Source organism: Clarias gariepinus, chromosome 2 (genome assembly GCF_024256425.1).
Source record: "Clarias gariepinus isolate MV-2021 ecotype Netherlands chromosome 2, CGAR_prim_01v2, whole genome shotgun sequence".
Lineage (NCBI taxonomy): Eukaryota > Metazoa > Chordata > Actinopteri > Siluriformes > Clariidae > Clarias > Clarias gariepinus.
In genome coordinates, this window is record NC_071101.1 from 13,074,796 (window position 1) to 13,144,686 (window position 69,891).

Sequence of the window (69,891 nt, forward strand, 5' to 3'; positions counted from 1 at the left end):
TTCAATATAACAGAAGTTCTTTAAATGAACATAAAGTCCAGTTCAGCATAGGGATGAGTCAGTAGGTGCAGAGGGCAGATGGGGTCTTGATCACTGGGAGCACAGGAGCAGGATGTGTAGCTCCAACCATCATAAAGCAGAATCCAGCTGGAGCTGGTCCTTCTCTGGATGCCTCAGGATCCTCGGAGGGGTGGCCTTTGTCTACTGAAGCTGGTACAATCTCCAGATGCCTCAGGATGGGTAGAAAAGTACAGAACAGATGGAGAGAATTAGTGTAGTTGCCATTCAGGATAGATTTACTGAAGTATGAAGTTATGGGATGAGTTACGCGTATGCCAGACTAAAAAGACGTGTCTTGAGTCTACTTTTAAACTGGCAAACTGTGTCTGAGCCCCGAACACTGTGGGGAAGGCTATTTCAAAGCTTTGGAGCTAAATATGAAAATGCCCTACTTCCTTTGTAGATTTTGAAATTCTGGGAATTACAAGAAGTCCAGTATTCTATATAAGATGTTCATAAACCTTTCCTTAAGATTGTATTTAAACCCTTTAGTTAAGATTGGTCAAGAGACACCTAGTTAAGATTTTTCTAGAAGTCTAAGAGTCGTCAAGTCATTTGGTTAAGATTGTCATAAAACCTTTCATAAAAGATTGACCTACAAGGCTAAGTTTCTTGAACATTGACCTTTTTTTTTTACCCTTAGATTGTTCTTGAACTCTTTAAATTTACATTTTTGTTAAGTTTTTGGAACCTGAAATTTGCTCTAAAATTCTATGGTTAGGATTGTTCCAAAATCTTAAAACTGTTCCTAAATCTTCCATTGAGATTGTTCTCAAACCATTTAGTGAAGATTGTCCTATAACCTCCCGGCCAGGGGGAGACAATTCCCGTCTCTGTGTGCATGGAGTTTGCATGTTGTCCCTGTGCTTGGTGGGTTTCCTCCGGGTAATCCGGTTTCCTCCCACAGGCCAAAGACATGCAGGTTAAGCTAATTGGCATTTCCAAATTGCCGTAGTGTTTAAATGAGTGTGAGTGTGTGTATGTATGTGTGCCCTGCAATGGATTGGCACCCTGTCCAAGGTGTACCTTGCCTCATGCCCTAAGTCTCCTGGGATAGGCTCCAGGTCACCGCGACCCTGAAAACAGGATAAAGCAATATAGAAGATGAGTGAGTGAGAGTGTTCTATAACCACTCAGTTAAAACTGTTTTGTTTACATTGTTCTATAACTCCTAAATGAAACACATCAGTAAAGATTACTATTAAACTTGAGTAAAAAATTGCTCTAGTTTAGATTAGTTAAGATTGCTCTAGACTTCTATGTTGTCAAATCGTTTTTTCCCCAAACCCTTTAGTTGCAATTGTTCAAGAACCTCCTAGTTCTTGAGTCCTAAAGTCTTGAGTTAAGATTGATCTACAACTCTTTATTTGAGATATGTAAAACCTATAGTTTCTAGTTATAAAGTTTTTGAATTAATTTAGCATGTAATTTTGTTTGTTTGCTTTTGTCTGTTTGTTTGTTTTTTCCTAGGTTGAAAAAAATCTTTAGTAAACATTGTTCTACAATCATAAGTTTATTCTTAAAATATTGAGTATAGATTGTTCTCAAATACTTAAGATTGTTTTAAAACCTTATAGTTATGTTTTAGAGTCTTAAATCAGACACATTAGTTACAGTAGGACTGTTCTAGAATTGTCAAATTGTTCCCAAACTATTAATTGAAATTGTTTTACCTTTTAGATAGGATTTTTCTTAGGTAGGATTCTTAGTAAGATTGTTCCCTAACCATTTAGTTAAGATTGCTCTAGAAACACAGTGCTTGTTTTAAAACTTACATTTTTTAGAAGAAGATTGTTCTGATAATCTTTGTGTGGTTTAGAATCCTAGGAGTTTCCAATCCAATTAGTTTAGATTAACCTTCAGAAATTTCTCTGATCCTATTGTTAAAATTATTTATCAAATGATTAGTTAAGATTGTTTTGGGATACTTAATTAGGCTCCTTCCAATTTTAACATTGTTCTCAAAGCATTTAGTTAGAATTGTTTAAGTATCATAAGTTAGTACTCAAACTTTTATTTGTAAACAGTGTTTTAGAACTATTTGGTTTAGACTGTTATAAAAAATTTTAAAAAAATGTAAACACTTAGATTGTTCTCAATTATTTTTGTCAAAATTGCGCTTGAACCCTTTTCATGAGATTTTTTTTTCTATAATTATTTAGTCAGACATTCTATAATCCTCATTTGCTATTAAGAATATTCTAGAACACTTTAGTGTTAGATTATTTTTAAACTCTTTAATACTATTGATACACACACTTTAATTCTTAATCACATGTTTATCTTTATTATCTTTATTCTTATTCCACTTTTTATTTTTTTGGTACTTCTTCTGCTCCTAGCACTTTTGATATATTGCCCCTTTTCCAGCTCTGGCGTTTTCGTTCCGATCCCATGTAGTGCTGCTGTTAAAATGGTTCCTATGCCTTGTGTCATCCTTTGGTTATTGTCATTTTTCATACCTGTTTTTCACATTGAAATATCTTTTTTACTCTTTACTTAACAAAACGTTTTTTTAAAACCCATTTATGGTTCTTCATACACCTAGTTAAGATTTTAAAACCATTTATAATATTTATTTTTTTTTACTTTTCAGTTTTATTTTAGAATCCTATTGTTTAAAAGCTTTAAAAAAATCTAAAAATATTTGGTTACGTTTGTTTTAGGATTTTTCTTTTTTTGTTAATAAGTTAATTCTAGAACAATCTGTGTAAAATAATGGCAAACACAAATCACATAAAACAGCTAAATAACAGCAGTAAAATAATGTAACAGGCCAGCACATAAAAGTTTTATATAAATATATATGTAGTTAATAATTTATATTTAATTAACTAGACGTTGTGTTGTGTGACTGTATGAGGTTCTGGTGTTATGGAGTGTTGTCTGCTTTCTTTGTCTTAATTTTATCAACAATCATTTGAAAGGAATCTGCTTTTTGCTTTCCACTGCAGTTTCAGAACTCATAGTACTGTTGCCTGTGTTGAAATTGAAAAACATTTCTCAACAATTCTTCTAGTCAGTAATGTCATTGTAGCTGATATAATCTGCTTAACTAAACGTCTATTAAGATAAAAGGAAGCTGTAAATCCGAGCATGTCAGTGGTGTGTTTAACTGAACACTGGTCCTGCCGTGCCACAGCGATGATGCACTTCCTGTAACTGTCATCAAGGTGACTCTTCCTCTTATCTGTTAACGCACACAAAAAGCCAGGGGAAATATTTCCACCACGTCCCCTTGAGATGATTATATATGAGGTTCACTTTTACACAAGGGCCTTTAAACCATTTCATATTACATTCACATGTGGACATTCTTATGTCATTTTTCATGATTTCTCTTCGTTGAAAGTTTTTTTTTTTTTTTTTTGGTTTTTTGTTTGTTTTATTTTTCATCCATCCATCAATCCATTCAAGAACCTCTGTAGAACAACTAATGACCTTGGACGCCAATGGTGACCATTGTATTTGTTCTCATCTTTCTGACCATGTCGACACTTAACACATGCATTCACACAGAATGTGCATGTCTTGGACTGTTGAAGGAAACTATCTAAGCTCAGGGAGAACATGCAAACTTTATGCACATAGACCCAAGGTGGGAATCAAATCCAGACCCTGGAGGTGCAAGTCGACAGTGCTAAATACTAAGCCACTGTTCTGTCTTATTTAACTTTTCCCACGTACAATTCTTCTCATTTTGATTTTTCACATTTCTTCCACATACATGCCTGGTCACATGATGTCACATTTGCTTTTTTAAATTTACAACTGAAAAAATGCACCTTCATGTGTTTTTCACATGTTCACAGCATGCAGACAGCATCCCCTTCCCCTCTCCCCCACAAAAACACACACACCGGGGTCAGGGTCAAAGCATAGCTCACTGCATTAGTCACATGGTTGTGTGTTAACAAAGTCAACCTTTTCCTAGCACATATTAATGATTAACTAGCAGAGTTGTGCTGCAGAATTCTCTCACCAAACCTGTCTCTCTCTCTCTCTCTCTCTCTCTCACACACACACACACACACACAGACACACACACAGTTTCTGATGCTCTCTGCCCTCTCATGCTGTCTCCAGGCAGCATCACCAGCTTCTAGCAGCTCTCCTAAGGAAAAACACATTGTATCTGTCAAACATTCACACACACACAGACACAGATTTTGATGAGTCTCTCACAGACTCATTTTGTCATCATACTTTCTCATCTTTTACAACAACACAAAAATGAACAAAAAAGACAGGACACACACTCACACACATGTTCGAGTTAGATTTGGTCTGTAAAAGGTGTCCTTGTTTAAATTCAGCAGTGCTTCAAGGCAGTCTCCTGGTTTCAGCTGGCTTTCGTAACTGCTAACGATCCGCATTAGACCTAGGCTAATAATTAGCTTCTACACACACACACACAGACATATCCTTTGCTGTTCCTCCTGTGTGAAATGTGTTTGAAAAGGTATCCTTGATCGAGCTGTAAAACAGCCTGGATGCTGATCACTGAAGCTGATACACCGAACCTCACTGGTCTTATGTGTAATAACTTTGTATAGTAGTTGTGTGCGGTTTCCTTTTGAGTACCTCAAAAATCATGCCGTTTTTTTCATGGATGTAATTCAGTCATTTTAGTTTATTTCAGATATTTTTTCAAAAACTGACAGCAAGGAAAATGTGGTTAAATGAACTGTATGTAATATTTACTTCTATAAGGTTACACATAAACAAATTGGAAAATTATTAAACCTATAAACTTTTTAAAAGTAAGTCTATAGGTTTAGTGGGTGATCAAGTTAAACCAGGCACTTTTTGATTGTGCAGAATAACAGAACACATTTATGAGAGTAAAAATTTACTTTATTTCTCTATATAAACGCTGCATTAATGCACGTACGAAATTTTCCCATAAGAAATAATGAAAACTCAAATTATTTGTTCCACAGCCCAAAAAAAAAACATTAAAAGTACAAATAAAACAAATTAATCTGCACTTTACCTTTAAAAATTAATCCCGACAGTGTTTTCGTATGTGTGTGCAGGCGCTGTGTGTGTGTGTGTGTGTGAAGCTAAAGTAAGAGGAGAGGAGGAATCAGCCCCTCCCCTCTCCCTCTTCTTGTCTTACACAGTAAACACTTCCTCCTCTCTTGTTTGAGTTTAACACACACGCGCACATACAATGGAAACATTGTTTTATCAGAAAAATAAACAAGAAATCTCTCTCACACTTGATTGAGCGACACACTAACTAAATCACTGCTGTAAAATAAAAATAAAACAAATAAATCCGCACTTCACCTTTGAAAAGAATCACGCCAGAGCAGTGTTTCTGTGTAGAGCAGAAAGTGTGTGTGTGTGTGTGTGTGTGTGTTTGTGAGAAGACAAGAGGAGGAAGTGAGGGGTGTGTGTGTGAAGGCAAGAGAAGGAGGGGTGTGTGTGAAGGGGCACGGTGTCCAATGATGCGCATACACACAATTTGCAGGGATTTTTAATCTCTCTAATGAGACTTTCTTTTACACGCACACACATATGTGTGTTATAATAAACAGTGCATGGCCTCCGAGTGGCGCAGTGGTAAAGCGCTCGCCCTATCATCCGGGGAGCGCTGGTTCGAACCCCGGGTGATGCTGTTTTCCTCTCACAGCCGGAGGCACAGAGAGAGAACTGATTGGCCGAGCTCTCTCAGAGGGGAGGGATGAGAGGTACTTGCGCTCCTACATTAATTACGGCTCTACAGCCAATCAGGGGCGTCTGTGAGCTCGCGCACGCGGAAGGAGCAGCTAGCGCTTTCCTCCGAGTGTGTTACTCCCCCCAATGGTGCGTGAGCAAGCAGTTCGAAAAGATGCGGTCGGCTGACGTCACGCGGTTCAGAGGAAACACATGGTAGTAGCAGCCTTAATGTGGGAGCCCCCTAGTGACGGGAATTGGCTACGACTAATATTGGGGAGGAATTTGGAAAAACGGGATGTTGATTATACCAGATCATGTGACGCTCTGCGTCAAAACAAGAAGCGCATTCGTGATACATGATACTCGGTACTCGTAAACCAGGACTTGCTCATTTTTGAAGTTTAAATGTATAAAAAATCTTTGCTCGTCTTGCGGAACACTCGCAAATTGTGTTACTTGTAATCCAAGGTTTCGTTATATCTCAGTGTTTCACTACTGATTCTACATCATCAAGGTAGAAAGTTTTCTCATGATCAGACTGCTTGCTTCACATCTGAAATGCTGGCTTCCAAGGAACTCCTTTAATGTCCCAAAAATGTAAAAATGGCTTGAAGTGAGGTCAGTACTGTATGAGGGATGAGGCAATGACGCCCAGCTGTGTTCCTGTAACATGCAAGTGGTGCTGGTGAATGATGTTGTGTACAGTTTCCAGAGACACGCATATCTTTTCCACAAGTTGGTGACAAGTTATTAGTCTATTTGCAAGCAACAGTGAGTTCCACTGGAATGGACTGCACTGGTCTCTGAGCCACTTCAGCCAGGATTGTCATTTATGGACATACAGCCTCCTGTAAAACGTTTGCATCATTTAAATGTTGAAATCATCCATAATGTGTTTGACATCTTCTGTAAATGTCAATCGGTTTATGCCTTCATTCACAAGAAATTTCATCACAAGTTCCAGGTTAAACAACCCTGTAGTTCCAATCTTGATATATTTTTGTATTGGTATCATTTCAAATACTGATTTATAGAAAGAAGCAAACATATCTGCTGTGAATAAAAATTCCTTAAATTGGTTTATAAATCTTAAAGTTTATTTACTGTAAACTTATAGTAGGAAAAACCTTTTAAAACTTTCAATATTTAAGATATTTTTACTAAGAATTGTTGGCTGTGGCATGCAGTGTTGCCAGATTGGGTGGGTTTCAGCCTAATTGTTTGTTTTTGGATGATTTCAATCACGTGGGTTAAAATTAGTATGGGCAGGTGAACAAATCTTGGGTTGCTTTAAGAGCAGTTTTTTTAAATACCACATGCATTGTATTAGCACACTTAAAACAAAATATGACCAATAGCCTGTACTCCATTCAATCAGTCAACATGGTGTTTATTCACAGACAAGCCCAGTCCCAGGTGTTGATGAAGGTACTGACAGGCGTGTGTGATTTTTCTTAATGAATGAATGAATGAATTAATTAATTAAGCCAGTTGATTAGCAGTGTGATGTTACATAGTTAAAATGGCATAATTAGGGGAATGAGAAAGTAATTTTACATTTAAAGACAAGATTTCACCTGTTTATGCAAAAGCCTTAGGCACCATATTATCAGTAGTGCAAATGTTGTTTTTATATATTTATCATGTCTGCATTATAATGTACAAAACCATTCCCTATTTCCAAACATACTTAAAAAATAATAAATAAATATTACAGATGAATACCTGAAAAGAAAGCTGTAAATATTACATGACAGAACAGCTTTCAGATGGGGACAAAAAATGTCTCCTTGGTTGTCGTCTCCTTGTTTTTGCATAAAAATAAAAAGGAGCGAGTGAGATGAAGTTACCAAAAGAACTCTTCAGTTCATGTTTTCCAGCATGCTCATTAAAATATTCAGCTGTTTTACCTACAAAACTGCACAAATTAGTATCCAAAACTACTGATTTTTTATTTCAAGCAAAGAGTTTTCACAACAAATTTTTAATATGTTTATTTTATTACTCTGTAGTGCTCTTTGTATAAGTTTCTTTGATGCAGAAATTTTTTCAAATTTTCTTATGGCATTTTTTGGGATGTTTCCAAGATTTTCACACATACTGTAAGCTAAACAGCTGTTAGGTTTTACTGAGCGTGCTGGAGAGTCCATCTGGTAACTTTATTACACTTGCTCCTATATACTGCATATAAACAGTATGTATCTCAATGTTTATCCTAAATTGTAAAAGTAATCCACAAAGCATTAAAGTAAATGTATTATATTATCATTATTCAGCTTACTCATGAAAAGTGGTGTTTGTTTGTTGTTGTTTTAGTTAAGCTGTCTCTGCTCTCTTTGTGCATGTTACCGCTATATCAATAAATATGTTTTATACTATTGTATAGATTAAAAAAAAAAAATTTTATAACCGACAGTGGCATCGGACCCATCATTGCTTTCTTGCTATGGTTACTTCCATGAGCTTGGCCTTAATATTTCCAGTTGTCCAGTGGTGAGATGTTGCTCAGACAGAGAGCTGAACAAACCTAAAAACAAGAGAAGTCAGCTTTATGTTATTGGGGTTTATGTTGTGGTGATTACTACTGTTGTGTTGCTTCAGGTATGTTTGGAGATTTTTTCCATATTTTGTTTGTTAAGATAAAACATTTTTCCATGCTAGTGATGCCAGTGTTCTAATAAATAAATAAATAAGGAAAAATTAATGTGAACGAAATGTTCAAAACTTCAAAATTCTAACTTCCACAACATTGATTGTTGGTACTAGATTGTTTCGAAAGTTAAAATTACCTTTGATGAAGTGAGATTGGACCAACATTAATCAATTACATGACATCGATATAACGTAAAATAAATAACCCGGCACTGTGTTGTAAATACAATATAAGGACAATATTTATTAATTGCATTTGTTCGTTAAATCTGTACCAGAAATAAGTTCTTGAAATGTTTCTACTAGGCATGCTAGATTTATTATTATTAATATTATTAATTATCACAGGAAACTAATCCAAGGTCTCAAACCCACGTCAGTGACAGTGAATGAAAAAAAAAAAAAAGCAGACAACCATAATTTACCAAACCGTTCAGAAAGCAGCAGAAAGATCATAATACCATTGGCAATATGAGCAATAACAGGTTGTACTGGTCTGCACTGATTAATATGCCAGATCAGTTATGAAATGAAAAAAATAATCAATAATTTGGATGTTATTATGTATTTAAAGTCAATATTCTGTTATCTTAATGTTGAATTTGCAACATTGTTTTGGGTTCACTCATTCACATGTATCTCAACATCATCAAAATAATTCTAACTTTCAAATTCAATTTTGTGAAGGTTTGAAGGTTGCTTTTTGTGCTCTGTGTCCAACAGTAACACCACACTGACAGTCATGTTGCAGGAAGATGTCTATAAAGTGCATAGCGCCAAACCTGTGTGTGACTTTTTAGACAAATCTGATGACATTTTGACTGCAAAATCACAATCCTATAGAAAACTTGTGGGATTATATGGAAGAGCAGGTGAAACACCAGGAACTCCTGCTGAATTGTCACTCAGTCAGTGAAAGAGTGAGCTGAAACTGACAGGAACTGTCTTACAATACCAGTGGCATCTTTCTATACTGCTGGCAGGAATGGAGCTGGTGTTCAGGTGAGAGGAGGGCAAGTATCAGGCAAAGAAATGACAATCTTAAACAAAAAGTGTAAAAGAGTTTTATAAGTGGTTTCTGAAGAGAAATGAAAATGGACACATCTCTCCCAACAGAGGCGAGTGTTATGAAAAAATTCTACCTCTTCTCTATTTTTTTTAATTTATTTTCCTATAAAGGCATATTCTGAAACTCTATACCACAGCATCGGTCAACTTTTAAATACTTTTTATCGTTAATAGTTATATTGATTAGTGGTAAAAAATCTGCGAAATAAGTTAGTTCCTTATATTGCACTTTGCCATTCATTTCTCTCTCTTTAAATTAATAAAACGTAAGGAAGCTTGTATCATTACAAAGACAATACAATGCTCCCCACTATAAAGTTTTTCCTGTTTTTAAAAACTTAAAGTTATAACTTTACCTCAGACTGAAGATTGACACTGAAGACCTCTTCCATAAATGCCAAATAACTGTCCAAATTCATATAATTTGTTTCTAAAATTTCTTTCATTCCTACTTTGTTCTTTATTGGCAGCAGTAATAATAATAATCAATGTACAATTTTCTTGTCACTTAAATTTGTATCACTTAATTCAGTTTAACTTAACTGAATTTGGCCAGTTTTTTATGGACTCAGATTTAGAGTAGTCACAATTTAAACGCTACTTTAACTCTTGTAGTCTCTTTCTATGACACACATCTAAAAGTCTTAAACTATCAGGTCCCGTTCTCTCAATATGCCTTCCTGCTTTATAATTATTCCTGTTCCCTGTGTTTCTCGATCACTGTGCCTATCTATAACTCTGTCCATCCTGCTTGACCTTGTTTCCTTGTTCCTTCACTCTCTTGCTCCTTTCCTCCTCTCGTTCCTTTCCTCTTCCCCTAGTCTCCAGTCTCTGCAACTCTGCCAGGCTCCGGTGCCTGCTGGCGCATTGGCAACCCAGGCGTACAGCAGCACGGACAGCAGGTGATACGGATTTCCGGAAAAGTGGAATTAGAAGTGTGGAAATCGCTGTCCAGTGAGTGTTCATGTGGAAAATGTGGAGCCAGGGATGCAGGAAAAACCAGCCGTGATTTCCAGACACAAAGATCTGCTCTGCCAAAAGCACAGAATGCTTTGGCTTTACTTACTGTAACTTTTTGGGGGGTAGATATGGATTAAAATCAAGCTATCCAATTTGCTACCAGCTGCAACTGTAGAATAGGTTTACCTTAGAATTGCCCATATTAAGATTATCTATACTTTATAGGCTAGCGTATTTGTGGTTACTTTGTTTGTATCAACTGTAGACTGGGTTGTTCATAGATTTCTGGTTATTTTATTTAAGACTGGTAATGGTTTAACAAGAATATTTACTGATTTGCAGTAGTTCTTATATATTAACTTTTACTTCATTAATGATAGGTTATTGTTCCACTAAAGTGTTTAACAATTTTTAAAATCATATATTTATATTTATTTTGTCATATCTTTGGTGGTTTAACAAAATATATACTTATTTTTGAAGTTTTCACAGATACAGTTAATTTATGAAGGAATGTTTTACTAAAATATTTCATGAGTTGTAGTGTTTTTTTATAGATTTTTTTATTTTTTATTTGTTGAATGTTAAGTTATTATAGACTGTTACTACTAAAATATTTGATGATTTGTAAAAGTTTTTAATTCATTTAAGATTGTTGATTGTTGATCTATCAAAATATTTGATGAGTATAGATCATAGATTTATTTTTAGTTATTTTTATTTTATCATGTATTTGATTATTTGAGTATTTTACATGAATTTATACCATTTATACTTATTTTGATGAAAATTGTTAATGTTCTACAAAGATACAAGTCATTAGTTTTTGTAGATTTAGTTTAGTTTAGTTAGATTGTTGATTATTGTAATAAAATATTTGCTGATTTGCAGTAGTTTTCTCAGATTTATAGTTAATCATTAAAAATTTAGATTTTTTTTCTACTTAAATATCTCGTGATTTAGAATAGTTTTTATAGGCTGTTCTACTAAAATAATGATTTGCAGTCTTTGTTTAATAGTTAATTATTGAAGAGTGTTGCTTGTCCTACTAAAAATAGATAACTTATATTAGTTTTTTATAGACTGTTTAAGAGGTTGATAGCTCTACTATAGTGTTTAATGATTTGTAGTGGCTTTATCAATTAATAGTTACTCACTAAATTATTGAATAATGATTCTACTGTGATGTTCTCCTAAGATATATCCTGGCTTAGAATTTTGTAACAGATTATACCACTTAAATAATGCTTTGCAGTATTTACATTTTATATAATAAAAAAGATTTTTCATTGTTCTACTAAAATATTTAACAACTTTTAGTTTTCAAAGATTTATAGTTATTTTATTAAATACAGTTGATTGCTCAACTAACATATTTCATGTCTTGTGGTATTGTTTACAGATTTATAGTTCATTTAATAAATAAAGTAGATTCTACTAAAACATTTGAAGATTTCTCTGCAGTTTTCTCAGTTTTAGGGATAATCATTAAAAAAAGTTTGACTGTTCTACTACAATGTTTAACAATTTCTAGTAGTTTTCATAGATTTATAGTTAACCACTAAATAATCATGTTCTACTAAAATATTATATGATTTGTAATATTTTTCATAGATTGCTCTACTAAAATAATGATTTGCGGTAGTTTTACAGATCTGCCTTTTTAGGTAAAGATTTTTGTTCTTTTTTAATATTTAAGTTGATTGCTTTAAAATCTATAATGATTTCTAGATGTCTTCACAGACTGATAATTAACTCTTTAAAGACTTAGGGAGGGCCAAGGCGGGGTACACCCTGGACAGGGTGCCAATCGCAGGGCACACACACATACACAAACTCACACACTGTGGGCAATTTGGGAACGTCAATTAACCTTATCTACATGTCATTGGAATGTGGGAGGAACCTGGGGTACCCGGAGGAAACCCACCAAGCACGGGGAGAACATGCAAACAGAGACAGGAATCGAGCCTGGCCGGCAAGCGAACCCGGACCCTGGAGGTGCAAGGCGACAGTGCTAACCACTACACCACCGTACCTATAATACTTGTCTATTAAAGTTTGATCTTTAACACTTCTCTCTTTCTATGTTTTTTTTCTTTGTGAATTAAAGTTTATTAATACTCCAGTTACTATTTCAGCAGTTTCTAAAGTCATGTGTACATGGAAAAAACATCAGTTTCCTTTTCTTTGTGAAATCCCCAGTACACTCACAACCTTTTTCCACATCCTCACACTGCTGCTGGTTGTTTGTCCAGTGTCTCATCACTATGCGGTAGTGTTGCCTGCTTTGTCTGGGCTTCAACACAGCCAGCTGAATATCATATAGATCATAATATATATTCTGAGCACTACATAGAGTTATATAAAAGAGTGTAAGAGAGAGAAAGAGAGCCCCAGGGTGTTTAGTGAGCCACTGCATTCTTCTTTTGTTTCTGTGCTACATAGATGTACAGCCATGGGCTACTAGGTTAGCTAGGCAAAAAAGTACATCCATAATTTGATACAAAATATACTAAAGAAAAGCTATAATGTAAAAATAGTAAAATAGTATGACCAAAATGATTGAAAAGAAAATAACGAGTGAACAATATTATAAGGAGGATGTGAGATGATACTGGTAATGCAAGCTGTCTAGTGAATGGTAGTTACTGTTATCGCTAGTGCACTGTGGTCTGCATCAAGTCATTCACTGACAAAATATTCTGTGTGGTGTCTTTTTCAAATTATTGAAAATGTTTCAAAGGCAAAATGATAGTGATAAGCCAAACAATGTACTGTATATTTAGTCTTTCTGTAATCACATTACATTTACTGATTTAATGATGCTTATTTAATCATATTTGCATTACTCCAGTGCGTTTAAGTGCCAAGTATATTTATTTATGCATCTTAAGAAACTGCTTTATCGCTCCTGGGTGCACCAGAAAGAGTTTGGGCAAAGTGAGTGCATGCATCTAAAGCGGACATACCAATACCATTATGACAATTTTAGACCTTCAAAAAAAACAGATGCTGGGAAAAAAGCATCACAGTATGACTTAATGTGACATCACTAAACATGATGTTCTCAATATGATGTCACTCAATAGGAGGTTACTCAATATGATGTCACACAGAAAGGTTTTAAACCACAAAATAACTGACTTCCTGTTAAGTAGAGCCCATACTATGCAATGTGAACTTTGTTCAACCCAATGAGATCTAAATGTATACCGGGTTTCACATGTATATGTGCAAGTGTGTGTAAGCTATGCAGCAAAATCTCATGTCTGGGCCCCATGGCCCAGCCGCTCCTAATGGCATTCTAACGGCAACAGATTCCAACCTGTGTGCCGATTTTCATGATTTTTCGAGCATATTAAGACCCCCAAAAAGCTCCGGAGGCTGGAAAAAACATCCTTAGAAGAACAAGAGGGGCCTACATACACTAGGACGACATATTCAATTCAATTCAATTCAATTTTATTTATATAGCGCTTTTAACAATGGTCATTGTCCCAAAGCAGCTTCACAAGAAAAAAAATGAAAGATTTTTTATTTTTTATTTTTTTTAAGAAAGAAAAGAAAAGAAAATATTTGGAAGTGTGTATGTGTGAGAAAAATGTGTCTAGATAATAATGAAATGAATGAATGATGAATGAAATGTCTCTGATGAGCAAGCCAAGGGTGACGGCGACAGTGGCAAGGAAAAACTCCCTGAGATGGCAATAGGAAGAAACCTTGAGAGGAACCAGACTCAACAGGGAACCCATCCTCATCTGGGTGATAACAGATAGAAATAACATCAAGTGTGTTGTGCAGGTGAAAGTTCAATATATCAGAAGTTGTGTAGATTCAGTTCAGCAGTAGGTGCAGAGGGCAGATGGGGTCTGGATCACTGGAAGCACAGGAGCAGGATGTGTAGCTCCAGCCATCATAAAGCAGAATCTAGCTGGAGCAGGTCCTTCTCAAGATGCCTTGGAAACCTCGCAGGGTTGGCCTTTGTCTACTGAAGCTGGCACAATCTCCAGATGTCTCAGGATGGGTAGAAAAATACAGAAAAGATGGAGAGAATTAGCGTAGTTGCCATTCAGGATAAGTGTAATGGAGTATGAGGTTATGGGTTGAGTTACGCGTATGCCAGATTAAAGAGATACGTCTTGAGCCTACTTTTGAATTGGGAAACCGTGTCTGCTCCCCGAACAGTGTCTGGAAGGCTATTCCAAAGCTTTGGAGCCAAATATGAAAATGCCCTGCCCCCTTTTGTAGATTTTAAAATTCTGGGAATTACCAGAAGTCCGGAGTTTTGTGATCTTAAGGGACGTGGTGGATTATAGCGTACCAAAAGACTGGTTAGGTATGAGGGAGCTAAACCATTTAAAGCCTTGTATGTAAGTAGTACTATTTTGTAATTAATTCTAAATTGAACAGGTAGCCAGTGCAGGGATGATAATATAGGTGTTATATGATCATATTTTCTGGATCTAGTGAGAACCCTGGCGGCTGCATTTTGGACTAACTGTAGCTTGTTTATTGAGGATGCAGGACAACCACCTAGTAGTGCATTACAATAGTCCAGTCTGGAGGTCATGAATGCATGAACTAGCTTTTCTGCATCAGATACGAATAGGATACTCCTAAGTTTGGCAATATTTCTAAGATGGAAAAAGGCTGTTTTTGTGATATTGGAAATATGATTTTCAAAAGACAAGTTGCTGTCTAATATCACACCCAGGTCTTTTACTGTTGAGCTAGTAGTAACAGTACATCCTTCTAAATGCAGGCTGAATTGTGAAAGCTGTGCTGATGTCAAAGTGCTTGGGCCCTAACTCGCTTCTAGCACATTGCTGAATCCCAAATCTTCTTCTCACCACTGATCTAAGGCACAACTTTGGGTGTGGAACAAGGAACTGTACACCCTACATAGCACACAAGCTTTCCATTTAACACTATTGTGGATTAAACTCCCAAACTCTGGACATTAGCTGAATAAGTGGAAATATAAAGTAAATCTACTAAGTTTGTTAGGACTGTCCACCACCTCCATGGTTTCTTGTTTTCACCTTTTGGCTACCTAGTATGAGTAAGAATTTAAAACTACTTTTATGCCTGTTAATTCAACTGTTGGTCACTAATTAGTTGACAGCTCAATGCTAGTTCCATCACTCATGGAAGGATATGTGTTGGCGGAGCAAAATAACTAATTAAATAAACAAACAAATTATATTCTGTTGATAATATACTGTATGGTGTTCGTAGAATTGTTGTATAAAAGCAATATCACACAACAGGGAGTGCTGTCAGCACAGCTGTGGTATCTTCAATACTTTGTCTGCGTGCCTACAGCTGCATCACACCCATGCTGATGTTCAGTACAACAACACTCCAACGCACGTGCTTAAATCAAAAGGTTTAGTATAAGAAAATATACGGTACCTTTAAACTCCTAATAAGGTGTTAGGCCATGTCAAGCAGCAATATTTCCCATGTGTCTTCGCTAACAACTTTACTGTTACATGAATACCAGGTTTGAATTTCTTCAGCATCATGTTACACAACAAATTAACAAGTACACAACATGTGGTTAACATGCCTCTGTTCTACTGGCATAAAACATTAAAGACATTTGAATTATTCAATTATAATCATCAGCTTTATAATGGATCTACAATTTAAACAACAGGTTTGCACCTTTAAAGTATCTTTGTCAGTGAATATTACAGTATAACTGGAAAGAGAAAGAAATTTCCTTTTCCCCTTAATCTTCAGGCAACTTGGATGATGCAACTTTGTTGGCTAGTAGAATATTTACAATTTTCATCGGGGTTAATGTGTACAGGTAACATGGCTGATAGAATGCATATTTCATGATCTCACTCACTGATCGTCTATACCACTTTATCCCACATATGGGGTCACGGGGACCTGGAGCCTATCTCAGGAGACTTAGGGCAACACTAGGCAATTTGGAAATGCCAATTAACCTAATCTGCATGTCTTTGGACTGTGGGAGGAAACCAGAGGACCTGGAGGAAACCCATCAATTATAAATATAAAGTATAATAATACTTTTAATATATTTGATAGATTTATGTTATGTGTATTTTATATTGTTAAAGCTGACCCTTTTATACAAGCCTTTTTTTCACTGTCTTCACTCTCATAGTGTAATTTAATCAAAATGATTCATTGCAAACTGAACATCTGAGCTGTCTCTGAGCGTCAATTCATTCATCCTGAGTAAGCTCTTTATCCTGGCCAGAGTCACGTTGATGTTTGATGTTGCTTTCGTTAATTGAATCAGATAACACTTTCGTTCCTTTGTCTGCCCAATCAGTACGTGCGTAAAAGCAGCACTAAGGCATGCGAGTTCCTTTTTTTAAATTTATCATCATTCATTCATCATTCTTCAACCTGTTATCACTGGTCAAGAATATTTTTGTTTTGATCCAGTTTAGAACCAAATGACAATGAGCTGTTTGTTAGTGATTGGTGAGCTGAGTCGAATGATCCTGAAGATGAGAATTCTCAACACTAACTTGTTCGGCTTTTAAAGAGCAACTTTAAATGACTAGTGTGATGACTTTTTCGAGACAATAATGAACAGTAATTACATTTTCAACAGCGTTCATTACGTGACTCAACAATGGTCAAAATACAAAGAATTTAATGATGTTTGAAAGGACAGAACTACAGAACACGAAAGCATTTTGATTACATATTGGGCTCGTCTGCAAACGTATTCTCCAGGACTCCAAATTGTAATGTGTCCTTTAAATGCATGTATCCCTGCTAGGAGCTGACCTTCTGTTAGACAAGGTTCACTTGCGTCGACCTTTATATCCTTAAAGGACCTAGCTTCGTCTTTATCAGCGCCGAATGATTAACGTCAAGGTAAACCAGTTGTTTTATCGTGTTGTGAGAGACACATGTTTTGTTTCAGGCTGCTGATGAGCTCAGTGATGCATCATTTACTTAAATCAAGGATAGTCAATAAAGAGTAGATATTTCATTGTTTGATTATTGGTAAAGAAATTTCTCTTCATCTGCCAAATGAAGGTGATAAGAGTGTTCAGTAGGAGAATGATAGAAAGAGAGAGAAAGAGAGAGAAGGAGGGAGTGAGCCGGAGAGAGAGATGGTGGAAAGGCTTCTGTAATTGGCAGTCGGTCTTTGTTGGAGAAGGCCGCCGGATTTAATAGGCTCTGCTGGTGACTCGAGCAGCGTGGCGAAAAACCGTACACACACACACACACACACACACACACACATGGACACCCCTCCCCCACCCATCAGAAGGGTGCCGAGAGCTCCTGACTGCCCCTCAGCAACCCAGCAAACCTCACTAACCTCCTATACGGTACCGTGTAGGATTACGTCCTATCGATATTACACTTTCTCACTTGCTTGCACACATTTCAGGAAATCAGGAGTGTCTCTGCTATCAAATGTCCCAACACATTTCTCAGAAATGTACACACATTCTATAAATCCTGAAGAGATATAGACTCCCCCCCCCACACACACACACACACACCCCCACACATACGAATGTGCATACACTCCTCAAAATGAATTATTCAGGGCAAAATTTGACAAACGCACATAGACAGACTTATCATACTTCTATGATAAACTTCTAAAGCATGTCATGTCACAGCACACTGCACAGATCTATTGACAACACCACTGTCACAGTACTGTCAAACTGCACAAACATATCATTTATATATTTGTTTCAGTTGTTTCCCTTCTGTTCATTAATGCAAAGAAATACTTCGGGAACGTAGTTTCTTAGAAAAAACATTGTAAGAGAGAGAGGCGTGGTTAGCTGATTAGTTCCAATGACGCCACTTCCTGAAGTCTTTTATTTTTGCTACATTTGAGCAAATCGCAAAAAAAAAAAAAAAAAAAAATTTACAAAATTTTAAATAAAGATGATTTAGAGTTATGCTGCTGTTAAAGATAAAGTTAGGCCAGGAGAACCCCTAATGTCGGACGACTGTTGTAATATAGTTGTAAAGACACCATCAGGACGATGTTGTTTTTTTAATGACTTCCATAAAATTATGGTAAGATAACATAGAATGAATGAATGACCCAAACACAACTTTGTAATACAACCTTAAAACGGTAAACTTCGTTTGAAACATTTTTGCTGATTAACGTTTGTTCAAACATTATCTGGCCACATCCATGGTCTCTTAAGTTCCTAACAGGATTTAGAACTCTTATCAAAGATTGGGACAGACACAACAGCTTCCTGAACGTATCTCATGTTACACATCTCTTAATGTTGTTATGTTACCTGTTTTTTTTGGGTGCATCTTAGCTCCCAAATTACTCTACTGTAATATGGTGCTTGCACAGTGTCCAAACTCCATCACAAAATACAGTAGATCTCAGATGTTAAACAGGTATTTTATACCCCTGTTTACTTTCAAATGTAATATTTCAATACATTTCTGTTGTCTGGTATTTTTTAGCATTAGTTGTTATTTATGCGCATTTATTATCATCGACAGCATGTTCCCTAGTAGTCCAGTGGTAAGCATAGAGTGCTGTCTGGACCATTGATGTGGTATTCCACTTATTTCTTATTTCTAAAGACTTTTTGCAACATTGTATTGGGGTGTTCATTTTCTCCCATCATGCAAACAACATTGTTCTGACATAATTTCTTCACAGTAATTCTACCTTTCAAAAACAATCTACTACCAATGTTGTCCAGATTATTCGTCCTTAACATTGCTAAATTCACATCACCAATACATTTGTGACTTATGGTCTGAGCGCCTTGGGAATTCATAAACACTGTGATATAGACACTTATTGATTCTTTTCCTTAATTTACAATGTTAAGTAATGACTTAATGAAAGGTCAATAAATCTAAATAAAAAAAAAAACAGGCATGATGCTCAATTATATAAATCCTTGTAAAAGGTGTTCCACAAGGTTTTCACATGGGTCCAGTTTACATTCCTTATAAATTTGACTAAAACTGGGAAACAGACTATGATAGATAAATGCATATAAAGAGCCTGTATTTCTCTGATATTTGTAATTTAATAATCTTTAGAGTACCACTAAGTATCTTTGTCCATAAGTGATTTTCTTTTCTCCAGCCAAACATGCTGAACCAAGTGGCTGAACTAGTCTAACCTGACTTTCATTTGAGACTGTTTATCGCTTCAGGCCAGACATTACTTGTGGTCTTTCTTCACCTTATACTCTACCTCTCCTCATCTTCTTTTTCCTTCTTATTATGTTGTAGCATTTCTAATGTTTTATCTCATTATGTAGAGAATGATTTAGTTAGTCAGTTGATTTACCAGTATGGCTTATCTTCTCTTTAGAGTTATGAATCACTGTACATTCCTCTGACTGATCACCTTTATACTATGATAAACATTTATCTCTTGATTGGAGTGGTCTCTTATGACATGATTCCACCCACATCAACAGGACATTAAAGGTCCCATATTTTTTTAACAAGTTAACACAGGTCTTAAAGCTCCTCCAGTGTGTCCCTTAATGCTCCAGCTGAAATAACACCCAGAAAATACATTTTATATACCTCAAACTCTTTCTGTTTCACTCCTCTGATGAACATGCTGTTCCAGTGTCTATGTAAATGAACTAATGCTGAGCCACGCCTGCCAGAGAACATCAGAGTTCAGCAAGAATCCATGGTTTCCCTTACATATAAGTCACATTAGGGGAAATTTTTATTGGCTCGTTTAATTCCCTGCCAAAACAAAGAATAAAAGAAAAGAGTAAAATAAAAAATGTTTTCAGATCACAGCACCGAATTTCTGGGAGATTTTCTAGAGGAGATTTTTATTCTAAGAAAATTGTCAATCATATCTAATTTAGGTTAGGTTAGATTAAACTTGACTTTGAATTAAACAGTTTTCCCCAAAACGTGTAGTTTTGTTTTATATGTGGAAAAGCAATGAGGAGCTTAGCTTCTTTGGAAAGTTGAAGAAAAGTCTTGTGAAAGGTATGATGTAAATGAGACAGATTGTGTCCTATCTAGTGTACACTAATTAGATTGTGTCTTGCTTCAAAAAGGTAAAAATTAATTTAGAGAGATCATAGAAATGTCTATAAAATGTTTTAATATTCTTAGTACACCAACTTTTATATTGTAAATGCTTCATGTAATGGTGCTTACAGTAGTGAGAGCATGCTTAGTGTGAAACAGCGTGTGAGTATGTGTGTAGTCTCTAACACCCTTCCTAAAAATCTGGATGTATCCGAGCGTGTCCAAGGGCGTGTGTTTCAACAACTATAGGTAACATAGTGTTAGTGGTTGGCTAGGGACTTGCTTCTTTAGCTATTAGGACATATGTAGTTGTGTTTGGTGTGTGTTTGTGAGAGGAATGAAGGAAGTGAGGAACAACTGACAGTTTTGACCTTGTAGGGACATTTGGCTGAAGCTGCAGCTCTTATATTAAAACCGAAAATGATTCCTCCTGGATATGTAGGGGTCTAGCGATAAGTATTAGATATGTGAAGGTATAGGTGTATACATAGCATTAATGAGCTGCATTAGTTATCATGTTGAAGAAAGTTCCTCACAAGTATAGTAAGACAAACATTGTGGTGTGTGTGTGTGTGAGTGTTGCACAGGGGAAGCTGAATTAAATGGCTTCCTTGCAGAGAGAGACCTGAGCCTGTCCTGCTGCTGCCTCCCGCCACCACACGCAATTAAACCCAGACATAGCCTAGAGAGAGAGAGAGAGAGAGAGAGAGAGAGCAGCAATCTCTAGATCTCTGCAAGAGGAGGGAGAAATCTCTCACTCAGTGTGCTCTCTCATGCCTCAGCGTGCACGCTCAGACAGATTGAGTTACAAAGGTGCTGCACGTGATGTGTGTGATTTCAGGCCTCGCAGGTCATCAGCAGTTTTGGGACGCTAATTCTAAACACGGCTTAGGTTGGGGTTTTGTTTTTTTTATTCTTGTTTCGTTTTAATGGGTCTCTAATGATTCTATTTAAAAAAATAATAATAAAAGAACAGTTCAGGTTTGTGTGCGCCAGGAAGTCACCTGAGTCCCCACTTTCTGACACACACACACACACACACGCAGGTTTGAACTCTTTAATATTTTTGCAAAACAATTTTGAATCATCAGAGACCCATTAAAACACTTCCTAAGTGAAAACAAGCCACAGAGGAAAAAAGAAAAAAAGGAAGGAAAGAGCAGGCCCAAGGTCTGTTTTTTTTTTTCTGCCTCTCTCAGCAGGAGGGGGTAACATCGTGCTGACACGCGCACCTGGAAGTGCCGCTACGCTGCCTCGCACCAATTATAGCGCAACGTCTCGCGCTGCCGTTACCATAGTAGCACCGCATTACGTTCCCGCCTCCTCTGAACCCGTGCAGGAACCACGGGGGAGCGAATATCTTATCATCCATCGCCCTGGATACCGTTCCTTCCCTCCCCCCCTTTCATCCCTCCTTCCTCACGCACGCCCAGTCACATGAGTGTCAGGCCGTTCAAAGTGTGTATGTGTGTCTCTGTGTGTGTGTATCCATGTTTTTATATCTTGGTAGGAGCCAAATATACAACTAAAGAGTTATCTGACAGGGACATTTGGCTGGTCCATATTAGGAACTCAGTTTTTTTTTGTTTTTTTTTTCAATTCACAAATATTGTAATTTTTCCTTTCGGTCACTGAGGTTAAGGATCTTAACAGTTTAGAATTAGGTTTAGTAGAATAAAATTAAATTGCTGAATATAATTGTGTCAACAGAAGGTCCTCAATACTTATTTCACTTAAAGGTCCTGAGAAGGATAGTAAGACAAACTTGTGTGTTTGCGTGTGTATATGAGTGTGTGAATGGATGCATACCTTAGAGCACCAGAGCCTGGGTTGTGCTGATAACGTTGAAAGGGTCTCCAGTCCTTCCCTTAGTGTCAGCCATTCTGTGCCCACAGGTCACACACACTGATGCATGCAAGCTTTTTGGACAAGAGATGGATGGTGAAATAATGTCTAATGATCGTGCACCTGTAGCGCAGAAACAAACAACAGGCCCCGGACATGCAGGAACGACTCTTCTAATGGTACGTTTTCAGACCGGGTCATACAATCATACCGCCATGTTGTTGAAAAAAAAAAACTAATAATAATTATACATCATCAGAAAACTTGTGATACTCTTTTGAATTTCACTATTTCAGAAACTTTCTGATAGCTCAGAGTTCACATGGTAAACTGGTCACAATGCTACGTGTGATTACAGTACAGTCCAATTTAACTTAAAAATTAACCAACACATCTGAGGAAAATGTCAATATTCTTATTAGCTTTGCCTTATTTTTATTATCACTGTCACGGTACACACATTTCCTGACAACTAGGTGCTTGCTAGCTAAATCATTAGCCTTATTTAGAATCAACAGCAAAGTGTGTTGACCCAGTTACCTAGCAACAATGTTGTTTTTATTATTCTGACCACGTAAACACCTTCGTACAATTCTCATGTTGGTTGGTTTTGGTGGTCAGTGTTTTTTTTTTTTTTTTTTAACTCATATCTCTGAGCCGTGAAGCAGCATTAATATTTCTCAATATGGCAGAAACCCAGAGGTTTCTTCTAGACAGAACGGGTCATAATTCTTCAAAAGAAGCAATTGCTGAAAGTTAAAAAAAAGATAATAAACTTACTTGTTTCCACTGGTACTATTCAGTAACTAGCGTTAGCTTGTTCATGTGCACAATGTGATAGTTTTGTGTAAAAAAAAAAAAATGAATTACCTGTTATTGCTACTGCTATCACTTATTAATATTAGCAACAAAAAAAAAAATCTTAAAAATGTCCACATTGGTCCAGCAAACATCCCAACTAAATGTAATATCTTGTAATATGTTAGTTAGCTAGATTATTAGCTAGCTATTCACAGCTCTATCTTGTTCCCTGGTTGCCTAGCAACAGTGTTCTCCCCCTGAAAGGCACCAAGTTTTTCTTCTTCTCTTATCGAAATTTTTAAGTTCCCTTTGCTAGTGATATTGTCCCTGTCATTATTTAAGAGGGCCTCATTTATCAAACTGGATACAAACAAATTTATTTGCTAATCGTTTGCAGGATCATTAACGCAATTATTCATGAAAATCCAGTTGTATAATTTGGATGTAGAAAAATTGCATTCTACGAGAGCTTCTGAGGTGACTCAGCATAATAAAAACCTCGATTGATCGGTTTCAAATCATATATCCAGTGATAATTTTATAATTGTAACTTTATACACGGACGACAGTCAAGTTTAAATAGGCTAATTTATTTCAATCACACACATTTTCTGAACGATTTATAAAACTCAGTCATTCGCTATTGTATGACTTAAAAGAAAACAAATCCATAAATTAATACAAATAAATCTAGCCATTCAATTGGGGCAAAGGTAATGTCACACTTAGGGGCGCTTTTTCTCTATTTAATTGTTATTTTGACTATTTAGCTCTGTCAGCTTTGCATTTGAATGTTGTTACGCCACTAAATGTTATGAGGGTTGGTCATAAAATGCATACTGTCGGACGGAAAAACAAAATATTTGATCAAATTATGTCTCTGAAACTGAATATGTTCAAAACCTGCAGTATAATTCCGCACAATGCCACTAAAGGGTCAAAACCAAGGGGAAATGTCGCGGAATGCTCATGAACGGGGTTCGTCTTCTTCATGACAACGTGCCAGCCCATTCAGCTCATGAAACGGTGAAACTTACATTCGATTTGGGCTACGAAATTGTGCCTCGACTACTTCCCCAACCATCACTTGAAGAACCACTTTGTGCCAGGCATTTAAAAGATGGCGACAATGTCACCAAGATGGAACCAAAACGAAGGCTTTATCAAAGAAGGTCTACACCAGCTCATCCATCGTTTGGAGAAGTGTATGGAGGATAAGAAGAAGGGCTTAGCTTATGACCATGTTCGTTTTCATTATTTTTTCTTAGCAATAGAAACAATTTTATGACGCCTCTGGATAATCAACTGTGCTGTGAACACTCTTTAGGTCTTTTATACATAATTGCAATTTATAAAAATTATAAACGCACAAAGAAAATCAGGCTTACCTCTCTCTTTTTTTTTTAAATCTTATGAGTTTTTTTTTTACGCACAAAGTTACTAAACGATTCATAAATGAGGCCCATTGTTTCTGTAATAGGCTGAAGATTTAATCCAGACAGAGCTTACACAGAGAGAGAAGAATAAGACAAAACAAAACCCAGACCTAGACACTCATTCACTCCTACACTCCAAACAAAAATACACCGATGTGACGGCTTTTTCCCACATGCAGGCTGTAAATCCTCCCTACATGCTACAAAAGACAGAGATGTTTGGAATGTGGAAATTTGCCTGGACATCGATTCGACCCGAGTTACCTTTGTAGTAGCGTGTGTTTTCTAATTATCCCTAAGAGCCATTAAACTTTTCACTATAAGGGACACATTTACGTATTCCAGGCTCAAACAGTGTTGGTTGGTATTTCTATTTATTCCAAAGCTGAGGAAAGCTGCGACCTCAGAGCTGTCGGTTTCTGACACAGATACATGCATTCGTTTATTCAGTTTACAAACGCAGCCCTCGGGATGGTGGCTGTGGAGACACGGATGTCGCGCCGAAGACCTTCAGACACTTTATGGATCTGGGATTCGTCCTTTTCTAGCCAGGCTTCAACACAAAATCGGAACAGAACACCACCAGCGTGACTGATTAAGCGGATTGTGGTCAGCCATCCAAGATGGCTTCCACCATGTGGTTATGGTGCAGGAGGGAGGGATGTCTTTTGTCCTTGAGCCTTTTTAATCTCACTCGGAATCTCTGAAGCTAGGTGAACGCACAGACAGCTTTCTGACGTGGTTTAGGAGCATAAGGGCCTCCAGTTTTTGGTTAGGGATCTCTGCCGTGTTAAGTGATTTCCGTTCGACCAATCAGGATACAACGACCTAACGTGGAAAGTAATCCGATCTGTAAACGCCGCGGGCTGGTGTTCGTGCTCCTTTTTCCGTTTGTCTCAGCCATCCTTGAATGACGTCAGTGCAGAACTACATTGATTCTGGTTCACAATACAAAAATGAAACAAAAAAAAAAAATTTAACAGTAGATGTTTTTTGTTTGTTTGTTTGCCAAAAGGGATGCTACATCATAATGATTTCTGTCTTTTTATCCGGTTTGATATCAAACATCGATCTTGAAAACCAGTTTTTATGACAAACTATTCCCCTCCAAAAAAGGACAAAAAAAACAACAAAAATAAACAAACAAACAAACAAACAAAAAAAAACATATCGAAATATACTGAAGCAGTCAGTAAGAACGTCGGTGCTAACTGTACAATAGTGCTCTGGATTAATAACTAGCTTTAATACAGAGTCTCAAGTTTACATTCTCTAACGCAAATACAGCATTCCTCCACACATGAAACACAAAACACAAAAAACACAGAAAATAAAATGATTGTACATCTTCTGTTTGGCGGTCCAGAGTTCCCAAAGTGTCCAACAAAGGACACGACTCCACAATAAGAAGTAGAACGGTTCCCAATTGGAACATAAAGAACAACGAAGGAACAAACAAACAAACAAACAAATAAACAAACAAACAAAAAATAAACAAAGCAGTGATACGCTGCCATGGCAGTCTATTTTTGGTTCAGAAGAACAAGCTTCGTCCTCGTTTAGTGCCTTCTCTTTTTTTTTTACCTCTCTCAGTTAGTAGAGGCTGTTTGTTTATTCGTTTTGTTATTTGTGGCCAGTGTTTATGAGCCAGCAGCAGTCCGAGTGGGCGTTGGCGTTGAGCGTGATTGGCAGTTTGTTAATTTGAGCCCGCCAGGGAGTCCGGTTGGCCGTCGTCCTACTGGAACCAGCGGAAAGGAGCTCCGGTGGGCAGCATCACCTTCTTAGAGACACACGGAAGTAAAAGTGGGGGAGGGGAGAGAGAGGGAGAAAGACAACAGCAGTGGTCAGTAAATGAAGCATTTCGCACCACGGTTTAATGGATACTTCAGTGTTTTTAGATTTAATCTTTATTTTTCAGAGAAGAATTTTTTTATATTATCATAAGTAAGAAAAATCAACAGTTTTTTTTGAAACTCACTTATAATTGAGGTTGTTGACATCCATTATAATAATATCAGAAATTCAACGGTTTTTGTAAATTCTTTATCCTTTCAAAGATCAAAGACTTTTTTTTTTAAGTGGATCTTAGCCATTTATGGATACAACAAAACCTTTGAAAAACTGTACCGCAACATTGTTTAGTGCTGAAATTCATTCCTCACTCACTCTTTATTTGCTATATTGACTGCTCTGTATAGAGCCCTGAAAGTAGTCCATCGAGGAACCTCTGTAGGTTAACTAGGGACAATGGAGACCAATTGTAACCAGTGTATTTATTCTCATTTTCACAACCGTAGTTGGACATCCAGTCCATTCACACACACGTTTACACACTACAGGGCAATTTGGGAACGCCAATTAGCCTAATCTGCATGTCCTTGGAGAAAACCGGAGTAACTGGAAGAAAACCCACCAAGCACGGGGAGAACATGCAAACTCCACGCACACAGAACCCGAGGGGGGAAATTTAACCTGGACCTGGAGGTGCAAGGTGACAGTGCTAACCACTACACCACTGTCCTCCTACTGTATGTAATCAAATAGTTTAAATTTAAACTTCAGTGGTCATTAAAAAAAAATAAAAAATAAAAAAAACATTACCCCACTTTGGGGTACATCCTGACAGAAATCACAAAGTCATGCATATATTATTATTATCCATAATACTCTGAGTAATAACATACCAACCATGTAAACTTGGTCTTCCACACAATACGATAAAATACGCTTTATGAGCCTATATAATGATATGCTATAAGCTCATATGACTAAATCACTTCACTAATCTATTTACACGTCCATTTACATCACCAGTTAGCATTGCCAACTATCCGTCCTGTCTCATCAATAACTGATTTATGATTGTTGCCTCGACTTCTTTCAGCCGCTGCCTTTTAAATCAATGCATCGATCCAATGCATAATATAGCGTGGGAGCTATCAAGGGACTGTCAATTCATCCAGTGAGAATTCAAACAATACTCCATAAAAATGTACTTAGAACTGTATGTTAGAATTCATTGTAGTTATTTTTGACTGTTTATGCTAAAAATAATAATAATAATAATAATAATAATAATAATAATAAAAATAAATAAAAAACAAAAAAAAACATGGACACATCCTTGTTCGTATTTTGGTGGTAACAAGTAAACTGTGATAACTGTATAGTCAATTTAATCATTGTAACAAAAAAATATGTGAATTTTGATTGATCTAATTAGATAGATAGATAGATAGATAGATAGATAGATAGATAGATAGATTTAAAAAGCGCTTGTGGAACACTTTTTTGTTTACTGTTGATGCTGCACTTTAATAAATTATGCAATTTAATTGTTAGTTTAAATTTAATTGATGGGTCAGTTTTCGATTCAGAATCAATTCACACTTTTTTATTTAATTAGGTAAACCTACGAGTATTAAATGGTTGCAAATTGAGAAATTCTTTACAAAAATACAAGAACTCACTTGTCATCTTCTGCAAATACTCACATTTTGTAAGAGTATTTCTTCTTCTTTTAAATTTATGGTTAGTTGGTACATAACTACAGGACTGGAGTGTTGAGCAGAAGATTACAAACGATATCACTTTATATTAGACTTGACATTTCAACAACCGACAACACAATTACACAACATTTCAGTGTTTATTAGACTGTTGTTGGCCTTTCAGCTGTTTCCATCAAGGGGTCGCCAAAGCGTCCCGATCCATATACAACTTGTCACAGGTTTTACTGACGCAACCCTCCCATTTTATTCGAGCTTGGGGCCGACACTGCATCCAGCGGCTGGGGTTTGGGCACTGGGTGGGACTCGAAGCCAAGCCTTCTGCATGGTGGATGAGAAGCCTATCACTGAGCCACCAATGCTATTAGGCTGATAGTAGATAGTTGTTTTAATACTTCATGTAAACTGGAACAAAATTTTAGATTAAAATAAACTGAAAATCGGAATGACCAAATTTTGAGGTAAATCAACAGTTTGCCCATGATTCACTGCTCTAAATAGACGCCATATACTGTAGATCTGATGTCAATTGCTGAACTTGGGGTTAAGATGACTTCTGAGTTTTACATGTAGGAATTCTGAATATAAACTTTTTTTTTTATTAAGTTGGAGAGTGGAAATTACGATTTTTTTGGATGAGACCATCAGAGTGTACGTTTTGAGTTCACGGGATAAACTCACATTTTCACGTTTTTGAGGGAATGTAACACCTGTCCTTTGATTTCGATTACATAAGAGTTTTGTAACGGTTTCACGTGTTAAAATCCTCGTCACTGGTGATCACAAATACGCTACAGATGTAGCGGACAGGGATTAGCCTGAAAAACACTGGAGTTTCCCTTTAAGGTAAACATCTGAGAAGAAAACAGCACTGACAAACTTCCCAAAGACTGGAGCATTAACACCTGTGTTGGACTGTGCGTCCTTTATGTCCGTTCCTTCCCTCTCTCCCTTTTTCTCTCTGCCTGATTTACCCCCTATTAGTCACGTTTGCTCTCTCACCCCTCCCCCACCTCTCTCTCTCTCTCTGAGTACGGAGTTGGACTCTGAGCCTGTGGAGCCTGAAATGCCGCAGTAGTGGTGGATTTTTCCCAGCATGCCCTGCGGCTGTGGGGGCCGGCCGGGCAACGGTGGGACGTGGGGAATGGCACTGAGAGACTCGAGCCAACTGCAGCATTTCCTGGAAAAGCTAACCGTCATCACACGGGAGAGAGAGACAGAATCAGACAAAGAGAAAAACAAGGAGGAGTGAAGTTGCTTAATTATGAAGTCACATGGACAGACGATGATTTCACCTACTGTGACTTAATAACCTCTCACACACACTCACACACACACACACACACACACACACACACACACACACACACACACACACTTCTTTCCTGTCCTGGACACCCTCTCCCTCTCCCTCATTACTCTCCAAGATAGCTGACAGGACCTTGGCATATCTGCACACACTCACAAACACACAAATCTGCAAACACACACACACACACACACACTCACACACAGTTCCCCTTATCCTTCCATGACCCCCCTGACAAGCCAACACAGATGGACGCCCGGCGCAAGCACATGGCAAATCAGTCCCTGGCCACACACACATACACACACACACACACACACACACACACACACACACACAAACTAAAAAACACTCATCCTTCCCACGTACACAAATATGACACTGCAGACAGTTTCGGTCGTTATTTTTCTCACTGTTATTTTTAATTTTCTCTCACTAAATCACACAAACACACAAACACACACACACACACACACAGACGTGTTCCTAAAATACCTCATCTGTCTGGCTGTTGCTTAAGCTCTTTGGGAAAGGGGCGGAGCCTGGATTACTGCCGTCCCTGTCTCCTCCCACACACAGCTGTCAAAGGTTTTAAGTGGAAAACATTACGCACACGCATACATGTGCACACACGCACGCAAAACCGACTCACACCTTTCCTTCTCCGGTCACGATCACCAGAACCCACACACACACACAGTGCCCAGTCAATACATGCAACTTCCCCCCTCTGTGACATCAATAAGGGCTCTTTAAGCCGTATAAGCCTTCACGCCTTCATCATCCGTCCTGTCTTACTGCCAATACGACATCATAACACGCGATAGGCTTGATGATATGACAATATTATGCTAAAAGAATGAATATTGATGTTGCAATACACTTTTTATGACTATCGCAATTCCCATAACAAGTCTAGTTTTACAAAGTGCTGCCACTGGAGACTCCTTCCATTAAATGCTGAATAAACATCACCTTACTTTTATTTTTTCATTAAGTAACACTATTAAAAAAAAAAAAAAAACACGTGTTGTCTATCTGACTTTACCACAGATACGTGCCGGCAACATTCAGACTTCAAACTGCGTATTTGGGTTTTCAGATACGTCAGGTAGAATAAAAGTTATTATTGTTATATATTATTACTATATATATTATTTTACTACTGGAATATGGGAATGACATCGCAAACTCTCAAAATAGGCATTATTTTTATTCTTTTTTTTTTTGTTGGTTATAGTAACACCTATTTCTTTGCCTTTGTGACCCATTTTTACATTTTTTGCTCAGTCATGTTTGTATAGTTGGTTAAAATGAAATATTATTCAGTTTGTCATATTGCCTAGGTTCTGCTGAAAAAAAAAGAAAAGAATATGTCACTCTATACTGCACAATCCTGCGCCATATATATGTTTATTAAAAAAAGAAAAAAGGGAAACAAAAAATGCTCTGGGCTTTAAGTAGTACAGTCACGTTACACTTGAGTTAAGTGTTACTACAAAAACAGCCCATAAACATGCTGTACACCAGCTAGCACGACTATTAGACATGCTGTCAACAGGAAAATTCATTAACACCTCATTACCAGTAATCTAATAATCTAATCTAAGCCTAGAAATAAATCAATAAAAAAGGAACAAGGAAAGAATTATTGATAATATAATAAAAAGTTTCTGAGTGTCTAGGGTCTGTTTTGCATCACTCACTCTTACCCTAAAGTTCGGTACATCACTTGTGCGATGTGATCACTCCATATTGTGCTCGGCCGTGTTTAAATCCACATGAAAAGGTAGCTCTTAACCGGGCACGGCTTAAATCAAATATGAAAGCCAACTGTACCTGAACACAGGTGTGGATCGCTGTTTAGAACGTGACGTCATCAACGCGTCAGTCTCCTCCGAAATCTCTGTGTGCACACAACACGTGCTGATCTTATTATCTGAACTACACAGCCATAGCCTATAAAGTAGGAAGGCACATGAAAGGTCACTCTTGACAATTTTTCAGAAATATCAATAATATTAGCCATAGAGCGAAGGGTGACTCTTCTGTTAGAGTACTGACCTTTTTGCATACTACCACCTACTGTATTGGAGAGCGTAAATACGCAAGTGTACCCGGGTGCAGAAAAAGACAATGATAATGTGAACGCTGGCCAGCGGGGAGAGTTGTTGGGTATGGTACGTATCAATCATGTCTAGTGTGAATGCAACCTAAATGTGGTTATAAATGCATTTAATTAGGTGGCACAGTGGCTTAGTCATTAGCCCAGTTGCCTCGCATCTCCAAGCCAGGGGTGGGGCATCAACTCCCGGCTCTGGTCTCCGGCTCATCAAATCTCGACTTTGTGGAGTTTCCTCTGGGTACTTTGGTTTACTCATTGCCCATTATGTATGATTGAGTATGTGTGTGTGTGTGTGTGTGTGCCCTGCCTTGTGCCCTGAGTTCCCTAGGATAGGCTCCAAACTCCCCACAACCCTACACAAATTATGGATAATCATTGACAAGTTCGTGTATTAAAAGAGGTGTACAATACTGACAGATTTGCTTCAACTCTTTCTCAAGTTAGGCCACATCTCAACTCCATGTCAGTCATTTATTTCTACCTATTTAGTATTGTTAGTTTTACTTGCTAGTGAGTGAAAATGCAACATGGCAGTCGAACATGCTCTAATAGTACAAGTCCAAATCATTTACTTGAATGTTTCCTTAGATCAATCCTATCGATATTGTATGGTCACAAATTTTGTCCCTACTGTACCGTAAATTCATTCCTAGGTTGTTTTACTGTTTGACGCCCCAAAATGGACAATAAACTTCTAACTGAGGTTTAAGACAAACCAAGCTTGGGAGGAAGTACCAGAGATCGTTGTATTAATGTAGTAGATCTGTGTAGCGACGTAGCCGGGTTTCTTTGCTAATCTGCCAATAAAGCTAGTATGAAGCATAGCATACAGTATAACAGTCGATAAATTTGTACCTCGCCATACGAGTTGAATTCTGCTTCGGATAGGAGTTCTTAAGGCAGAATTTCCTACTACGAAATGTATTTTCCCATAGGAAATAATGTCATTGCAGATAATCCACCCAAAAATATTACCAATTTCCAGCACTATAACTCTATGATCATGATTCTTTTCGCATATAAACCAATCAAAACATTTAGAAAATATATGTAAATGAAGTGTAAACATGAAATAAATAGACATTAAACCTCACTTAACCTTAATTTATGATCCCTCTTGGCACTTGGCTGCTTAAAAAACAAAACTGAAAGCGGCTCCCTTTTTCTTTTTTTTTTTGCTACTATCCTTGCTAACATTTTTGGGACCCATGGTGCTATAGTTTTACTAAATCTTGCAAAAAATGCAAAAAAAAACCACAAAAAATATGTAAACTCGCTTTGATTGGCTTTTCCACTGACGCAAACAAGTTTTGATCGGCTACACGCAACTTACCGGGCATTCGCTTAGTTCGCTCATATGCCGAAATTGCTTCTTAAACGATGCAAATTTCTTACAAAATTTTAGTCCTTAAGACAAAAATTCGTGAGGCGGGGAGTTTGTATGCAGAGGCATGTAAATGTGAACTTTCAATGATCTCAGGGTTAGTTCTTAGTAACCATACCTAGATAACAACAGGCTTCGGTCCAGTTACCACATATCCCTTTAACAAGCCGTTTATTTGTGCTTTGGGCGTTTCCTAGGGTTGACCGTGTAACATAGGTCATGTCTTTAGGCTGAGTTTCCATATCTACTGATATACTAGTCCTCTTGTGGTTTACAACATGTTAAGCTAAACACACACACACACACACACACCTTTAAGCCATTTCTCACTCCAATGCTCCAATCTCACGACCCCTTTAACTCCCGGCAAAATCCTCCCCAGAGAAACTGGAGCAGTCAGCATTCCCATGTACACACACACACACGAATACACAGGCAGATGCTAAGCAACATACATGCTACACTACAATCATTGCTTATCAGCTTCATATCCTGTGTAACTGATAAAACAGGCCGGTTTGATCTATACCTAGAGCTGTGGCATTTACAAACACCATGACTAGAGAGGGGTTGTGTGTCTCTAATGCCAAATGACACACAAACATACAGACAGGATTCCAGGCCACACTGACACCTGGTGCTCCAGATGACAGCCGCAATGGCCAGATGGACTGTGTAAGACACACACACACACACACGTCCCATCCCCCCACACACACATGGTGTACGTTCAGACCAACCGACACTGCTGCACACCACGGTCACTTCTACACTAGACTGGGAGAAATTTACAGTTACACATATTTAAAGCAGATGTTGTGAAGCGATAATTGATGGAGTGCTTTGGATATGTGGCAAAACCATTCGCAAGATCATTTGCGTCACATGTTCACATTCAATATCCTGGAACTGTGCACTTAGAAAATACTGTACTGTATCTTCAGCTCTATTCAGACAGCATTAGTTTCCCGAGGTGATGTTGCGTAAATAAACATTGGTCTCGTCTGTGATTAAACTGTAACACCCAGCTGGTTGTAAATTATAGCAAAGCATGCAAGTTTCTTTTACTATGACTCTGTATCACCATTAGGGGTGCAAGGATCACAAACGCCTATGGTTTAGATCATGTCATGGTTTTTATTCAGAGATAAAAATCAGCAAAAACAACTGAAAATGGGAGACAGGTCTCATTTTAATTTCCACTAATTATCTGTAGGATACTCATGACTAGTGCTAGAAAGTTTTCTTAGTACGCCAATCCCATGCTTCGCATCTAAAGTTCTGGCCTCCCAGGAACTCCCTTAATGTCCCTAACATGTGAAAACGGCTTGGAGCGAGAATAACTCTCAATCCAGGTCCTTTAATGTGCAAGCGATGTGGTGGGCAGTATGAGACTGGCAATGTCTTTTGGTGATAAACCAGTTTTGTTTTTTTTCCCGTAAGGGAAAGGGCCATTAAAGGAGGTCAGTCCAGGAAGCAGGCAGTCTAATCATGGCTCCGACGTACTGAAAAAACTTTTTTACCTTGATAGTATCCAAGCACTAGTGAAACACTGGGTTAAGTGCATTAGAATAGCAGGAGCTTACTGTATGTAGAGAAATAAAGGGAGTTTTTACTCTCATACAGTAACTGTGTTTTATTATACTGCACAATCGAAAGTCCCAGTTTGACTTGAACGACCCTCGTGTTTGCTAACGATAAAAAAAATACCAGTTAAAAATAAAACCTCGGCTTATAACATCATAGAGAGGACTAAAATAATCAGACCACCTTTGAGTTTGTCGGTAAAACCCCAAAAAAAAAAAAACAGCACCTATGAAGGATCACATTACCTGAGGAGTCTGTGTAAAACTAGAACAGCGTGATATCATTTTCAAAGAAGCCGAATTAATAAAACGTCTGTACACTACAGGCCAAAAGTATAAAAGCAGAAAGTTATTGTTTAACTTTCCGAAATACTTTGCAATTAGAGGTTCAGCAGACAATTTCTTTATTCTGACACAGTGAAATAACTTGGAAGATTAAAAAGATGATTAAAATCATGTTAAGCCGTGTCCTTAGCAAAAGTGAATTAATGTGTTCTTCTTCAAATCAGGAACACTTGTTTGTTTTTTGTTATTGTTTTCAGACACTTCACAGGCCAATGCCTATCCTGCCTGTGGAACTTATGAACATGGTGTTCATGAACACCTGTTTGAGACCTAAAAAAAAAACGATCTTACCTAAAAAAAATCTTACCTATTGTGCCTTTAAACTGATTTGCTTTGATTGAGAATCAAAGGTTGTTCCATCCCATTAAAAAATATTATGCAGATTAATTAAAAAAATGACAATCATATGTATCAAAGGTGGCATGGTGGTGTAGTGGTTAGCACTGTTGCCTTGCACCTACGGGGTCCAGGTTTCATTCCCGCCTCGGTTCTGTGTGCATGTTCTGCCCATGCTTAGTGGGTATCACCAGGGTACACTGGTTTCCTCCCAAAGTCTAAAGACATGCAGATTAGGTTGACTGGCGTTCCCAAATTGCCCATAGTGTGTGAATTAGCAGGGTGTGCCCTGCAAGGAAATTGGCACCCTGTCCAGGGTGTACCCCGCCTTGTGCCCTAAACCTCCTGGGATAGGCTCCAGGCCCCCCGCGACCCTGAATACAGGATAAAGCGATATAGACGTTCAGTGAATGAGTGACAATTATTTGTATCTTTTTGTATTTTTACCTTACATTTACATTTACATTTAGGCATTTGGCAGACACTCTTATCCAGAGCGACGTACATTTTTATCTTATTACACATCTGAGCAGTTGAGGGTTAAGGGCCTTGCTCAAGGGCCCAACAGTGGCAACTTGGTGGTTGTGGGGTTTGAACCTGGGATCTTCCGAACCGTAGTCCAATGCCTTAACCACCGAGCTACCCCTGGCCCCATACAACGTACATACATACAACTGTGCCTTTCTTTCTCTCAACTTCATACATTTTTCACTTCCTGTCTCACAACTTCAAACTACCATTTCACAATTGCAACTCATAATCTTGCAATTATTTAACACTATAACACACGAAAAATTCAGTTTTCAATAAACAAACCACTCTCTAACCCAGCAATGTGAAAACAAGCCATATACCCCACCTTAATATATTCTTTCCAGCCAAAACTTAACACTCCTGGACAGAACGGAAAATTCCTGCTGGATGACCAGTCGCAGTTGTATGATAATCGTTAGATAAAGCTGCGCAATATCTCCTTGAGATGTTGTTTCAGCCAAAACAACAACTCTAACAACATTTCTTAAGTTTGGAGTAACAAACTGGAACATATTGGAACAGCTTTAATTCTATACAAACTTTCAATTAAACACAGGTTCCTGGTTATAGAGTCAGAAATATTTGAATGTTCACATTACAAGCCGCACCGATTTGCATGTCATGACAGTTAACGTTCATAATTAGAAGCGACTTTTATCTGATTCTAATCTTCGTTTGTGCCATCAAACACATCATATATGTTCGACTGCTCATCCATTTCAATCAATGGATGCAATTTTAGCAAAAATATGCTTGGGATTTCGCTCTAGAGGACGACAAGCAGTTAGTCGGCTATATTTGCTGAGGTTAAGGATGGAAAGAAAGCCGGACACTTTTAGCTGTTTTAGTAGCTGATGTTATTAATGCTATAAAACCCTGATGTTGTCAGTGCTGACTGACATCAGTGAGTGTCCCATGCATGTGCGAAAGCAAAAACTCCTATCTGAACTGTCTCATTCAAGTCACATGACCATATATCCGATATATATCTGATACAAAATATAAACGTTACTTCGATTCAATCTGAAAAACATCAGATTTAAGTCACTTTAGGCTGGTAATGTAAATGTAGCCTTTTCCAGCTTCCATTACATTTAGGCATTTGGCAGACGCTCTTATCCAGAGTGATTTACATTGCCTTGCTCAAGGGCCCAACAGTGGCAACGGCGGTTGTGGGATTTGAACCTGGGATCTACCAAACCGTAGTCCAATGCCTTAACCTCTAAGCTATCCCTGGCCCCAACCATTAGCAAGGTTGTACAAGATTAAGCCTTTTGCTTTATGATTGGTTACGATAATTTAGCCTCGTATTTGCTTAGCTAGAACACATAGAACTTTCAGTTTAAAATATCTGGAACAAACTTAGACATTTGTTTTTCTTTTGTACAGTTAGTTCCCTACATATGAACATGTGAGTTATGAACTTCCGGAGATACAAATATGTTCAAAGGTGGAAGTTAGATCAAATGTCAGTCATGCGATTGCAGTGTGCATCCCAGGATGTCCGGAAGCAAGTGTAAAAGCAGCGTCTATGAAGTACTGCTAAGAAGCACCAAGCAATAACGATGGAGACAAAAGTGAAAATAATTGAGAGAATGGAGTGGGTGAAAAGATGGTATACACCTGTACATTGTTCGTTTGTTTGACATGAATAAGTCAACCTTTAACACAATTTAAGAACAAGATCAGGGAACATGTTAGTTTTATACTGTGTTAATATCCTAGTACCTAGATATTGTTTGTTGAACTTACGAACAAATTAGACTTACGATCAAGAACTCGGAACGGATATAATATTGGCAACTTGGGAAATGTACTTCATGTATTTTTATATAATTTGCCAAAAAAAAACCAATGAAGAGCAAAGAAAACGCTTGAAAGCTTACACTATGTAACTATTATGTAATAGTTTGGCAGACAACCAAACTATTACATAAACAATATCTGTATAACTGGGGCTACTTCCCACTTAGCATCACGGCAAGGAAGTACCTTACGTTTTATGACCTATAATTAATTTGCATCCAGGAAATGCAGTCTTGCCTGAAATCACATTGTTCCTATAGATGATTAAGAACACAACACAAATTCTTTAAAGCAAATCCCACTCCCTGATAAGGTTTATACCCAAATGTTGGGCTAATTGATTTTTTTCCCCATCAACTGTACTGTATTGTAGGTATTCAGGTTCTTGTATGGAAATGGAAAATGTCTATTAAAATGTTAAATCTTAAAAATGTTTAAATAGCAGAGAATATTTTAAATAAACATATTTGTTTATATTTCATTTATTTGATGTCTGTTTGGTGTCCGAACGTCTTTAATTACTTGACAATCTCAACTTGGTTATAATGTATTTATATAATTCTAACTGACGGTTATCACTGTCGATTATACATTAGCAAGATTTGCCTTATAGCTGCACTGTCAAAAAGACACTAAACATGTCTTGGCGTGTTAATGATAAACTGTCCTAATTTTGAGGAAGCATTCTTTCTTTTAAATGTACTTTGAACTAATTTGCAGACATTTTAATTCTTGTTCAGAAACAGAAACTCACATTAATATACCAGTGATTTGACAACTTAAATCATTCCAAACATTTTAATTTAAGACTGGTTTAAGTACAGAGATCTCGTTCTGCTGTGCGAATGACTAGATCCTAACTGAACAGAACAGTAAATGTTCATATCACTTTGGGTATAATTTTAGTAAATTAGACGAATGCGTTCATATAAACACCTGATCCAATATATTGAATTTATTACAGATAACAGCACACCTTCCTATAATGCAACCCTTCCTATCTATCAAGTACAAGTTCAGGTCAAACCTTCTGTTCCCATCACCCTGCCACCAAAAACACCGTAATAATTTAAATACTTAATGGATGGAAGTATGGGATCGGTGCAAATTATCCACATAATCAAATTATGACAGATTCTAGATAAGCACTCTTACTCTGAGCAGTTTCCAGAACATCCATAGGGGCAGATAGTGTGATGGTTTTGGAAAAAGTAAAGAGCGAAATAATTTCCTGCATAAGCGATGGGGTGAGCCACAGGGGGTTCTTCCTCGTCCTACACAGTTTAATAACGTTACTGCCCAAACAGCCCGGATTCGGCTCAGGAAGAACACTGAACATTGCATAATGCAAATGGAGCTTATAATAAAATTTGTCTGGAGTTAAAACCTTTTGAATTGGCTACTGGACCAGAATCAAACTAAACAATTGTGCAGGTTTGAGGGTGGGGCATGTGGCATAGATCCCTGCTGATTGGTTGTTATTAAACATAACACAACAGGGGGAAAAATAACTTAAAATATGTTTAAAATTAAAGGGAAATTTACATTAATGGCAGAACTTTTACAGAAATGAAATACGTAAATTAAACATAAATACATAATGGCATAAATTAAAATTTGGTTAAACTCATTAAATTTAAATAAGTGGAGTTAATTTAATTTAATTTATTTGAGCAAAATAGACAAAATATCAATATTTAAAAGCTACACAAAGCCATTTTTTTGCGTCCACACAGACAAACACAAATAATTATACGAGAAAATTGAACAAATAAAAAAAAAATAAAAAAGAGAATCCGATACTTTTCAAATGAGAAACTGGTAAAATGCATTTTTTCTTTTATAGCCAAAAACAGCATGAAAAAAAAAACACAGAAATACAGCTGCTTTTATTTTCTGTTCAAAAAATGTTTTCATGTATTTTGAAATTTCTTTGCAGAGCTCATCTCTTATTTTTGCCTTCTCTTATTTTCATCAACCATTAATCAAAATAGTTGTTTACTTTCTGTTATTGTTAACAAAATTAAAAATCCTTCACCATCAAGCCTTTGATCAATAATTTTGTTGAACCAAGCAGCCAATCAAGCAAAATATCAACATTAATCCTACTAAGTCAGATATGAAGAATTATGGTCCGTTCAAAATGTTGGAAAGTAACAAACAAACACAAAAAAAAAAAAAAAAACAGTATGTGCCAAAATATATAGTACTTAAAATTGCGCATCTTGGCCGCAAGTGTGCATTTCTCGACAGGTATAGCTCCAGCCGCATGTGTTCCTGGTAGTGAAAAGGAAGTTGTGTTGTGCAGTTATTGTTAGAAATGGGTCTCTCAGCGGAGGAACAGTTGAGTATTATTTCCGCTCATATGGAAGTGGTCGTGAATGGGAGACGAGTTTAAAAAAGGTGGCAGAACATTTCCGAGAGAGATTTAATAAGACGCCACCAAGTAACACAGTTATGCTGTCTATTGTTATGAAATTTCATCGTTCTGGTAGTGTACTGTGTCTGCATTACGCGAGCAAATCGTCTCCTTGTGCAGGAGTCTGCAGCAGCAGCAACCTTTGTTCCGGGATATGTTTGAGAATCTGTGTGAACGATATAAACGCTGTTTACAGCGAGGTGTTGGACACACACTTTGAACACTTACTTTACTGATACCGTGGTTAATTAACACGCTAATAGTGTATGTTTGTTTTCTTTCAAGAGACGACAACAAGGTAATATTGTTCATCTTTTCATTCAGAACTGTATATTTTGGCGCATACTGTACTTCCCAAATGGAGATTGGGAAAAAGCACATTTAAATGGGACATTTTGTACTGGTGGCTCCGACCTGCAAAAATATACCTGTGAGACTTATTTCTCATGCTTCCTTACCTGAACACCATCTACTTCTTTTTTTTCCTAACAGAGTGATTTCACAGGGACTTTGTCAGTTTGATAAGTTTGAAAGGAGAGCCATAACTCTCGGAAGGACAGGGTGTAAGCGATGATTGATTCTCCTAGAAACTCAAGTGTGCCAACTAATTCCAACCCACGTTATCTACAGGGTCATGTCCAACGGTTTCAAATCAGGTTGTTTTCACATCAAGAACGAGTTTGTACAAGTACAGACTTGTTTAGGCAGTGCCGTGTTGTCAATAACCTCTGGTCGTGACCACTGCAGCTCATAGCATGTCCTAACCTACCTACATTTTTGTTGAGAAAGTATCATTTATAAAATCTGCACATGCAAGGTTGTGTGTTATGTTTTGCTTTACTAAAGGGCTTATGGTAAAGTCTGTTTGTAATCAGTTTGTAATCATTAATTATTTTTTAAAATCATTTTACCTCTAGACCTCCAGCTGGTTTCTTCTTGAGCTCTTCACACTTTCTGAACTTGCAGATCTGGTGGCCGGTCTTGCGGTTACGGCAGCTGCTGCACTGCTCGCAGTTGATCCTGCGTCTGCAGGGCGGGCACAAACCGCAGCGTTTGCGTTTCTTCTTGGCGTTGGCGCTGGCAGCTGCTGCCATCTCGTTGTGCGCTTGCTGCTGCTCAGAAGCTCCCGTCACCTGCGACAGCGCCCCATCAGCCAGAAACACTCCAGCCGGCGTCATGATGAACAGGCCCGGATGGAAAGGGAACGCGCCCCCAACTCCACCACCATTGCTCAGCAACGGAAAGTCTGTCACGCTCCCCAGCGAATCAGAGGCTGAGACTGCCTCCATGTCCCCACCCACGCTAAGGCCAGAGGAGTCAGAGACAGGAAGTAGCATGCTTGCTCGTCGTAAGAGCTCAGCCGCCTGTGCCAAATGCAAACCACTCGGAGAGTCCAGAAGGCTAGAAACCAGCGCGCCCCGGTCCAGTTTGGTAAGTCCCACCTGGCCTCTGTGTTGGGCGTCCACTGAGTGAGACTTAATCCCTGTGGACACTAAGGAACTCTGGGCAAGTCTGTTAGCATTAGCATTAGCAACTGCAGCTGCGGCTGAGCATGTGGCGATGTACTGAGAGAGGGCTCGGGAGTGTTTGAGGCTCTTGCTGAGCGGTGTGCTGATGATCCCGCTCCGGTTCCTGCGCTCCACCACGGGCGACGATTCTTCATCAGCGCAGCAGCTGTCCCGAGCATCCTCGTCCTCTCTTGCTTGGTTTCCCTCCATCAACCCCCCACTGGCAGACATGGCCCACAGCTCAAGGGGGAGGGAGAGGGAGGAGGAGGGGAGGAGGAGTGGAGGGTAAAGGCAAAGGGCAGCAATGTTCTCACCGGTTGGTGCACGGCAAAGACTGACGCTAGCAGAGGCGAAGAGCTGGCCTCAGGGTGCGCTCCTACAACTGACAGTATGCCGTGTTCTCACACATTTTAAGAGGCTTTCTGACTTTTAGACCTGGAGGACAGACGGAGAGGGAAGTTAGAAAATAAATGATCAGTAGCCTGGTGATTTAACAAGCTAGCAAAGATGTACATGCTTTATGCAAGCTTTTTACACCCACATGTGTAACACAGTTTTGACAAGCAAACCCTTTAGCAGGCTAATCAGATTGTGTATATAAATATATTTGTGTAATGTCATGGTCAACGATGATGAAATAGATGTTAATTGTATTTACAGTAACAGATACATTAATCATACATGGTCAACCAACATATATACATAAATATCATTGTTTCAGTCTTATCTATGACTATGACTAAGCGGTACACAAGTCTGTGTTAATGAAAACGCGTCATGACTGTGGGCAAATATTTGTATCTTCTAGCTACACATGGTATATAACGCGTAACAATAATAATGGTAGTATAACCATAATATTAAAGTCTTAAGATTTATAATGCAGTATTTTTAATAATGTACATTCAATATCTTACAAGCTTAAACTATACTTCATTTTAAAGATATCGCTTAGAACATTTATTTTGTCATAGAAAAAAAATTATTCTGACATAACATGAACATTAATGTTGCATTTGTCATGTTCACAGTTTCTTGACGTGTGGTATCTCACGAGTTGTGCAGCAAAACACGGTATTTCTGCCAGCAACTTTGCCTAATCGAATCATGTCTAAGCTTCCTGTGTGCATGTGACTATACACCTGTGTTTTACTGTGCAACTCAGGCTACCTCTATCTAGTTCTAGTCACCAGCATGAAGAATCATTATTTCTTTGTCACAAGACATCCATGACTCCAGTTGTTTTTGAGTAAACTGACAGTAAGGAAGGTAAGATGCAGAGAGTTAGACTTGTCCGGGAGCTGAGAGAGAGAAGGGAAATTCTGCTGTTGTCTTTGCTGTTTCTGTTGCAACTCTCGTCATTCATTCGCAGGCTTGTCAGCCAGGTCCCAAAACCAGTGTAATGGGGTATTAGATTTGGTGTTCAAATTGGTTGGAATTCATTTTATTACAACTCTCCTGCCCTGCTCAAATCTCTCTGTGTCCAGATTTTCTGCCAGGTGATCATATAACAGGCCATTCACAGAGATGATGGGCTTCATTTGAATTAATATACACTTGGGAACACGCTATGTTCCCTCGTCGGCTGATTACTGGACCATAAACTGTCAGAAAAAAGAAATACTGCGCAAAGAGACTAGTGTTTTCCCAAGGTACAATGTAAATGACCCCCGAATGTACACTTTGAGGGTGCACTACAGTCACTTTTCCTGGTAACTAAAGGTACACATCATGTACCCATGAGGGTACCATCGCAGTGACAAATGTGTGTATCTTGAAAGGTATAGGCTTTTTTCTGGAAGAGCTATGAGCAGTGTAGTCATCTTACATAGCTGCACAGGTACAACCTGTTTCATAAAATCATTTAAAAAATTGCCAATTCGCGGGGGCTTCTGCAGAAATATTTTAATAAAGGTTTATAAAACGTATCAATTTAAATATTCGATATTTAAGTAGGATGATGGACTTGGCTAGACATACAGAAATATATGACCAAGATGGCATCTGAGTAAGAAATTACGCTATTTCTTAAGGGCTCGAAAAACTATTCCTTAAAGGCTTGAATGATCTTAATCCTAAAGGGTTTCTTGAAATGAAACTCATAGTACCTAATATAGTACTCCCAATATGACTACTAAATGGGTCTTTGTTGCTTTAACATTTATTATATTATATTATTATTATATACTTTATGTAGATTAATTTGGGGAATTAAAACAATTTTGGGGTTCTTAGTTGAGATCAGGCCTGTAGGGCAGGCTAAACACATGTAAACGGTGTTTATACACCTCCTAAATTTTTTTTATATTGTTTATATCTGACAAGGCTTTACTAAACTCTGACTAGCCTTTACTAACTTCTGACTAGCCTTGACTCACCTCTGAATACCCTCACCTCTGACTAGCCTTACCTCTGACTAGCCTTTACTCACCTCTGACTAGCCTTTACCCACCTCTGACAAGCCTTTACCCACCTCTGACTAGCCTTTACTTACCTCTGACTAGCCTTTACCCACCTCTGACTAGCCTTTACCCACCTCTGACAAGCCTTTACCCACCTCTGACTAGCCTTTACTTACCTCTGACTAGCCTTTACCCACCTCTGAATAGCCTCACCTCTAACTAGCCTTACCTCTGACTAGCCTTTACTCACCTCTGACTAGCCTCACCTCTGACTAGCCTTTACCCACCTCTGACTAGCCTTTACCCACCTCTGACAAGCCTTTACCCACCTCTGACTAGCCTTTACTTACCTCTGACTAGCCTTTACCCACCTCTGAATAGCCTCACCTCTAACTAGCCTTACCTCTGACTAGCCTTTACTCACCTCTGACTAGCCTTTACCCACCTCTGACTAGCCTTTACTCACCTCTGACTAGCCTTTACTCACCTCTGACTAGCCTTGACTCACCTCTGACTAGCCTTGACTCACCTCTGAATACCCTCACCTCTGACTAGCCTTACCTCTGACTAGCCTTTACTCACCTCTGACTAGCCTCACCTCTGACTAGCCTTTACCCACCTCTGACAAGCCTTTACCCACCTCTGACTAGCCTTTACTTACCTCTGACTAGCCTTTACCCACCTCTGAATAGCCTCACCTCTGACTAGCCTTTACCCACCTCTGAATAGCCTCACCTCTGACTAGCCTTTACCCACCTCTGAATAGCCTCACCTCTGACTAGCCTTTACCCACCTCTGAATAGCCTCACCTCTGACTAGCCTTTACTCACCTCTGACTAGCCTTTACCCACCTCTGACTAGCCTTTACTCACCTCTGACTAGCCTCTACCCACCTCTGACTAGCCTTTACTCACCTCTGACTAGCCTTTACCCACCTCTGACTAGCCTTGACTCACCTCTGACTAGCCTTGACTCACCTCTGAATACCCTCACCTCTGACTAGCCTTACCTCTGACTAGCCTTTACTCACCTCTGACTAGCCTCACCTCTGACTAGCCTTTACCCACCTCTGACAAGCCTTTACCCACCTCTGACTAGCCTTTACTCACCTCTGACTAGCCTTTACCCACCTCTGAATAGCCTCACCTCTGACTAGCCTTTACCCACCTCTGAATAGCCTCACCTCTGACTAGCCTTTACCCACCTCTGAATAGCCTCACCTCTGACTAGCCTTTACCCACCTCTGAATAGCCTCACCTCTGACTAGCCTTTACTCACCTCTGACTAGCCTCACCTCTGACTAGCCTTTACCCACCTCTGACAAGCCTTTACCCACCTCTGACTAGCCTTTACTCACCTCTGACTAGCCTTTACTCACCTCTGACTAGCCTTTACCCACCTCTGACTAGCCTTTACTCACCTCTGACTAGCCTTTACCCACCTCTGACTAGCCTTTACTCACCTCTGACTAGCCTTTACCCACCTCTGACTAGCCTTTACCCACCTCTGACTAGCCTTTACTCACCTCTGACTAGCCTTTACTAACTCTCACTAGCCTTTACCCACCTCTGACTAGCCTTTACCCACATCTGACTAGTATTAACGCAGCTTTAAAATTTGCTATTCCTAGAACAACAACATTCATTTTTTGCCAGCTCAAACTGTAGTGTATTTTGCATTGTGCTGCTTAATCGCCAGTTACAGTATCTCAACTAGTCTGCTGCGACTAGTCACATGGTCTTTTGTGTTAGCTAGTTGATTGGTTAAAGTTTGACAACACAAATATACAACGATGGAAATCTCAAACCTCTTCCTGTCAACACCAGACAAACATGTTGAACAGAATATAAAGGGAAGAAAAAAAAACATAAAACTGTGTGGCCAGGTAATCATGTGATTTAGAGTTGTTATAAAATTTTAACTTTAAATAAAGTTAAATTTTTTAACCCATTAAAATACATGATGGATTGTTAAGTTCTTTGAATGGTGGCTGGTTTAGATGTAGTCAAGAATTTTAGTACTTAGTAAGAGTTTGTACTTAGGACAACTTTTAGTGGTTTCTCAATTGGGACAAAAAAAAGAGAAGAATTTAGCATTCTAGATTTAAACTTTTTATTTACTACATGGAGTTAATGAGAGGCTACTTGCCTTTTTACTAACCTCAACATTTATACAAATAGTTTCTTTTTTTTTTTTTTTTTTTTGGTCTGTTTCTCCTGCAAGAGATTTGCTGCTTTGGGATCCTCATCAGACCAAATATGAAGCAGTTACTCCAGAACAGTGGGAAGCTGAAGAGATTGGACAGCATCAAACGGTGTTGCTGTGTGCAGGTGGAAGGATTAGGAGTTTTTTTTTCTTCTTCTCATCTAACACCTTTAAAACGGGATGTGAAAAAAAACCACACTCCAAATTCAGACATTGTTAAGCCAGAGCTTGAGCTTAACTGTAATTCTAAAATGGGTGGGGCTGACCATTTGAAAGCTGCTACAATGTAGGTTGTACTTGGAAAAATGGTGGGAAGATTGATGATTTTTAATGGAGTGCGCACCATTTACATTATAAAGACACACATTCGACACAAACTCTGTTCACAAGCTTCTTACCGAACAAACAGTAGTGGTCTCGCAAGGCTTTCAACATGAAGCTAAATCCTGAGCTACTGTATTAGGAGGCTGTCTGAGGGGTGACTTTAGAAAGATCACAAACCTGTTCCAGTTTACAGGTTACAGAATTAGTAGACAATGGATGTCTAGCAAAGACCGACTGATGTCTGAAGATTCACATAAGGCCTGCTTATAATTTGCTTGATACACTAATTTAAGATGGGTTTGTGTTCATTGTTTTACTTGCTCATCATATTTAATTATATTTCATATTATTTGTACGAAGCTTTGAACAGTGAACAACTTTGAATAAATATATAGCCATACCCAGCACTCTATATCCAGTTAGTCATTTCCTTTAAATAATAAAATCAAACGTTTGTATTTTGCATGATAAAACTGTAGGCTGCATTAGACAATGATTTAAAAAATATATAGATTTATTACTTTGCCCAAATATCACCTGATCGCTCATTATTTCCCTATAAATATTTTATTGGCAGGAAAAAACAAAAATTTATTGATTTATTTGATTGATTGATTAATCAATTAATTGATTTATATACTCAATAATATAATATATATGCAGTTTGTGATTTTCCAAAAATTACTAAAAAAAGCCTTTTTACAGTGAATTATTTAATATAAAAAAAGAACTAACATATATATTATAACAGCAGACACCCCAAAACTAAATGAATTTCACCATTTCCAGCTTCTTGTGCAGCTGCAGGGCCAAAACTTTGTTCAGGCCTGCCTTCATTCTTGCCCAGTGACCTCAGCTACCCCACACTGCTTCATTCCCACCCTCACGGGCAACCATATTTATAGTCTTGCATAGTTCAAATCATATCAAACAAACCACTACCTTTAAATATGTTTGTATTTGGAATAAAACTGTTGTTTCCAGGAAACCGTCCTATTATTTATTAAACATATTATAATTTAACTGATTAGATGTCACTTTTACATGTATATTAAATAATTTTTTCTCTGCATTTTGGCAACTCAGTTTTCACAGTTTTGTTGTGGATTCCTGAGGTGTTACATGTTGCGGTTTAGTGTGTGTTATGCTAGGAGACAATTTATTATGGCTGCTAAACAGGTTCTCACTTTGTGGTCTGTAATTTCATGTTTGATATCATACTTGCAATTTAATGTAGTATATTTTATTACCACACTGTTTGTGCATGATATTTACCGTAAAACTTCTAAATCAACCACTCCAATGAGACAAGTTTTGGATAAGATCCGGGCAAACTAGCAGCTGGTGGAACAATTTCCAGTCAGACGCTGGTGTAGGTAAAGAGCGCATTTCTACTCTCTGCATTCTTAGTCAATATACATGTTCTGAATATGATTCCTGAAGTGTTTAACATAACCGTTTAATACATTCTATGCCCACATGCTCGGCTAGTAGAGATGGGAGAAAAAAATTAATTCAGTGATTTAACTTATTCAACTGACTGTTTTAACATATTAACTCCAAATTTTATTTTTAAAATATATTTTTTAATTTATACATTTTTTTATTTGAGGTGGTAAAATGTTGCCATATTTCTATAATCCTATAGATGGCATGGTCTAAACCATTCATACGTTAGCAGGCAGCACAGTATCCTATGTTTCATCCTAAGTTTAAAATTGTAACAAAATCTTTTTTTTTAATAATATTTTAATTATTATTATTATTTTATTATTATTATTATCAATATTATTATCAATATTATTATCATTATTATTATAGAGATTAATAGATTTTAAATTACGTAGCCCTAATCCTATCATAGCATCTTGATGTTCAGCTCAGGAGGCAGGAGATTTAGAAATGAGTCCAGTCTGGTAAATAGGATATGGTTATAACTTTTTAACCTCCACACACACACACACATACACATGCACACGAACACACTCAAAACTACACACAACTACACACACTCACACACTGAGCCAGTGCATGACGGGAATGCAATGTCGGCTTCAGTGAGGGTGAAAAAAAACGACTTAACAGAACGCTAAGGCAGGTAGGCGCGAATCCCCCCTACCCCCGAGGCGAGAGGAGAGAGAGAGAGAATGAGAGAGAGAAGGAAAGAGAGAGGGAGAGATTAGACCGTCACGGTACTCACTCAAGCGCAGGAGAGCGCACGCACACACTATTCACGCACGCATGCACGCGCCCTGGTGAATTAAAATTTCTGTAAGGTAGACATATACAATAAACCATAAAAGTGACACTGACAACATTATCAAGCAACGCCAGTAATCACAATCATGTATAGTATTTTGAGATAGTTCATTAAAAGTCATGTTTATTTTCACAACAGTAGTTCAGGGTTTAATTGAATCGCATAAGCGTTTGCTTTTCCTTTTTGCTTCAAACACATCGTCCCCAACTATAGCCGTGTTCTGAGCAGGTATGGGGCAGGTAGGCTATGAGTCAGGTGTTGTTGTGACATCACCAGGTAGCTGAAGCAGGACAAAGGGCTCGGGCTTGGGGCGCATTACCATGCAATGGGGTAATAAATGACTGACGTGACAGCCAGATAAGTTCCGTTAACTGTTTAGGAGGTTATTTAAACCCTGAGAAAAAGCAATTTACCCCAGGGGTTGGGAAGATAAGAAGACAAGACACTGAAATGTGTGATGAAGCATTATCACGACTATCATGCGCCGCACATCTATGCACTCGGAGAGGAGAAAAACAGCAAATCACGGTGTCCGGACGCGTATTGCGGTGGTGGTTGAATGTTGGAGGGGGGGTGGACACGGTGAACTCCAGCACGAGCGAGGGACAATAGAGCGACGGTCAACGCGCAGGAACAATGAGCCCAAATCTCAACGCAGGTCCACCTCTCTCTCTCTCTCTCTCTCTCTCCCTCCCTCTTGCTCGTGTCCTTCTTTATAAATCTGTTCTAGCAGAATAACCCACACACCATCATCGTCATCATCAACATCATCACTGATTACAGGCCGGCCTCGTGCATTATACTCTATTCATACAGTATATATGAATGATGAAGGCACGGTCAATATGAGGAAAGAAGAAAAGTTTCCCCATGCACCAACTCGTCTCGCTTCAATCATTTAACACATGACGGTCAATAATGACTCGGTAAGTGTGTGCGGCTTGCGGATTCCAGGAAAACACCGTGCACTGAGCGTGTATCCGCCTGATTATTTCGTCTCAAGACGGAATTTGTCGAATTCTCAAGCACAGCGAAAATGAAAAAAGCCTGTATGCAAATCCGATTAGTCATATTACAAGGGGAGAAGAAGTTGTAAAAGCCTGGGTGTTTGACTACAGGCAAATGAAACCTGCACTCACTTCTAACAGTCACTTACAGGAAAAACATCAACAATAATAATAACAGAAACAGCAATTATTATAGTAATGTCTATTGTTTCAGTGGCTGGTCTGAGATCAGGGTGTCCATGGCGACAACAACAGCGGTTCGGTATGCGTGAGCACGTACAGAGAGAGAGAGAGAGAGAGAGAGAGAGCTGCTTCAATTCACCGACATTCTTTCCGTTTATTCCTTCTGCGCTCACACTCTTCCGGAAGAAGATGTCATTGTAACTTTGAATAGTCCTCGACAAACTCTGATCCCTCTCTCTCTTTCCTTCTCTCCTTCGCTCTCTCATTCCCTCCCACCCTGAAATATTAGGTGCATATAGGTACTCAAACACATGAACACCAGGTTTGGAGGTTGTTTGTTTCTTTTTCCCCCCTCATTCGCACCTACAGCAGCCTCTTAGAGGGTTTGCGCGCTCAAGCCCGGGTACTATAATAATACGTTATAATGATAATATTTATAATTATACATTTTTAAAAAATACAATGATAAACAAAGCATTTGTAAGATGTATCATCTGAAGTAGATACATCAACAACAAAAACAACAAAATTATTTAAATAAATATATGAATAAATAAAACACTCACCTGGAATGAACGTCCGAGCTGGTTGGGTTTAATAAAATAAAAAGAAATAATAAAACTTAATAAAAAAAAAAAACAGAGAGAGAGCGAGAGAAACAAGCGCACAGACGCCGGCGCGCGCACACATATATGGACTTAGTTGATACAATGTAACGAGGAGCCGTCGTGATCAAAGGGGAAGGAAAATAAAAAAAACAACAACAACAATCGGAAAAACGGTGCTAGGGTTCGGTCGGAACGGACGCGAGCGCGTGGGCTCCTCCAAGCCGTCGTCGCCTCGCGCTACCCTCCCACCTCCTCCACGTCCCCGCTCCGCCGAGAGCAACATGCAAACACATTTCATAGATTTTTGGAGCTTCACGCAAAAACCGAACTGGACTTTTTTCCATCCCGGTGAGACACGCGCCAAAGAGGAGAGTGAGAGAGGAAAAACAACAACAAGAAGAAGACAAACACAACCGCATCCACCTATGCGTCCTTAATAATAACAACCACAACGGGTGCTTTACATTTCTGTAAATGCCATATGCATGCATGCATGCGCACTGGAGCCTAATGAATGAAGTATAGTTATAGCACACCAAGAGAGAGAGAGGGAGAGAGAGAGAGAAAAACATAGTGAGCATGGATAGGTTAGACGCAGCCCATTGTTGACATTATTCTTGATGGCTGTTGGCTGATGATTTTTTTTTGTTCCTCCCTACATGGATTTTTATAGGCTGCCTCTTTAAGATACAAACTTTTTTTTATTTTTTTTTTGTACATTCATGCTTTCCAGGAACTTTGACCTGCATCTTATAAAAAAAAAATTAGAATAATATCCAGGCAGGAAGAAAGGCCAGTTGTGTATGTGTGTGTGTACATCTATTAAACCTGGGGTGCTAATTGAGAAAGATTAAGAGAGACGAATAAAATTCATTATGATATATACTGTATATTATTAATAATATACATGCAATCATAGTGCTATATGAAAAGGCTATTGTTTAAAATGAGATTGTTTGATTGATCTGACATTTGTGCATGGCATAAGTTATAAAGATGTTCAAATGTGTGGCCATGCATCATGTACAGTGTAAATAAAAAGCATGAAGATCGATGATGAAACATCCTTAATATCACCTTAAACAAACGAAGCCTGCACTATAAATACAGTATTGTTTGTCAGAGCTATTCAAATAGTGTGTGTGTGTACTCCATAATCTAATTTATCCCTAACACATGCCTTTTTAATTAATCCGAACAGTAATTAACACTTAACACTTATTGAAAAAAAAAACAAATAATATGGCTATTAATTAAGATAATGAAATGAATAAGATGACTCCTTACTCGTTAGCCTTGGGACCAGTCTTCTTTGCGCTCCGACTCTGGTCGGATCCACGTCTCTCCTGCTGCACCTGGTGCTGTCGGTATCGGTTCGGTACGGGTTGAGGCAAAGGTACTTGCAGACCCCTTGCGCCTGTCTGTGCGCTCCGCTCCGCTCCGTTCCTCCGGCGCTGTATCCGGCGGCCACTCTTGGTCCACTCCACCTCTTGCGAGCGTCCTGTGCGTTTGGCAGGCGGCCAACCGAAGCGCGGGGAAGCGACACCGCCAGGGCGGCAGAAAATTTTCCCCTCCGTTTCGGGCTTCTTCCCCAGCGGCAGGCGGGCGGACATTGGCTGGAAAGTGGAGCAGCTCGTCAGGGACGATCAATGAACATCGATCCACGCTGCCCGCGCGCGCCGAGGAGGCTTTGGCAACCAAAAAAAAAAAAAGAAATAAAGCAATGTGCCGCATTAGGTTTTCTATTTTTTTTTTCTCCCTGTATTTTTTTTCTCCCCGTAATTGCAAATAACCAAAAAAGTTTTGACCAACATTATGACAGGAGTAATGTTTGTGCAATTAGGCATGTAAAAATGAACCATATAAGTAGCTACATTACTAATGCATACTCATTTAACAATTTGGTCATAATAATTTATTTTATTTTTTTAACATACTTGTCCTCTACATCTATATCTTTATATGTCTTCCGAGACCCGGACTCTACTGTTGTGTACATTGCAATTTCAACTCATCTATCTTAATTCATGGATAATAACTTTAAATGATAAATTTAATCAATGTCTTTAACCAGGAAGAAATTTGGTAAAAGAATTAAACCTAACAGTCCTCATATGAGGATAGTACAAGGATATATACAGTACATATTATATACAAAAAGATTAATAAACGTAGAAATAAAATTTAATAAAACTTATAACGTATAAATAATTTATTGCTATATACCTGCTGATATATGGTATTAATATATGTGGTAATATTAGGATAATAATCTGATAATACGATTAATATTATATTAATATAATGAACTGTACTGTATATATACACACTATATATGTCTATCCATATAGCATCCTTATATGTGGACTGTTAGTTATAATTCTTTTGCCAAACTTCCTCCTTGTTAAAGACATTGATTAAATTTCTAGTTACCAGCTATGAATTAAGAGAAATGATTCACGCTTCTGTGTGCATGGAGTTTGCATGTTCTCTCTGTGCTTGGTGGGTTTCATCCAGGTACTCCCGGTTTCCTCCCACAGTCTAAGGAGATTAGGCTAATTAGCGTTCCCCTTGGAAAGCTTGGCTTTGCCTGTAGTGTGTGAATGAGAGTGTGTAGGTGTGTGCATGTTCCCTACATTGGATTCACACCCTTTCCAGGGTGTGCCCTACCTCATGCCATAAGTCTCCTGGAATAGGTTCCAGGCCCCCGCAACTCTTGTACAGGATAAAGCGGTATAGACGATAAGTAAGTGAGTAAATGTTACATAGATATGCAAAACACCCATTGTATTATAATACAAATGTATGCACCAACATTTTGCTACGGTATTAGTACATTATCAATACTTGATTTTTCTTTACCTGTGTAAGAAGGTGCAGGTCGACCAAGTTGTATCTCTGGTGATGTTTTACGTTTTTCTTTAAATTGAAATAGAATTTAGTTCTGTTTCAGGATTGCTAGCTATTTGTGTCTTAAACATTGCATCTTTAGACTAACCAACAATCCAGCCTCTTTGAAAATCAGGGAATATTTTCATTTACATTTACTGACTCACTCACTCATCATCTATACTGCTTTATCCTGGGTCACAGGGGGGCCTGGAGCAATCAATTTAAGCATTTTGTTAAGATTAGTCATTAGAACGCAAAGAAATTCAAAAGAAAATCTGGCAAATTAAAAAATGCATTAAAAAAGGTAAATAATGGTAACAAGTCAGAGACCACCAGTAGATGATACAACATGAACACTGAAAGAAGTTACTAAATATAACAAAACTGACCAATGAGCATAATATTGTTAGACTGGCAGGGTGAAATCCAACAGTAACTCTTAAAGATACACAATATAACATGAAAAGCACAAGCATGGAACCGTCCAATCAATAGAAAGTAGTAATGTGGTCTTCCTCTCTATCCGGGTGTGAATACATTTGGAGAAACTCAATGTTTGTTTAACCACAATGGTAAACGTGATGGTGCATCCATAATGGTACATGCAGCCATCTTGTGGAGGTCATTAGGTCAGATAATGGCTTGATGTTTTGTTGTCCATTGCACAAAATAAATCCCATTGAATTCAGTGCAAATATATTGCTTTTAAATTGTATTTTAAAATACGAGGAGCATTCAATTCAAACTGTGACTTTTGATCGTACAAAATAACAGAACACAGTTTAAAAAAAAATTATTTCCATATACAATCCCTTGCTACACTAATGCACTTATCTTAGCATTTCATTTTGAATAGCATCAAGGTACAAAGTTCTCACTATGTTGGAGTCCTAACCGACTGCCTGCTTCACATCTGAAACCCTGGCCTCCCCAGGAACTCCTTTTAGTTTCCCAAACATGTGGAAATGGCTTGGAGAGAGGTCAGGATTGTACAGAGATGTTGCAATAACTTCCAGCCTTGATTCGTAGGAAATTTCATCACAAGTCCCGGTTTTGACCTGAACGTCCCTCTTAACGCCCTTGTCATTGTTGGATTTTTAGGCAAGCTCGTTAACTCTCAGCTGCCCAGTTACTGACTTGGATGAAATTACTCTCGACTGTGATACTTTCAATACCCAGGCTGCTCCTTCGTGCCTAAGAATGCATCACAGCCGTAGTGATATTCCTCACAACAGCACTCCCTCTCATGTGATATTGCTTAATTAAAAACACTATTTGGTCAATCTGATTTAAGAATTCAACTTGTATAAATAAAAATATTTAAAAATGACACTGGAAATTGACTTCAGGTCAATTACCACACATGTTCCGTACATTTACACTTCCATCCAGAGCGACTTTACAAGTCAAGCATAAATTTATCCAAGCCAGGAACTGAGCAGCTGAGAGTTAAGGGGTTCGCTTAAGGGTCCAACGATGACAGCATGTCCTGGCAAACTTAACTGCTGAGCTACGACTTCCTTTTCACAGAGAAACAGATTTCCAACATCTTTTCCTGTAAACACTTTGGTTCAACACAAGTTTCAACATCCAACATTAAAAAACAGCTCAATTAATGTAAACCATAATTTCAATATGTTTCCCTGTTCTAGGCAAAGTACACAAATCCTGTTCACACTAAACTCACTGATAATCACGGTCTAAGGCCAGCTGTTGAAGGCTGTCAATAAATGTTTGCAAAACACATATTTAACAAAAGAAATGTCATGATTTCACATAAAGGTGTTCGAAGAGCAAGCTATAATTTATAATCGTACTTGTGTCACTTTAAGCTACACATCGTAGCAATGAAAACATAGAACTACCCTGGCTTCCACATCAACGTTGCATAAAACCTTTGGCAAAGTAATACATCGTTTTTACTGTATTGCTTCAGTTTTTAAATGTTTTCAATTTTAATAAGACTTATTTTATTGCAAGTTTAGAATTTGTTTCATGAAGTTGCTTAATTAAACATATTTTATACTATGATTATAATTGAGTTTTGGGTCATGTGTTATGATTTGTCTTTTGTGATAATATATATGCTCCCCGGCCAAAAACTTTAACTAAGCGAATAGTTAAGAGCGTCCCATTGCATAATTACTGCAGTGATTAATATGGTTCAGCTGGCAGCAACAATTTATTTAACCCAACTGAAGCAGTGAGCAGCTTTTCATTTCCTAAACAACCATGTCAGAAGACATATCCTGATGTTAATTTGTTGCAAAATGGTCAAATTATTGAGCTGCATTATTGAGCCGCAAAAAGAAACCAACCAAGGAAATTGCTGAAACTACTAAAATTGGATACTAAAAAAACAACAGTACAGCTATGTTTAATAGTGAGAATAAGCATTTCCCCACACACAATGCAAAGAGAACTCAAGGGATTGGGACTAACCAGCTGTGTTAGGCTTAAAAAACACGCATCATTCAGGCTAATCTAAAAAAAGGCTGCAATTTGCTAGTAAGCATTTACCCTGTTCCGTAGTGATGGTGCATTAGGGTAAGAAAAGAGGCGGATGAAGTGACACACCCATCATGCATACTGCCTAGTGTATATGCCTGTGGGAGAAGTGTTATGATCTGGGGTTGCTTCTGTTGGTCAGGTCAAGGCTCAGCAATGTTATGTGCTCAAAAAATTAGGTCAGCTGATGACCTAAATGTACTCAAAGAACAGGTTTTTCCATCAATCTATTCTTTTTTTTTCACTGATAGCATGGGCATTAGGGAAAGAGATGATGGATGATGGATGATGCCAGGATGCATCGGGCTCAAATTGTGAAAGAGTGGTTCAAGGAGCATGAGAGACATCATTCTCACACATACAGCAAATGTCTACCAGGACCTTAAAATCATTGAGAACCTTTGGGATGTGCTGGAGAAGCATTACGCAGTGTTCCGATGCGCCATCACCCATGGGAATCTAATCTAACTTTCTATCTATACATTTGCACAAACCCAATGTTTATTCAACCACATTGTTAAAGGTGGTCATACACTCCTAATGGTATATGCAGCCATCATGTGGGGTCATTAGGTCAGATAATGGCTTGATGCTTTATTGTATGATGTGCACTGAACACAGAGTTAACACTGGTGCAATTATCTTCCAGTTCATATATATATATATATATATATATATATAAAATGATATACAGTATATATATATATATATATATATATATATATATATATATATTTCCACATTTAAAGTAAACATTTTGTATGTATATGTGGTGACCATTTCCTAGCATAGCAGCCAGCTAAATATAGTACATCATAAATAGCTAATAATATTGTTAAACTCATTCATTTAAATAATTAATTGCATTCATCTATTACCTATACTTCTTATCTGTGTAGGGTCATAGGACAAATGGAGCTTATCCAAAAGAGCTCAGGGCACAAAGTGGGGTACACCCTGGTTGGGGTGCCAACCTATGACTGGGCACACACTTACACACCCAATCATTCACTATGGGCAATTTGGAAATCTAAATCAATCTATAGTATATGCCAGTGAGGAATTCAGAGTACTAGTAGGAAACCATCAGCCATCAGCTATCCAATGTTTTTGGTGCTTTAGAGGAAGTCTGAAGTTTAGAGGAATTTAGCTCCCATGTCACAGGCACTAGGGAAGTTGAATAAACTAAGGCCTTGTTCAGACTGCAGAAAAATCCGATTTGGTCTACAAATCCGCTCTTTAGGACTGACTGTCCACATTTATTTGAAAGTGACCAAATCTGTCCAGACTGGCAGCCCAAATCCGACACATTGTCAACCTATCTGTATTGGTTGCTGTGGTAACGAAGGGTGGAGGCTCACTCGCAGCACAGTATTTCCTCATACATCACCCAGTCTCTGTACATTCCCTCTCTCTTTGCCTGCACTGATGCATCTTCCTAAAGTGCTATCAGATACATCCTCTGTCCAGGGACTACTGTACACCGTTTCTGTACTGCCGTTAAGCCAGCCATTCTTCCAAAAAATCCAAGGCTGTAGCTTTTACATTCATTGGGGTAATTGCACCAAAAGTGGAAAAAAAACTCTCCGGGAGCACCAAAACATAGCAACTTAACTTTCCACAAAATTATAGTTATTTTTCATTTCAATCTCTTTTTACCTCATTGTTTTTTTTTTTGTTTTTTTTTAATCATTTTTTACCCTGGCATTCAAGTCGCATATTACATGATCATGTGGACTTGAACTTCCAAGTGAAATAATGGACAGTTTGGGTGGAGAGTCCAGATCTTAGGAATGCGATCTAAATTTTATTTCAAACAACCTCTAGATGTGGTTCAGATTCGCAAAAAAAACTAAACAAATTATAAATCAGATTTAAAATCTGTTTATTTTTAACTGTTCAGACTACATGTAAGCGAACTGATTCTAATGTAGATATGTTAAAAATCTGATTTGGGTTGGCGTTCTAGAACAATACCTAAGCGTGTAATGAATTAAAGGTCATGTGACTTGGTTGTACTTGTAGGAACTTGGGGATAAATAAAAACAATAAAACCAAGATTCATAGCGCAAAAAAAAGAAAAACAATATGTGATTGTATACGCTTTCAAATGAGTTGTGTATTAATGACGTCTTATTATTCGATCAGTTATTAATTAATGATCACATTATCAAATGAATAATCACACCTCTAAACAGTTTTGGTAAGCAGGGAATGAAAGAAAATAATCACCAACCCCTTATATTGCAGGCAGGATATATTGCGGATTCTACAAGCAAACATCACTGAAGAACTCGAAATGAGCTTCACATCTCTCCTGAGGCCCCCCTCCACTCCTACACCTCAGCTGCTGCCTGTGTGAAGGGCTTTTTTTTTTTTTTTGGACGGGTGGGAGGCTCTGGATTAGCGTCACATGGTCTCCTCCAGCAAGCAGACACATGACCCCTGGCACGGCAGAGGATAAAGCCCACTTGAAAGACACCGAAAAGGAGATGGAGGGGTTGGGAGGGAGGGGGGATGTGGAGCAAACGTCCGGTTTCACAGACGCTGAGGAATGCTGTCAGTCTGCACAGGAATCCAGAGGACTCGCTTTCCCCTGAGGACCCAAAACTCTCTTTCTCCCCCCCCCAATTCCCCCATCTCCACATCCAAGATGAAACACACATGCATTCTCTCTCTCTTGCTGTCTGTCTCACCACCTGGAGAGCTGCACACCTCTACATCAACTGTGTATTGTAGCAAATCAATACCAAGTGCTATTATATTTATACACCACGCTAAATAATAAGTCTTGCCTTATTTAGTGTCAACACTAATGTTTTTGTCATTTTTGAAATGAATTATTTTCCGGGAGGTAGTGAACAGGACGCTTTGCTAATATTTAACTGATGACTGAATTGAATGTGAGTTATGTGTTTGGCTAGTTCCTCCACCACCATGTGCAGTGAGGTATATGTGATATATATAGCTGTCATATTAGACCATAATGTGAGGGGTTGAAGGTTGTTGAAGGGTTAACATTACAATAAGTGCACAATAAAATACATCAGGGGAAAAACAAACAGCAGTTCATTCGAAGCGCAATCACTTTTGGCGGCTAATTTCATCTAGATAAACCTGCCACCTCACAGCTCCAGGAACTCCGAGTTTTATTCCAGATTTCTCAGGTTTGTGTCAGCGTGTATCCCACCTACAGAAGCTCACGCAGGTGTATGATTAACAGGAAGCAGGAACTGCAGCAGGGCAGGGGCAGCCTGGGGGTTAACTACAGCGCTGGATTATTGATCAGAAACTCACCAGTGTAAATGTTGGGGGCCCTTGAGCAAGGCCCTCAACCTTCAACTCCTCAGATGTATAAGGAGATATCGCTCTGGATAAGATTATCCACCAAAATGCTGCAAATGTAAATATTTAATGCCAGATTTTCTCCAAAGAATGAGAAGTGTCCCATCCAGAATGTATTTCAATTCGCTGTGTCGGGCATATCTTCCACATCCAGCATAGCACAGGCTGTTAATTATTAAATAGAAATCTGCTGGAATTTAGTTACATTACTTTCTTTTTAAAAAAAAAAAATGTTAACAAAATAGTTTCCTGTAGTACTTGCAAAAACCATACCACATTTTGTCTCACATTGGTCAAAAAAAGTTGGAGACAAAACTATGGTACTGAACAGTTCATCATCAATCAAACAGATGAAGGTTTGTGGGTTTAATAACTGAAATGCAGGTGTATGCTCACCAGGAAGCAAGTATGTAGATTTCCTTCTTGTAAAGTGAGTCATCCGGATGAGTTGGTTCTACATGGTGGCGCAGTGTGTAGTGTTCCTGCCTCACAGCTTTTCTCCAGGATTCCCCAGTTTGATTGTGAGCTCAGGTTACTCTCTCTCTCTCTCTCTCTCTCTCTCTCTCTCTATGACATGTTCTCTCCCCGAGGGTGTGTAGCTTTCTTCCCAGTTCTTCAGTTTCCTCCAACCTCTCAAAAGAAATCTCGTAGGTGGTTTGGGTAAGTTAAATTCCCCCGAGGTGTAAATGGGTGTGGTGCCCCTGAAGCCCTGAACATGTTCTCACTTTACAATCAGTGTTCCTAGAATAGACTCTGGATCCACCACAACCATAAGAAGGAAAGAATGTATGAAATTAAAAAAATGAGAATGAAGGCTTAAGTCTGTGCTTGAGTTGGCAGCGTAGGTTGATTATTGGGCTTTGGTATCATGATGCTCAACTTGAAGCCAAATGGTGCAGAAGGATAAGAAGGGCTAGACTTTTGGATGATTAGAACAGGGTTCTGTCTGACATGGGTCCTTCGGTTAAAGCCTTGAAGGTTGGATGGAGAAACTGTCCAAGAGAACTATTTTTCATGTAAAAGCTGTTCATATTCATGAAGACTATGCAGAAGGGAAGTCTTTTCGAATGCAAGAAAAAACAAGGTCTTTCAAGTCAAACCAGGACTTGTGATGAGACTTCTCATGAATGAAGGCATAAACTGATTAACATTTACAAAAGACATCAAAAAGAGTATGGTAATGAGACTCTTAGCTGCAGTAAAACATTTGAATGGTCCAAACGTTTTAAATAAGCCCATATATCCGTAAATGATGATACAAGTCGAGGTGGCTTGGAGCTCACTACAGTCGTTCCCGTAAACAATTAGTGAGTAGAACGCCTCATCCTTGGAACCAACATGCGGAGGAAATGTATCTGTCTGTAGGAACTGTACAAACAATCAATCAGCAACACCACTTGCACATTACAGAACCTGACCTACAGTAGCTTCAAGCTATTTCCACATGTTTTGGCCATTAAAAGAGTTCCTGGGAGGCCAGTGTTTCAAACGTGGAGCAGGCAGTCTGATGATGGCTCCAGTGTACGGAGAAAACATTTTATCTTGATGGTATCCAAGCACCAGTGACACACTAGGATAAGTGCATTAGTGTTGCATTATATAGAGAAATAAACTTGACTTTTATATGAGCACACCTCGTTATTTAAAAGTTTTCCGAATTTTATTTCAAACCCCACCATTGTGAGTATCACAGTAACAGTAGCCTCTTTTAAAGTCGTCCAGAATTTATTTACAGCGAAGATGTTCCATGCTGTGCAGAAAGCAGCCTTGTCACCTGATTAAAGGGGTTCATTGTTGATCATGAAGCACATGGATCTTGTTGCATAACCATGTCTTCTGGTTTGAATGTGGCCTGGTGACTACTATTGCTGCACCTCATCACAACACACATACTAATGCAAGCGGTCAAAAAATGTGCAGCGATATTGCTGACATGCCTGTCAGTCCTGTAAAAAAGAGTCGTGTCAGCAATCCTCCTTCTGTGGTGATGCTTCATTCCTGAAATGATGGCAGCAGGAACAATAAGATCAGATTGTGCAAGGTTGAAGTTTAAGGTTTACAGATATTGTGTATATTGGAGAGAGAAAAAAGTATTTAGCATTTTCACTGCGGGTTGGACGGGTCACACACTGTGGAAAGCCGTATGCCTGACTCAGGGCTTGAGATGACTTGGTACATTGTGGCTCTAGTCACAGTGGCTAGTTGTTTTCCAAATTTAGTATCCTGTCTGCAATTTTCACCCAACAAATTACAGCAAAACTCAATGTCACTGGGGTTAATCCATGACTGGGGTGCCATTTCTTGCCCAATTAAATTGCACTCAAAAGAACCTGTGTGGATGTTTTAGATAAGTAAAAAAAAAAAAAAAAAAAAAAAAAAAAACAGTTCCTAGAAAACATTGTTTTTGCTAGTCTGAGTCTACAGTACTGACACCTTAACTTATGAAATATAGTCATTAAAATAATCCAAAAATTATTATTTCTGCATTGATGGATGAATATGAAAGCAATGTACAGTATGCATAGTAATTTATAATACACATGTAATGTATGATGGAGTACATACACAATGTACTCAACCTTACTATGTCAGTATCTTTACTTCACCCCAGTAAAAATATTTCACATGTCACATGATGATTAAAGTTTCATGATCTGAATTTCCTTACAATCATGCAATGATATTGAGCAATGAGTTTATGTTCAACGTACAGCCCAGGTGCCAAAAGTGTTAGCTTGAAAATAAATTATTAATAGGTTCTGAGTAAATCTTGGGCTTCATAATTCTTTTCCTAGGGGTCACCACAGGATTTATACTGGATCCCCTTCTTGTCACAACTCCCTCATTTTCTAACTGGGCTTGGGAAGCTGCATGCATTGGCTGGGTTGTATGGGACATAAGGTTAAGGGTCTCACCCAGGGGCCCAACAGTGGCGGAACCAGTGGTAACGGGCCTCGAACTACCAATCCTCTATTAATCAACTTAAAGTCTATACTACCTGAGCCACCACTGCCCCAGTTTTGAATAAATCATTAAAATGCCATGACATTGTTCAGCATAAACACTAGCTAATGGCGTTTAGAGTATTTGCTAATTTCATAAAAGCTTGTGAGATGTTTACATAAACATAAAACATAAAAATGTACACTGCCTGGCCAAAAAAGTCACCACCTGGATTTAACTAAGCGAATAGTTAAGAGGCTTCCACTGGATAATTACTGCAGTGATTAATATGGTTCAGCTGGCAACAAGCTACTTAATCCTAATTGATGCTCAGAGTAGCTTCTCATTTCTCAAACAACCATGTCAGGAGACATATCCTGTGGTCATGGCAAAGATGTTACTCTGTTTCAAAAGGGTCAAATTATTGCCCTGCATCCGTTCAATTAAATTCAGTTTTATTTATATAGTGCTTTCAACAATGATCACTGTGGCAAAGCAGCTTTACAAAAAAATAAAAAAAAGTATGGAATTGAGATTGAAAAATGTGAGGAAATATGTATAAATCATAATTATCAGTTTTCCCCTGTTGCACAAGCTGAACATTTCCACATGCACAATGCAAAGAGAACTCATGGGACTGGGAATAAACAGCTGTGTAGACTTGGGGATTTTGGCAAGAAATTAATGTGTATCTGGAAAAATGTTGTGATATTGCATAACCTTATAAAAGCAATGCCATGGCCATAATCAAATCAAAAGGTGGTCCGATTAAATATTAGATTATGTGACAGGAAGTATATTTATAGAAAGTTACAAAGGGTAAAAGGACATATAGTTATATAGTGAAATTGTGTTAATCAAAGGTATAAATAGTCACAATAGGGCTGTGTTACTTTGTTGTAGTAGTTAAAACGAGGCTTATACTTCAACATTTTGATCATACACCTACCATCTTGGAAAAATGTTAGCTTGTTAGTGAAGTAAATTTTCCTGCCTAGGCTTAAACTATTTAACTGTGTCTTTCCAGATTAAACGCATGGCTACATTTATGCTAACTAAGCAATTGACAATGATGTTGTTGGTCAACATTGTCAGTTGCTAAGCTAGCATAAATTTACACCAGATGCCCTACTAACAAAACCCTCCCGTTTTATCCAGGCTTGGGCCAGACACTGCATTCAGTGACTAGGGTTTGGGCATTGGGAGGGGAATTGAACCCGGGCCTCCCGCATGACAGGTGAGAAACCTACCACTGAAACACCAATGCCCTTAAAAAAATTGACCATGATAATATCTAGAAAGCCGTATAGAAACCACAATGTCAATATCTAATGGTATTCTATTCTAATTCTACTCGATATAAGCAGAAGCACAGACATAACCTAAGTTGAGTGTAACGTGTGAGGCCATGTTATCTATATAAATAAAAGAACATTGGAGGACCCGAGACTGTCCGTATGTCTGTCCCACCAGATTTTGTCACACCATCACGCAAAACTGTCTGGAATGAATTTAATAAAACTTTGCCAGTCCTTTGATATCTACCTAAAGTTAAACCCGCGCCATAAATGAGATCAAATGTTAAATTGAAGAGAAGTTATGAGCAGTTTTGTTGCAGATTATCAACCTCAAGTTTTGACATTCTCTCACTACTCATCACCAGCACCTTGCACATTTACACACATTTACACATTCACACATGGCCTACAAGTTGCCCACGTCTGCTTGTGACTGGACATTGCTCATTTTTCACACAAATGAGGTCTAACTGCATTCAGTTGTAACTTAACCTATACACTTAACATCTGGTACAGCTCCATCTCAATTCTATTTCAATTCTATTTTATTACTTGTACATATTGTACAGCTGAGGTTTTCAATATTTGTATAATTTTCTCTTATTTCATATTTTATTTCTTTATTTTAATATATTTTTTTATTTAAGGTCACGAGCGGTTATATAAGCATTTTACTACTATGTATGGCTGTGTATGTAACAAATAAAATTTTAAACTGTGGGCGCATCTTAAATCAACCACTGAACAGAATTTAATGAAACTTTTGCACCACTTATATATTTGCCTGAAGTTTAACCTACACCATAAGCGTAATCAAAATTTTGAGTAAAAGTGTACAGTTATGTGCCGAATTTAATAATCTACTTTAACATAAGCTACTAATAAGCTATTTGCTCAATGTAAATCAACTAATAGATATTAATAGATATTAATTAGAAAAGCTAAATTGAAATTTTTTTACTGGGATTAGTTCATATTTTCACAAAACAGCAGCGCTGAAGGGGTATGAATACATTCTGTTTGTTAGACAAAGAGTTCTGCCATACAGAAAGACAGACATGTACGTGGGCTTTAACCTGAAATAATAATATCACTGATTACATTAAAGCAGTTTATTTTAGCATTAACCATTTAACTATTTCTACAAACTTCTTACCCGTCAACAACAGGTACTAATACTAAAGCAATATTAACATCTTAACAAATCAAATTTTGATTAAAATCCAATCATCCCATTTGCTACCACAGCATCATTAGATTAGCCTTTGCTAAGCTACGTTTCTCTACACATTAAGATCCAAGTGTTCTTCCTGATACCGTGTTGAGTATTTGTTTAATAAGGTACATTTTATTTCGACAGACCCGCTAAGAACAAGTCACTGTTGTGTTAGCTGGCTCACTTGAATTTCTGCCTACACACACACACACACACCACCTCTGACATCTCTTTGTCCAGTTAGTGCGATCACGCAAAGCCGGGGCTCGTGGGCCTGCCCAGAGGATTTTTTTGTCGGATAAGCTGTTTCCGGTCTGCTGGATTACAATGTCGTCTGACACACAATGATGCAATTCTTTCCACTAATATTCAAACAAGGTGAATCTGCAAGTCAACTTGGTGTTTGTATTTTGTACTAATTTATATTTAATCATGAAGAACGTGACTGGAATTAAAAGCTAACTTGAAGCTAATATGAGAGGACAAGCATAACGGTAACAAAATAATAACGTGTATTATTTTAACAATCTAATCAGTTGTAGAGATTCGAGATGATTTTCAAAACAAGTACCAAAAAATAAGTGTGTGTGTGTGTGTGTGTGTGTGTGAGAGAGAGAGAGAGAGAGAGAGAGAGAGAGAGAGAGAGAGAGAGAGAGAGAAAGATAAACAAGTTTTGATATAAAGCTGTGGCTCCATCTGGTGGATGATAAATGAACTGCAGCATATTGTATGCTGATGCAAATCATCTTTAATTATTAGCAAATTTCTTTTGCCCACCAGTGTGGATGTAATTGCACTCTCTATGTTATCCTGAAATAGCTTACAGAAATCCAGTAATGGGCAAAAACTAAGATTCAATTATTAGTCACATGTTCTTTTTAGCACAGTGATTTTATATATATATATATATATACACATGCTTTTTTGCATATTATAAAAGTTAGGACCCTAGGATCAGAGCACAGGATCAACCAGGATGCAGCGCCCCTGGAGCATGTGATACTAGGGCTCGAACCCTCAACCTTCCAGTCAGTAACCCAGAGCCTGTTTAACTGTTTAAGCCATTACTGCCAAAGTATGCAAATCCTGGACTGTACTTGAGTAAAAGTAGAGATATACGAAATAAAATATTACTCAATTAAATGTAGAAGTCATGCCTTTACATTGGTACTTGAGTAAACATATAAAAAGTAAACAGGGCTGCAACTACTAATTACTGCAATTAATTTCTTGTGGGAAGGGAACCATCATTCATTCCTTAAGGCGGGGGAACATAAATGTCTTTTGGTGGTTGCCCCTTAGCTCTGTCACTTGGTGGTGGTGAAGTTATATTTTAAACTGTCACTGTGGATTCTGAATTTCTTTCAGCTTGATTTCTTTAAAATGAGTAATTGAATGTTTTTTGCTTTACATGGAATTATCAGGGTGACCAGCAGATGAAATTATTACACTTTTAAATTTATTGTAACAGGGTCAAAGTCACAGCAAGGTTAATATGTGAAATGATGATTTAATAGCTTTCTTCTTGTTTTAATTTTTTTTATGTATTTGAGGCATGCATGCTAGTAGGACAGTCTCACGTCAGGTCTGTGTGCATGGAGTTCTCCCCGTGCTTGGTGGGTTTCCTCCGGGTAATCCGCTTATCTCCCACTGTCCAAAGAAATGCAGATTTCGCTAATTGACATTCCCAAATTGTCCATGGTGTGTGTGTGTCCCTTGCCATGAATTGGCACACATCACCTCATGCCCAAAGTCTTAGGCTCCAGGCCACCATTTTGGAAAATATAATAAATCAATAAATAATATATATATACACTAGTTTGGGGTCACTTGCAAGTTTCTTTGTTTTTGTTTAGTGATTTATTTTCTACATTCTTCAATAATACTGGGGATTTCAAAACTATAAAATAACACATATGGAATGAGGTAATTATGTAACAACAACAAAAACAACAGTTAGTTGTTATTTTAAGACAGAGAAATCAGCCTTTCTGTAATAGTTTTGTCAAGTGCATTTGCAAAATCCGTCAAGCACTATAATGAAACTGGCTCTCATGAAGGCCATCCCAGGAGGGCGAGACCAAAACCTACCTTTGCCGCAGACAAAAAGTTTAATAAGAGTTGTTGTTGGTCTTTCGGCTGCTCCTGACAAGGGGTCACCACAGCAGAATACCCAGTCCGCACTACAACTTGGCACAGGTTTTTACACCGGATGCCCTTCCTGACGCAACCCTCCCATTTTATCCGGGCTTGGGACCGGCACTGCATCCAGTGGCTGGGGTTTGGGCACTGGCTGGGAATCTAACCAGGGCCTTCCGCTTGGCATGCGAAACACCTACCACTGAGCCACCAGTTCCCAAGTTCATTTAGAGTTATCAGCCTGAAAAATGACCAATTAACAGCACCTCAGATTAGAGGCGTTATGAAGTCTTTACAGAGCATAAGTAGCAGACACATCTCACCTTTAACTGTTCAAAGAGATTAATGCGATTAAAGAGAATATTTTTTGGACGCCTTCAGCATTCCTTTACAATGTAAAAAAAAATTAAAATCAGGAACGATCATGGAGTTGGAAAGTGTATGGTAGTACAGTGGAACCTTGGATTACGAGCATAATTCCTTCAGGAAGTGGGCTCGTATTCCGAAACATTGTAAACCAAAGCCAATTTAAAAAGAAAAACACACGCGGATGTTGACTATACCAGTAAAAAAACGAGCACTAAGACACAGCAGGGGAGACGATTACCCGCAGTGCAAGAGGGAGAACAACCATTGGCCTTAGTTGTGATCACGTGACGCTCAGCGTCAAATCAAGAAGCGCATGCGTGATACATGATACTCCGTGCTCGTAAACCGAGACAATGCTCGTTTTTAAGTCAAAATTTATTTTAAAAATCTTTGCTCGTCTTGCGGAACACTTGCAAACCGCGTAACTCATAATCCGAGGTGTTACTGTATATATATATATATATATATATGTATATGTGTATATATATATATATATATAAATTTAAATCACACAAATGCATTGGACACCCTGCACGTTCTATTCTTAATCACAACATGAAGAAAAATGTGCTTAATGGATTATTAGTTTACAGAAAGTAAGAAAAACAAATATTAGTCTGTTAAAAAAAATAGAATAGTCATCATTCATCTTTAAAAAGTAATGAGTTTACTGTTTGTATAACCATGGTTTCTGAGAACTGCTTCACATCTGACAATCTTACTACACGCCACAATTCCTCTGCATTTCCTAGCTTTGCCTCAGAAACAGCATTTTTAATGTCAGCCCACAAGTTTTCTATTTGATTAAGGTTTGAGGATTGGGCTGGCCACTCCATAACATAATCTTGTTGGTCTGGAACCAAGATGCTGCTTGCTTACTGGTGTGTTTGGGGTCGCTGTCTTGTTAAAACACCCATTTCAAGGGCATTTCCTCTTCGGCATAAGGCAACATGATTTCCTTAAAGGGGTCATACAGCACTACATGCACTATTTTAAGCTGTTTGGACTGAACCGTGTGTTAGGAGAGTGCGTACACAACCACTCTACGATGATAAAGAGCCGCCCAGTGGTTTTCTTTTCGTTTATTACAGTAACATGCCCCTTCTGAAATCAGGCCAATCGCAAAAGCCTTGCCTTGTGACGCCACACCACAAGAGGGCGTTCCTACACAAGTTGATTGACACTGGTGTTTTAGCAAAGACCCGCCCCGAGTGAGAAGACGCTGTCGGCCATTGTTTTTTCACCGCTGGAGCAAAATGACGCCTAAGCGAGTGTTGTGTACAGTTGTCGGGTGTAATAGCGAACACAGCAGTCGTCATTCACTACCTAGGGTTAGTGACCTAGGGTACCTACCTAGGGTTAGGTATCTGAGCCACTGAGGACGCAGTGGCTGAATTTAGTTTTTAAAGCTAACGTCCCCGCTGATTTACCTAAATGCGTTCATGTTTGCGATAATCATTTTTCATCAGACTGCTTTATAAACGCGGGTCAATATAAAGCATGTTTTACTAGGAAGCTGCTCCTAAAAATGGATCTGTACTAGCGCTTCGTGTTCCTGCTTCATCTTCACCAGGCTCGGTGAGTGTGATTTATTTTACTATGAGTCTTTGCAGATCGCCTTTTCTAATAATCACGATGAATGCTGAGTGTAAGTTAACTTATACTCTCATAGAACATGGTTATGGCTTCTTCTCTGTGTACATCCGTCTCTATATAATCCCTAATCGCCGTTTATAATAAACAATGCATTAAGGTGATTGTCTAGTTGCAAACTGTGTACGTAGTTGGAAAACTATATTATGCTTACCTTTGTTACGTTAGATGGTTTATAACGATGTCTGTCGAAGATTAAGAAGTCATGTAAACACATCAGTAAACACATCGCGTCCGTATCTCTCTCGGTAAGTTTCTCCGCTTTTGTTGTTGTTGTTGCTCGCGGCAGCGTAACAGCCCATTAATTCATGCACATGCAGTGATGAGAAAGACAAATCGAGTCGATGCATGTCCATTCTTTTAATTTCTGCGTTGTCAAGCGATATTACAAACTTCCGCGTAGGTTCCGTACTTAAATCAAACCAAAAACGACTGAAGAAAACAGGCTCGGGCTCTATAATCCATAGTTTTCCAGTTTGGACTGCATTACCCACAAAGTACTGCGTTGTGGCAATGCTTTGTGGGTAATGCAGTCCAAAGCATTACCCGCACTGGACTACACTTCCGTCGCTATACCCTACATGTCACGCCCCACAGAACGGGGGGGGGCGGGCTCAGCAGAGGTCATGAGCATTTAAATTAGCATGTACTGAAACAGGTTGCTGAGAACAGAGCTAGTTTTTACCAGGTAAAAGTAGTGTTTTTTTTACACAATCCTTTTGAATTTTTAATTAACGTATAATACAAACTTTCATTAGGACCCTAAAGATCATATTAAAATTTAATAAAAAATATAATGTGTAGGACCTTTAAGTATTCTGATGTACTCAGATTGATCCATGATCCCTGAAATGTAATAAATAGGCCCAACACCATAGTATGAGAAGCATCCCCATGTCATGATGATTGTTCCTTCATGCTTCACTGTCTTCACAGTGTACTGTAGCTTGAATTCAGAGTTTGGGGGCCTGACAAACTGTCTGCGGCCTCTAGACCCAAAAAGGACAATCCTGCTTTCATCAGTCCACAAAATATTGCACCGTTTCTCTTTAGGCCAGTCAATGTGTTCTTTAGTGAACTGTAACCTCTTCAGCACATCTTTTTTTTAACAAAGAGACTTCTTGCTGATAGCTTGGCTTGGGTTTTTGTACCACTTTTTA

General features: G+C 38.2%; 1 protein-coding gene across 4 annotated transcripts; it reads right to left on the bottom strand.

The window, feature by feature from the left end:
* Positions 1–23,675: 23,675 nt before the first annotated feature.
* On the bottom strand, positions 23,676–50,866 carry cxxc5b (CXXC finger protein 5b). 4 transcript variants are annotated; one of them, XM_053491081.1, is made up of 4 exons: positions 50,327–50,866; positions 40,783–41,814; positions 31,176–31,242; positions 23,676–26,295 (listed from the first exon to the last, which is right to left on the bottom strand). In XM_053491081.1, exons 2-3 carry the CDS (start codon positions 41,608–41,610, stop codon positions 31,216–31,218), a joined length of 855 nt encoding a protein of 284 aa, XP_053347056.1. In that variant the 5' UTR covers positions 41,611–41,814; positions 50,327–50,866; the 3' UTR covers positions 23,676–26,295; positions 31,176–31,215. The 4 variants fall into 4 exon arrangements, with proteins under 4 accessions (XP_053347056.1, XP_053347057.1, XP_053347055.1 ...); XM_053491082.1 differs by having other exon boundaries at positions 23,676–26,298; XM_053491080.1 differs by lacking the exon at positions 31,176–31,242.
* Between the last annotated feature and the right edge of the window lie 19,025 nt (positions 50,867–69,891).

What these genes read in the sequence shown, in the direction of transcription:
- cxxc5b (XM_053491079.1), bottom strand. Translation starts at nt 41,610, where the DNA reads ATGTCTGCCAGTGGGGGGTTGATGGAGGGAAACCAAGCAAGAGAGGAC. An exon ending in AACCAGCTGGAGGTCTAGAG is followed by an intron (nt 26,299 to 40,782) that starts GTAAAATGATTT and finishes TGTGTCTCTAAG; the next exon opens with AAGGTGATGCTGCCCACCGG.